This window comes from Adiantum capillus-veneris, chromosome 25 (assembly GCF_014529385.1).
Source record: "Adiantum capillus-veneris isolate H3 chromosome 25, ASM1452938v2, whole genome shotgun sequence".
NCBI lineage: Eukaryota > Viridiplantae > Streptophyta > Polypodiopsida > Polypodiales > Pteridaceae > Adiantum > Adiantum capillus-veneris.
Window position 1 is genome coordinate 65,119,098 of NC_140955.1, and position 72,089 is coordinate 65,191,186.

General features: G+C 41.9%; 1 pseudogene; it reads right to left on the reverse strand.

Annotated features, from left to right (window-relative positions):
• Positions 1-29,564: 29,564 nt before the first annotated feature.
• On the reverse strand, positions 29,565-58,597 carry LOC147425012 (uncharacterized; annotated as a pseudogene).
• Between the last annotated feature and the right edge of the window lie 13,492 nt (positions 58,598-72,089).

Consider the following 72,089-nt stretch of genomic DNA (forward strand, 5'->3'; position numbering starts at 1 on the left):
TTAGCTTAAAAAATGGTCTCTAAAGAAGCTTTAGGGACCCATTTGTATGTTCTCTTTGTTATATCACGGCGGGTTTTGTGTGTCTCAAGCTTTGTTTCAGCTACAGAAGTTGAAGCTCTAGAGGGTTGGGCTATTGTTACAGATGGTTCGATCTCTTAAACATGCACTGTTTTGGGTTTTATTTTCTAGAGAGGTGATATCTCAGGGACTATCGCTTGAGTGGCAAGGCTAAGAGTTGGTTTCTGTGTTGTGACACTTCCAGCGCCCCAATCAATAGTGCATTTAGTCGCTATCATCCACGTGCATCCTAGGTTTATATTACCTTCCATAGTTCCAACAGGCATGACCAAAAAGTCTTGAGCTACAACTCCATTGTCATAACTGACAGAAGTGTGCCAGATTTCAAAAATCGTAGTTTTTTTCTTGTCTTTGACACCCTTCACTTGGGATATTATTCTCAGATAGAGATGGCTTTCCTAACTGACACCATACCCCATATGATAGCAGATTATATTAGCACTCATGTCCAATAAGGCATTATATAGCACTTTCCCATAGGTGTTATTTAGCTCAATGGGGTATTGTAGAGGTGTGTCGGAGTCCAACCCATCATCCTCTATTTCAACTTGAAATGCATGCGTGACTCCAAGGTTGGCCTCTCGTTGGCGTCTAATACGTTGCTGTCGCTCCTTAGCCTCAACGTGAGCTTATATCTTTTTCAATTGTGCTTGTGTCTTGGCTTCCAATTTTTATGGATGGCATGTAGCTACTCTTGGCTAAAAGGATCATAATATCTTTTAAATTTACTTCCATTGAGGAATCCAATGGTTTCAAATCCATCAAGAGTTTCCACACGAATGGTACCTTGTTGTGGGGTGATTTCATGCATAGTCTATATGGTCCTTTTCTCGCATATTTTAACTTTTTGTTTTTGTTACGCACTTCATACATAAGGACTTTATCCCCAACCTTGATATCTTTGTTCATTTGATGACAGTCAAACCATTTCTTTCTCCTATCTTTCTCCACAAGTGCATTTTGCATAGGCAATTGTCTTTCTTCATCTAACCTCTCAAGGATATACAAGCGCTCAACTAAAGGGTTACCATCACAACCTTCTTGTGAAGCTACCCACATACTAGGAATTACAAAGTTCCCATGGCATAACTGCTTCTTGGCCATATACCATTTTGAATGGTGTACAATTAATATATACTTTCTAACCAGTACGATAAGCCCATAGAGCTGATGTCAGCTTCAAATCCCAATCTGTGCGATGAGCTTCCACTATTTTGGTTGAGATAGAAATTAAGGTCTCGTTCGTGCTCTTAGCTTGGCCATTTGCTTGTGGATAATAAGGTGTAGACTTATGGTGGGCTATCATGAAGTTTGTCGTGAGTTCCTTTATCACTCCATTTATAAAATGAGTACCATTGTCACTCACAATCTCAAAGGGACAAGCAAATCTTGTAATAATGTTCTCAAAGAGAAACTTGGTGGTTGACCTTGCCCTCCATCCATCTATGCAAATTGTGGTAGGCTGACTTTCACTTCTCCATTGAGGAAATCGCGAAGAGCTAAGAATTGCTCGGGGTCTCCATATAGTTTAGACATGATGGTGTTTCTAACTATTGAAGCCATGAAATCCATCAATTTGGAAATATTTAACAGTACTTTCTGGGCTTCAGTCCCTTGACATTTGAAAGATGGGATATCCATTTCTTTGATAGGGTCAGGTAATCCCTCTGTAAACATTCTCTCAACAAGAAGGGAGTACGTCCACTTTCCCAAGACTTAAAGTCACTTTCTTCTTGGATGACACTAGGTATGGCTAGTGGTCTATGGACTTTGTGAGGTTGATTTTGCGTAGGGAACATTGTGTCTGTAATCTAGATTTGCTTAGGTGTTGGCTCTAGATCTCTTTGGGTCTCTTCTACCAAATTCATTAATTGCTTGACTCGCTCGATCTCCTCTGTAGGGTTTGGATGAGTTCGTATCTTCTTCGTGGCTTCCTTGGATCCTGGCCATTGTGGCTCATGATGATCTTCCTTGTTTGTTTCTTTTCTATGGTCGTTTTAGTCTCCATGGTCTCACCTAAATTAGAATCCTCTTCAGCATCGTTCATATATACGAGGTCATCACCAGTCCCTATGTTGGTCTTTGAACTGGGAGCTGACTTTGCTGCCTTTTGTGATATCTTCCTTCGTGTTTTCTTCTTCTTTTGAGATTGGGCAATTGATGATGTGTCTCTTTCTTCAAGAATATAATTTTGTTTTTGGAGCATCGATCGTGTGAATATATTTACTGGTACCACATGTGTACTTTGTGATGGCTCCTAGGTAACTTCAATCAAGTTAAACGGCGTGATCTTTGGAGCATTTGGATTATTAGGGCATTGGGCAATCAAATGATCTGTGCCACATTGATTACACATGAGTATTGGCATTGTAGACGTGCTCGCTTGATTGGTTTGCATTAGGGTGGCATTTTTTTTCGTCTAATGGGACACTCGGCTACACGATGTGGACCCCCACACTTGTAGCATTGAAGAGATGGTCTCTTGGCAGTGAAATTGATATTTTGGTCTCTTGCCGCAAGAGCAGCTACTTGATAGACAGGTTTGACTTGTCCCCAATAGTCTTCCATGTAGTATTATGGACTTTCTTCAAGTGTGTCAATCCCATAGGAAATATTAGGGTCTATATCTGTTAAGACGGTTACGCCGCTAGCGGAAGCTAAATAGCGAGAACTCAACCAACAACAGAATTTGTCAGACGAGGACGGAGCTTGACCCGCAGGCGCATGGAAACAACTAGGTGGGTGTCAAATCACCTACTCGACCTTCTAATGACAATCACTACTAAGGAAATCAAATCTAAGTTCTAAAATACGCAAGTGATTGAAATCCGTACTACGAACGAATGCTATACGAAACAGGATCTAGAATCATTGAATCGATCTCAAACTCAAGGGGAAGTCTATACACTAGGTAAGAACAACACCCTAAAGACTTGAACTGCAAAATCAACCTATAACCACTCCGTGCGGCAAACGCGTATGAAGACAGGCCGAAAAATACAGGTGACCGAAACTTGACCCCGATGGTACTAATGCGTAGCTCTACTCGTTGTGGTTCTATAGATATACTGCACGCTCTATTCCGACACACGAGTTGGAAGAAAAATCACACCGAAGCTCGTAGGAACTTACCACACATAGAAGCCGATAGCGCGCACTCTTGGTATCTGTGCGTAGCTCTCACCGTTGCTAACACAATGGCGGTGTCGCTTCTCCAATGGCGGCCCCGTAGTTCGCGTAGCAAGAAGATAAGACTCTCTCTCTCTCTCTCTCTCAGACACAGTCACGGCGCTCAAAAACTCACTTTGATTAATAATTGAATCTCCTTTAGGTTACAAAACTTTGGCTTATATACCTCAGCCTTGGAGGTGAGAACATCTCTAATTATTTACATCAACAGGTGAAATTGCTTCGGGATTACAAGCTGGAAACTCAATTGAGTCCCGTTACTTAATGAATGGCTCAAATCAAAATTAATGTCGGAAAGACATTTATTACAATCAATGGTTACAAAATGATGGGTGTGAGCAAAAATGTGGGTGTGATCCTCTGCTGGCTCAATACTTCCTCTGCTGGCTCAACACTCCCCCCCTCTGCGTTCATGTCGTCCCTGACATGACTTTTAGGCTTGGTCAATAGAGTCCTGTCGTCTTGAGCATCTGCAAATGTGATTCGTAGCGTAGGTTGCCGATGGTCAAGGTTGGGCCGAATATTTTGCTTTCGTGAGTGAAAAAGCCAGTGTAGAAAGCTTCTTCGAATGTTTGCATGTGGAAGCTAGGCAAAAACATAATTCTTTGGTATAAGAGATGTAACACCTTTGGTGATGGCTGCAATGAAAGATCATACATCATATCCGTCACTGTGTCGGCCGTCGATAGTAGACTCGAGGTCGTGGCTTTATCTGGCGCGAACACTTCAATGCATGCTAAGAGAGTCCTGCAGATTTTCTTTAGCATCTGACACGAAAGGTCAAGAGAGCCAGTAAAGAGTTTGATGGTGCCCGTTAGGGTTTTCACCATGTAGGCTTTACCTATTCTCTCTCCTTCCTTTGGTCCTGGCATCCTGGGATAATTAAGCCAATTTGGCTTCTTTTCTGCAATCCTGTCATGCTCTTTCCAGTTTCTGACTCTTGGCACCGGGCAGAAGGTTGCATCCTCCCGAATCTCCTTTGGAGCCTCTACCAAGTAGATGAGGTAGGCTGGGTATTTGTTCAGCCAACCTTTCCTCCATCTAGGTTGAGAATCTACAATCTTCTTTGATTGTTCATCCTTTGTGATGTCGCCTTCGTAAAGAGCGACATACTGCTCCTCCTCTATTCTCTTTTTCGTCTTTATCACTTCAAATTTCATCAGAGGGAAAGGCAGGCTGGGTTGCATCCACTCTTCATGGAGCACTTTTGTGTCTAAACCTTGAAGTCTAATGGAGATGAGGAGTCTCCTTTCCCATTCCATTTCCGCCTTGGCACTTTCCTCTGTTGACTTTTCTATTTGGTCCTGGAGCCTTTGTTCTTCTTCTTCAGAGATTCTTGAAGTTGAGGCCACTTCTTGAACTGGGGCTGGATCTTCAATTGTGGTTGCCTCTCCAGTTTCTGGTAGCTCTATGGCTGCTCCCCCTGCTTCTTCTTGTGGTGTCTCTGTTTCTCTTCTTTGTTGCTCTTGGAGGTCTTGGAGCTGTTTGCGGAGGGCCTCATTTTCTGTCCTTAGTGTTTGGTTTTCTGATGTGAGCCTCTCCTCTGCAGCCAATGATCCCTCCGCCATGTGCAATATTTGCACTTGCTCTAACCTTAGCTCTCTTTGCAAACTTCTGACCTGATCTTCCAGAGCTGGTACGAGGGCTCCCTCTTGTTCTGTTCCTGCTCTGCTAGCTCTAGGGGTGGTCCTGAGTCTCGTGATTGTCCTTTCTTGAAGTTTGACTCTTTCCCTTAGCTCAATGAGCTCATCCTTGGCTGCCTCCAGCTCATCTTCTATTCGCTCCTTTGCTTCCTGGGAACTTGTTACCTCTCTTGAAGCTTCGGCTAGTTGGAGTATCAAGCCGTCTCTCTCATTTTCTGCGTCGTAGAGTGATGCTTTATGACTTTTAGATTCAGTCATAGCATTCTCTAAATTCTTCTGCAACTCTGCTTCCTTTTGTTTTGCTGTCTCAATTGCTACTTCCTTTGCTCTGGATCTTTCTTTAATCTTGTTGAGCAGTTCATGCACCATGTGCATGTCTTTTTCATCTTCATCTGTCAACTTGACAGCTCTTTCTGCCACCACCTCCAATGGCTTCGGCTCTTCTAGTATGTTCTGTTCGTCCATTTTCTCTTCACTCTCCATTGTACCCTTTGTCTTTTCCTTCGTCCCTTTCCGATCATCTTGTTTTCGTAGGGATATCCCATAAACTGCCTCCAGGGCCTCTTCTTCACTGTATCCGATCGCTACCAGATCCTCATAATCATCTTTCTTTTGCTGAACTGGATCTATCTCCTTTTCCTTGGTCCCGGCCTCCGACTTTTCCATAACTTCTGTTTCTATTTCTATTGTGGTCTCCTCCACAATAATTTCCGTCTTCTTCGGGCTTGGTACATCAGTAAAGGAGGGCTGATTGTCCTCAGTCATCTTGGCTTTCCCTTTGTTTGCTTGCCCGTCTTTCTCTCGAAGTTCAGTAGACTCATCTACTTCCTTCTTCTCCTTGTCGTCCTTTTTCAGCTCAGCTTTTAAAAGCTGTACTTCCTCTTCAGTATAAGGCTCGACAGGTTGCTGCTCGAGTATGGCCTCCGACTCCTCATAAGCTCTAATATATTGATCATATTGATCAACATGTGGCCTGGCTGAGCTGGTTCCGACTTTAGTGGGGTCTGGCACCCACATTTCTTCAAAGTCCCCCTTTAGAGCTCTTTCCGCTCTAAACTGCTCCACCAGCCTTTCCATTCTTGCGGCTTTTTGACTTTTGGTTTGCTTGGGATCAGCCTTCTTCTTCGCTTTCTTCTTGAGCGGCTCGTCCACAGCCTCTTCAGGTTCTGAAACTATTTCTAGTTTTCGGCATGCTCTTGTGGACGCCCTCTTGGATACTTCTTGCTGTTCTTCCTCCTCATCGGCTTCTCTAAGCCACTCATTCTGGGAGGGAACCCGTGGCCCTTGATCTCTGGCTCCAATAGCTTCATAAGCTATTCCTGTCAGAACTTCAGCTCCTCCTATATAGTTTGGCTTCTCGTTGTGCATGGCGATTACTTGCTCGTGGATGTATTGAGCGTAATTCACCTCTTTTGGCATATTGCTCTTCAATGCCCATGTGATGGTAGTTGCAATGGCATGGGGCGGTGTCGTATACTTTTGCGGTCTTTTACTGCAAATATGGAGAAATTGGTTGTACAGTCGGCAAAGGGTTGCCGCTCTTTGGTCTGCTATATCTCCATAAGTTGCATTCTATTTCTTGGACCCATAAACCTCTATAGCCTCCCTTCTTTCCCTAACAGAGCTCCCTTTCTTGTTCAGCTTCAATGCATCTGCAATGAGCTGTGGAGTGATTTGTACTTCTACTTTCTCTCCATCCATGGCTGTCAATGTGGCTTTCCCATCCTTCTGAATGGATGTTGCCAACTCGTACACTCTTCTTGTATCCACACCTGATGGTCTCGAGGTGAAGAATCTGTGCAAGTCTGCCCTTTCCAGGTACCTGCTGATGTTCTCTGACCTGCTATAATCCACTAATTCTCGTGGGATCATAGGTACATCGACCGATTGCCCTTGAGGATCTCTGAAAGTCCCCTGGTAGATCTTTATTCCCTCTTTTTCTAGTATTGCTTCCTCCACCCAAGTCTTGGTTGGCTTGAGGGTTTCTGTTGGAATATCAAAAGGTTCTGCTTCTGCAAGAGCATCCTTGATGGTTGGTATTTTTCTCTTAGTTGCCGATGACTTAGCGGAATCCATGGATCCTGTAACTCCAATTTCAGAAGTTAGCGTCTTTTTAGTACTGAAAGCCGAAATGAAGCTTTTAACTATTCAAATGACTTGAAAATTGAAACATGAGCTATTCAGGGCCGAAGGATGTAGGGTAGGTGAAAAAATATGCAAACTGGGCTCAAAATCATGCTGGAGACATCATACGCGTATGATGTCTTTTGTGTCAAAATGACTTCATATTGGTTGTGCTTGTAGCTGATAGTGTATACATGAGTATCATATGCTTGGATTTGAGTTTGGATCCCATTTGGTCAAGTTTTGGCCAGTTTAGTCCGGTTCAGGCTCTTGGCAAAATTTTGAAAGGGAATTGGATTTTATGATCCAAATTGGGTAAAACTTGGTGGATTACTTTCAAAGGGCATGTAGAACACTTCTGTTTGGTGGTTGAAGCCCTGAGGTGCCAAAATCACATAGTGAGACATCATACGCGTATGATGTCTTTTAGTGCATTTTTGGACCAATTTTCTCTATAAGCTTGGTTTTGGCTTTAGATAGGCTTATTCAGTGGATTTATCAAGTTTGGATAGAATTTGGACTAAAAATGGCTCTGGAGACATCATACGCGTATGATGTCTTTTTCATCAATTTTTCATGGGATTGGTTCTGTGGACTCTCCATGTGCTAGTGAAGGACTGTTTATACTCAAATCTTGGTTTGGACTTGAATATGTTGGATTTGGGACAAAAATAGGCTTTGTATGAAGGATTTCTCTTAATTGGGCTAATGGGGTGATCCACTTGACCAAATGGTTCCAAACTTCATATGTAGCATGTATTAGATATATATAATGGATGTATGATGTCAAATGAGCATTTTTGGCTCTGTAAGTGCAAATAGACATCATACGCGTATGATGTCTTTTGTGAAAAAATGGTGCTTTTTGGTTCCAGATAGCTTGTAGATGTGTTAATCAACAATCCTACAAAGTTTCAATGAGTTTGGAGTTATTTTGACAAAATTAGGACCAAAAATCAATTTTATGGCCTACTTTGCGTCTTTTTGGTTTTCCTTGGGTTTTCTAACTCCAATTCTCATGATACTTGGTTCATAGGATGTCATTAACATGTGGAATGAGGATATGCACTCAAATGTTGAAATGGATGTGAAAATCATGTTGTGAGACATCATACGCGTATGATGTCTTTTCTTGAAATGTTGGTCTTTTTGTGCAAAGAATGCTTTGTGCTAGTGCCCTAAGCCCTGCTAACTAGTTTTCAACTTAAAAAGTCATCAGTTTAGCTAAAAAGCCCCCTTATAGGCATTTCAGTCTCTGAAGTCGTCTTTTTGCCTTGGAGTTAAATTTCTTCAACTTTTCTTCTCGAGAGTTGCATTTCCAGCTCATTGGATATGTTGTGAAGCCACCTATTTGGTTGAACTTGACTTTGGCTCCCCGTTCTCCATCTTTCTCCATTTGGTTGCCCGAAAGCGTCTTTTTCACCATCGGTAAGTGAATCAGCTTTCTTTTGGGTTTTGCTTGCAAACATAAGTCATCCATGTATATTTGAAGCTGCTTGTGAAGTTTCATGTCATTTGGTCGTCAATTTTAGCCGTTATGCCAAAATGACGCTTTGTGTGTCCGCCGCCGAATCGGTTGTTCCGACCTACTTTTGGTGATCCAAACCCGGAGATACTCCATGGTTGCATTGCCCTCGATGTTGTTAAGCTTCCTGAGAAGTTTTGTGTCGTTCCGACAACTTTTTTCTGTTTGCCTCTTGCAGGCTCTGTTGACCTAGGGTTTTTCCAGTCGTTCTTTCTCGAGCTTTGAGTGCTATAAACTCATCTCCTATACTAGGGTAACCCACCTCTAAGTTCTTGCAAGGTTTGGTTAGGCGGTTGTGCCCCTACCTAGCGTTCCTCCCCATTCCCCGTCTGCTCTTGTTTCTTGGTTTTGGTGAGTTTTCGCGACAAAAGTTAACGATAAGCATCAAAAGCTTATGGCAACGAGTCTACCTCTCATGTCTGGTGTCCTCTGAGCTCTCGTAGCAGTCGTAGAAGGCGGTAGAAGGTCGGATGCTCCTGTGTGCTCTTTGCTCTCTCCAAGAAGGTAATAGTGGAAATGAGCTTGATAGTGAAGTGAAAAATACTTAACTTCAGGCTTCCCGGATCACTTGTTACCAAATTTGACATGTGCTCCTATCTCGTCGTGAAATGCACTTTAGGATTTGAAATTTCTCAATTTGGACTCCGTTTGACCTGTTTCTGAGAAATCTGTCCACTTTGCCAAAATTCCGTCATTTCGGGCTTTCCGTAACTTTTTCAGAATTGTACCCCATTTTTACCATGGGTTGCCCTTGTCATTAGGATCATCACCGTCTATTCTTTTCTTTTTTCCGATCTCATTTCACCTGCTTTTTTATTTTTCTTTTACTTTTATTAAGAAAATCATAAAAAATAAAGGAAAATAGCAAATTGAAGCCAAAAAATTCTAAACATACACGATAAATAGCTGGTAACCCTGTGTATATGAATATACACTTCTTTGTGATTTCTGGACTTGGATTACCACTTTTTTGACTTTTTTGCTCCAAAAACACTCTTATTTAGTGATATTTACACGTCTAGAGACCCAAATTCATCATTTGATCTCTTCTTATTGCAAAACAAGGTATATAAGGACATAAATATTATCAATATCCGCAATCAAACATAAAAATTGCAAAATCATGTAAGACACTGCCTTTGTAATATAATTTTTGTTTTTCTTTGTTTTTGGCGCTTGTAGCTGCTTTGTAACTCCTGTATACCTGTATACCTCCCCCCCTCGTAGTCTGAGTCCTCCCGGACGACTATGAAGTGTCTGTGGGCGAAGCCTTGTAGTTGTTTTGGTCATAAATTCCCAATGTAATTGTAGAGCGACGATACAACATTCTTTCCAATAAAGCTGCTCTTTGTTTGATAGATGGATTGGTGGTCGGGTTTTGGGTTGGTTTTGGCAATTTGGTAGTAGAATCAGTAGATGGATTCTTCGTTACCTTGTTGTCTTTTTTCACAATCCAAATCTGCTTCCGCTTTGCTTGTGCTTGCCACAAACTCTTTGCGACCCAAACCTGCTTTGTTCTGTGTGTTGATTTCCTTGGCTTGAAATACCTAGGAGTTTCCGTGGCTTGTATTGAAGGGAGTTCCTGTTTACAAATCTTTGGGATCCAAATTTGCTTGCTATAGCTTTGTGCCGTCATGAACTTCTTTGGAATCCAGATCTGTTTCACTGTCCTTGATTGTCTGGAATCACTCTGTTGTCTGGTATTGAAGACTCTGTTTTCCACCTTTGTGTTCTCTGGCACAGCCTTTTTTGGTCTCCATACCAACTTTGACTCCGTTTTTTTCCAAGGTTGAGCTGTTATATTATTGCTTGTCTTCCTTATCCACTGTTGAGAATTCCTCGTCGAAGAGTAATCCGGTTGTATAGAAACTTTTGGTTGCCATTGCTTCTTCTTTTTCTCTGGTTGTTGTTTATCTTTGTCTTTGGATTCGTCCTTTGGAGTTGGCTCTTCTCCTTTGGTGAACTTAACTGATTGACTTTCACCTTCGTATTTGATAAACACTGAATTAGAACTCCAGTCAATCATTGCATTATATTGCTTCTGCCATGGTTGTCCTAGCAATAATGGATGTTGTGTAGCTTGGTCTTCAACCACGTAAAACATATGAGGATACACATATTGGTTAATCTGTATATGTAAAACTGTGCATCCGACAGTTTTGATTGAATTCTCAGAGTAACTCTTTAACTCTTGCTTGGCAGTTTGTAGTTTAGTGTCATTTGTCAATTGTCTATACAAACTGAGTGAAAGTAGGTTAGCTTGAGCTCCTGAATCCAATAGTGCTCTGGCTTTAATTTGGTTGGTCCCTACTTTGCATTCAATGATGGGTTCTTCTTTGTCATTCCCCATTTCTGTTATACTAACTGCGTTTATTCGTATTGCTCCTTCATTGCGCTGTTTCTGACGCAGTAGTCTTCTTTTCTCCATTCTTTCCTTCGCCTCAGCTTGCGCTTCCTCTACAATCTTTTTCTTTTTTTGGACACGCAGCTTTTCTTGATGTATTTTGAGAAGCATGTCTTGTGTTAGCGGCAACAGATACTTTTTCACTCTGCATCCACTAATCCAATTGGGCATTTCTTCTCCATCTAATGTAGCAAGCTTGACGGCTCCACTTGGTGATAGATCTTTAATCACCAGAGGTCCCATCCCTCGCTTTTTAAGCTTCTTAGCATGTTGTTTCAGAGTGTAAACTAGGACATAGTCCCCAACCTTAAACTCTTTAGTCCGCACATGCTTATCAAGAAATTCCTTTTGTCGCCTTTTTTGAGCGTAGATAGAAGCTACTGCTTTTAGGCGAAGCTCGTCTAGCTTTTCCAGGTCATCTATTCTACCAGAAAGCTCGTGCCCTGTCCACTCTAGATCCTTAGCCACCCTTAAGGTTGAAATCAAGAATTCTATTTGCAAGATAGCATTTAGCCCAAAAACCATGTTATATGGGGTCGTTCCTATTGATGTTTTATATGCTACCCTATATGCCCATAATGTTGAATGTAACTTTTGGTCCCAGTCAGTTCTCGACTCAGATACAATCTTCGTAAGGACCGTGCATATGGTTTTGTTTGTTGCTTCAGCTTGTCCCTTTGCTTGTGGATGATACGGGGCTGATTTCCTATGGATTACCATGAGTTCATCTAGAAGGATCTCTATCACTTCATTTATGAAATGTGTGCCTCGATCACTCACAATTTCTATTGGCAATCCATATCGTACAAAGACGTATTTATATAGAAATTGTGCCGTGGTCCTGGCATCTGCTTTTTGAGTTGCCTTTGCTTCGACTCACTTTGTTAGATAGTCTGTAGCCACAATGATGTATTGTGCATGAGTCTTATATGCAGGAGGTGAAATGGGTCCGACATAATCAATCCCCCATTTTGCAAAAGCTCTTGCCCCCATCATTGGTCTAAGCGGCATATCATCTCTTTTAAGTGGTACTTTGGTCCGCTGACAGTCATCACACCGTTTAACGTATTCCTCAGCGTCCATATGTAATGTTGGCCACCATATTCCTGCGGCTAAGACAAGTTTTGCTGTCTTATCACCTGAGAAATGGCCTCCACCTACTCCTCCATGAGCTTGCTCCAGGATTATCACATACTCAGACTCTGATGCGCAAATCCTAAGCTGGTTGTCTTTACCTCTCTTATAGAGTTGATCTCCTATTCAAGCGTACTCTCTAGCTTCTGTCTCTACAGATTTTTGACGAGCTTTTGACGTTCCTTCTGGGAAAGTTCTATTTGTGAGATATTCAACAATATACTGACTCCATTCTGGAGCGATCATTATCTGATATAATGTCGAATACTCGGTTGGCGGTTTTGATGAACATACAATACATACAGTGACATATTCATGTACGCTTTCTTTCATTCCTGGCCAATAGACTCCCAATTGTAACAAATTCCTATATGTGTTCCTTCTTGAACAATGAAATGCACATTCCTGAACATGTGCTTCACGCAGATATATACTATATTCCTCAGGATTGATGCATAGTCGTAAAACATGATCATTTCCCAATTGATACAACCTTCCTGCAACCAATTGAAGATTCTTGGATTGCTGAATAGCAATATGTTTCAGGTTGTATTCTCTTATATCGAACTCTCCTCCATAGGTTAATAGGTTAACGACATTTTGAGACCACCTCGGTATCATTTCTATGTTGAACAAGTACGCGTCTGGCATGTCGTCATCTACTCCTATAGGGTCTTCTCCATTCGTCAATCGCGAAAGATGATCAGCTCTAAGATGTGTTTTTCCTTTCTTTACTACTACCGTGAAGTCAAATTCCAGTAAGATAATGAACCATCTCACTATTCTCCCGGTATTGCATGGTTTATTCACTAGGTAGAGCAAGGCTTGGTGATCCGTAAAAAACACAAACTTGTTGGCTAGAAGATAATGCCGAAATTTCTTCACAGCATAGATCATTCCTAATCCTTCTCGCTCTGTTGTGGTGTAATTCTTCTCTGCATGGTTGAGCTGTCGACTGGCGTAACAGATAGGAAAATCCATGTTTCCTTCTTCTGGCTGAGCCAGAATGCATCCTATTGCATATGCAGAAGCATCTATGTGCACATGGAATATCTTCTCCCAATCTGGTGATTTCAAGACTGGAGCAGTAATAGTGCCTCTTTCAATTTCTTGAACGATTCCTCACACTCCTCTGTCCATTCAAAGTTCACTATTAGCCTGTAAAGTGGTTGGCCTATTATAGCGTACATGTAAATGAATCGTCTATAATATCCACAATGTCCCATAAAGCTCTGTACTTGTTTCGCATTGGTTGGTCTAGGCATATCCACTATAACTTTTATCTTCTCTAAATCCGTGGATATTCCGTTTTGTGAGACAATATGTCCCAGAATTCTGCCCTGTCGGACCATAAACACACATTTCTCAGGATTGAGACAAATGCGATATGTCCTACATTTCTCAAATACTTTTCTTAGGTGTTCTAGATGCTCATCTCTCAGTAGAGAATGTACACATAAGTCATCCATGTATATTTCGAGAAACAACCTTAAGTATTCTTTGAAAGCATGCGTCATCAGCCTCTGGAAGGTTGCGGGAGCATTGGTTAGACCAAAAGGCATAACCCGATAAGCATAAATTCCCCACTCCGTTGCAAAAGCTGTTTTATGTTGATCTTCCAGTGCTATGGCTAGCTGGTTATATCCTGAAAAACCATCAAGAAAGGAGTATGTTGTTTTCCCTGATACACGCTCTAGAACATGATCAATTATCGGCAGGGGATAATTGTCCCTGATTGTTGCAGCATTCACTTTCTTTAAGTTGACACACACTCGGAGTTTTCCGTTCTTCTTAGGTACTACCACAATCGGAGATACCCAATCAGTGTGTTCAATCTCGTATATGAATTCAGCTTCCATTAGCTTATCTATCTCTTCCTTGATTCGCTTAGCAAAAGTATCATTACATGTGTATGGTCTCTGTCTGCTAGGCTTTGCGTCTTGTTTCAGTGGGATTGAGTGTTGGCATATCGATGGGTCAACTCCCTTTAAGTCCTTATAAGACCATGCAAACACATCCCTGTACTCTCTGAGAAGACTCAAAAGTCTCTCTTCCTCTCCTGGAGACAAATCTGTGGCTATGTAGACCGGTCTAGGTGGCTCACCTGGAGTTGCTAAATCAACTTTTTTTGCATCCTCCGGTCCGTCATAAGATTCGTTCTCCTTCCTCTCTCGAATAGGTGGGGTTAATATCACCTTCCTATCCTCTATTGTGAATTTCCTATAGTGAGAGGGAACATCCATGTTTTCCTTGATTTTGACGTTTTCGTCCTCTCCACTCTCAATTTCTGTCGTCCAAACTTCCTTCAGAGTTTTCTTGAGCTCTCTGTACTTGTTTCTACGTTCTAACTTGGACTCCGTGTATTCTCTGCTGCGCTTGTTCTTTTCTGATTTTTCTGTTTCAGTTTTCGTTCCATTCCTTTGAACTTGATTTCTTGAGCCTCTTTTGTCTTTTCGTAAGCTCTTTTGATCATTGCCTCTCATTCTTGCAGAAATCTTGTCCTTAACACAATCTTCCGCCTTTACTAGCATTAGGAATTGATTTTTTCCTCTTATTCTAGGCATCGGATTGGTTCTAACCCCTTTTGTTTTTTTATTTGCTCTACAGTGTTTCTGGCATTGTTTAGTTTGGTTCGGAAAATCATAAAATCGGACATCCGTTATAGTTTCTTCGTTTCCGCTTGAATTGTCCGTTGACTCGTTGTCTGCTTCATTTCCCCACTCTGGATGATTGGGAATGTCGTGAAACACCTCTTCTTCATCTTCCTTTTCCAGTGTATCGTTCTTTTCAGTTTCTTTTTCGAGTACAGTTCTCAACATGAAATACGGAACCACGTCGTACCCGTCCTTGTCGCAAAATTTCGTTGTGGGACCATTCGGAATTGCACAAACATCTAGGGTTGCTAGAATGTGTGTCCATTCTAATGGTTCAAACGTGCCCTCTGGAAAGGGTTCTCTGACATAAGTTTCGTCTTCGATAGCCCTTTCTAAAACACATTCTTCTCGTTTCAGACTTCCACATTTCGAAGCTCCACACATCCATAACTCCTTGGGTTTACCTAACCAAGCTGGAAATTCGGATCCCGCCAAAGTAGCTGAATCAAACTCCTCTACCGGTGTTCGGTTCACATCTTTGTAGCTGTGGTCTTTCAGGTTCACACGTGTAGTGGTTTCCATATTTCTCAAGTATATGTGATCGTAGCCCCAATCTTGGACCATTTTCAACTGTCTCATGAATGGTCTTCCCAATATGATATCATAGTTATTCTCCTTGGCAAAATCGACAATAGCAAAAGTATGTTTGTATTCAATGCCGCAAGAAGTCACTACAACTTTCTCTAATAACCCCATAGGTTTCTCCATGTGTCCATCTGCTAATAGGAGTTTCAACCTAGTCTTCCTTATTGCTGGTTTCCTCCATTTTTTCCAGATTTCTTTTGTAGCAATGGCTGCCCCTGCTCCGCTGTCTAGTACTGCCATCGTCTTCACTCCTTGGAATTCAACTGGTAAGGTTGTATTCCCCTCTTCACCTTCGCAATACTCTCCGACCTTGTTTAAGGGTACAGGCTTAGCGTTCTTTTGTGGCTTGCTCAGCTCCTCTATGCTCTCTTGCAATCTCGATGTTGGATCTTTTATCCCGAATTTCTCCAAGCATTTTCCTACAGTGGTCCACATATGTGGTCTTAGCCTCAAAAGCTCAGCTAAAGTGATAGTGCATGTCACTGGTGTTGACAAAATCTCTATCAATCCTTGCGAGTCCATGACTTTTTCTGATGAGATTTATCGTGAGGGAAGTGCTCTAATCTCGGATTTTGCTTCATACTCTCCTAAGTATGAAGGTAAGGTTTTCAGTGAATGAGGTTTTCTCTCCATTGTTCTAACAGAGCCCCCATCTCCCCAGTAAGATTGCAGATCCAAGTCCACTTGAGATCCTGCCTCAAATTCCACTATGGGAGGATTCCTGATGTCCTTTTCCCAATTTGTCTGATTAGCTTGGCAACTTAGCTCGTTTGCAAAGTTTGCCTCTCTCACTTGTTTCCAAAATTCATTGTAATCCTCATCTTTTCCGTAAATCCTCTGTATGACTGGATGAAAACTCTCTATCTCCTGATCGGTTGTGTTCAATACTATGCAGTCATCCTTTTGTGTATTTTCAGGCTTTTGTGCACTGGGAGTCTTTTCAGCTACCCGTGAAACGATAGTCTCTTGCTGGATTGGGTTTTCCTTTCCACAATTCATTGTTTCTTTTGGTGGTTCTAATAAGGCTTGTGCAGTCTCGATCATTCTCTGGCACATTTCAAGTCTCTGCTTTTCCAATTCCGTGTTTGGGTATGTCATCCACGTCTGTTCTTGTGTTTGGTTGTTCTTTAACCTAGCTTCGTAAGCTCTCATCAGTGTGTCCAATGGTTCGTGTACTTTGTCGACTAGCACTGATCCCCTTGAGCTTAAGCTCGTTGTTTCTTTGATACTCTTTTGTTTCGTTCTTTCCGGGCTCATCTCTCGTTTCCCGTTTTGACTCTCAAGTTTTTCTAATCTAGCTTTAGTTTGCTTTAGTTCCTCAGCTAGAATAGCGTCTTCACGTTCTTTTCTCAACTTCATGCGTGCTTTTCTAGCTTTCCATGTGTTTTTCTGACTCCGCGGTCCTTGACTAACCACTTCAGTCGCTAACTTTCCATTCTCAAGTTCTCTAGTGGTTTTCTTAGCTTGAGCTCTAGTAACAACTTGCGTTGGTATCAGAGTTTCATTTTCAGACCCACTGCTGGTAGGAATAGTTTCTAGCATATTCAATGTCGTCTTTTGCACTTTGTTTGGATTCTTTGAACAATCCTCAATGAAGTGAGTAACCCCACACTCAGTGCAATAAGCGTTAATTCTAATGATTTCCGTATGTGGGCAAACATTCATCAGATGGTCACCTCCACACTTGTAACAGGGTCCTAGTGCTGGTCTTGGTCCCATTTGATTCGTCCTTTGTGGATAGGATGGTCTTTGTCCTGTTAACCCTCCATGAGCTATGAACATCAATGTTCTTGCGTCCAAATTGTATCTCTCTTCATCAGAAGCACTTGTAACTGTTGGTGTTCCAACATTCCCCATCATGCCCCATGGTTCTGGTTGTTTTGTTTCTTCTGGTGGGTAATACACTGTCGGAGACATGTGTGCACCAGATTCTTCATAATAGGCTTGAACAGGCACTAAGGCTTGTTCTTCCTGATTCTCTAAGGTTGGTGCATATCTAATGCCCACTGGTCTTGCTCCTGGTAAAGGTGGTTGTTGTCCCAATACCGGTTGCGGTCTTTCTATCCCCATAGGTCCCGGTACATTTCCCGTTGGGTATCGAGGTACTGGATGTATCTGAGGTGGTGCTAATTGAGCAGGAGGTGCGTACTGGCGCTCCCTTACATACCCTTTGTTGTAATAACACTCCTCTGTTGGATGATTTGTCCATTTTTTTTCAATAGCACACCATTTCAGTGTTTTTGGCAATGGTTTTTGGTATGGTGCCATCCTTTTTAGAGCATCTTCTATCATTTGCTCTACATTTGGCATGGTTGTTGTTTGAACATTCTTTTTAGTGGTAGTCTCGCTCGCTACGGAGGAGGAGCTACTGGATGCAAAATCTGTATCCGCTGACACCTCTCCATAAACCGTACAGTTATCCACTAAGTACAATGCCTCTCTCGTTACTTGCTCGAAACTTGTACAAGCTTTCAAGTGCAAGTCCTTCTTGAGAGTGTCGTTCCTCAGTCCCTCAATAAAGAGAACAGATAGTCTGTCATCTTGTGGTCGTTCACGTACTGGACATCTCTCAATGTATTGTTTGAAGCGAAGTGAAGCTTCCTTCACTTTTTCGTGTTCTCTCTGTTTAAAAGCATATATTTGTGAGACCGTATTGTGCTTACTCCCTCGTTTTGAGAATTCCTCAGCAAACTCTCTTAGCAAATGGTCAATGTCATGGAATCCCCCTATGTTCATTGGTTGAAACCATGTCAATGCAGTACCTTCTAGAGTAAGACCAAATCCATTCCATCTTTGTAGATCTTGGCACCTTGCTCATTGTCGTACTGGTATTTTATGAACAATAGCTTCATGGTGGCGGAAGGGTTTGATGATCCTGCTGCCATATTTTCTCTGTTGTTCCTGTTCGAGTGTTCGGTGAAAATCTCGTAAGACCTCTCCGAAGAAGGATCAGAAACACTTCCTTCAAAGATCGGCTCTAATGGTTGCACCCAACTTTGGTTTACACTTCCCTCGGTTGATATGACACTTGCTGGTTCCCCTTGTTTTGGTTGATTATTCCCGAGATTCCTGCCCGATCTCAAATTCATCAATTCCCCTAAAGGACTGTAACTTTTCCGTCTCAGCAATTTGTTTTCCCCAAGTTTTTGTGGTCAGAATTGATCCAAACTGACTGATACTTGGTCAATTGTTTAATCTTGTCAGTTGGACAACTTCTGTTTCATCAAGTGAGAATTTTGTCGCAGTTATGCTGAAAAAGACATTATACGCGTATGATGTCTTTTTTCACAGATTTTGACTATTTTGGTTATGCTCACTCTCAGTGGCCCCTTTATGCTCTGTTCACTCACAAAATTCAGTTTGAACTCTGTTTGAGCAAGTTATGGCTAATTTAGGCTTTTCTTGGCAATTTTCCGCTTTTGACTTATTTTTTGGGTCAATTGTGATCCAAATGGGATGAAACTTGAAATATAACCTCTAGACAGCTATTACAATGGATCTGTGTTAGCAAAGTATCAAAATATGTCCAAAATTAGGTCAAAGACATCATACGCGTATGATGTCTTTTTCATCAATTTGGGTCCAAACTTGATATTTATGCTTCCTACAGTGCCTGTAACAATCTTGTCAGGTCAGATATCAAAAATAAGCAGTGGAAGTGCCAAAAGACATTATACGCGTATGATGTCTTTTGTCCCAGATTTTGACTATTTTTTATTTTAAGCCTTCTCCAATGTTTATAATTGAGTTTCAAGTGTTTTTGTCAGGTTTGAATGTAAAAACAAGATTTGAATCCAAAATTTCCTATTCTTTGCGTTTCTTGGACTCCGACTTGTCTTTTTGGGTTTCTTTGAGTGTTAATGCTCTTATTTTAAGTTGATTCTTAGGGTAAAACCCCCCTTCTAAACACTCTGGCAATGTCAAATTTTCAATTTTAGTCTCTGTTTAGGTCCTAAGACATCATACGCGTATGATGTCTAAAGTTGCAGATTTCCAGTTTTTCAGCACAGAACTCTTCCAATAGCTCTTTTAAGTGCTCAGCAACAATCAGTTACACAGAAAATTTTTCTGAACTTTGTTTATTGCATATTTCACTACCAAAGCGACTTTTTCAGTGATCTAACATGCAATCAAACACATCAAGCAAATAGAACACCAATTGATAGCTCTAGATCAGGATCAAATCAGGCCCTACCTAAGCTACTTCTAATCATAAAATGGATTTTTTGCAATTGAAAATATAAAGAGATTTACTACCACACAAGGAGTAGCAAATGCTTTTTATGTCAACAACCACTTAAACACCATCAAAAACAATCTAATCTAAGCTAAACTAAAAATACTGTCAACACGGAAGACCCAGGAATACCCCACTTCCTAGTATCTCTCGAGACCTTCGGAGTCCACCACTCCTAGATATTTTCTAACTAAAGTATACAAAGTAGTTTATACGACTCACCTCATAGGATTAGTCTAAGGTCACCTACTTAGGGCTCTCGTCCCCGGCAGCGGCGCCAAATGTTAAGGCGGTTACGCCGCTAGCGGAAGCTAAATAGCGAGAACTCAACCAACAACAGAATTTGTCAGACGAGGACGGAGCTTGACCCGCAGGCGCATGGAAACAACTAGGTGGGTGTCAAATCACCTACTCGACCTTCTAATGACAATCACTACTAAGGAAATCAAATCTAAGTTCTAAAATACGCAAGTGATTGAAATCCGTACTACGAACGAATGCTATACGAAACAGGATCTAGAATCATTGAATCGATCTCAAACTCAAGGGGAAGTCTATACACTAGGTAAGAACAACACCCTAAAGACTTGAACTGCAAAATCAACCTATAACCACTCCGTGCGGCAAACGCGTATGAAGACAGGCCGAAAAATACAGGTGACCGAAACTTGACCCCGATGGTACTAATGCGTAGCTCTACTCGTTGTGGTTCTATAGATATACTGCACGCTCTATTCCGACACACGAGTTGGAATAAAACTCACACCGAAGCTCGTAGGAACTTACCACACATAGAAGCCGATAGCGCGCACTCTTGGTATCTGTGCGTAGCTCTCACCGTTGCTAACACAATGGCGGTGTAGCTTCTCCAATGGCGGCCCCGTAGCTCGCGTAGCAAGAAGATAAGACTCTCTCTCTCTCTCTCTCAGACACAGTCACGGCGCTCAAAAACTCACTTTGATTAATAATTGAATCTCCTTTAGGTTACAAAACTTTGGCTTATATACCTCAGCCTTGGAGGTGAGAACTTCTCTAATTATTTACATCAACAGGTGAAATTACTTCGGGATTACAAGCTGGAAACTCAATTGAGTCCCGTTACTTAATGAATGGCTCAAATCAAAATTAATGTCGGAAAGACATTTATTACAATCAATGGTTACAAAATGATGGGTGTGAGCAAAAATGTGTGATCCTCTGCTGGCTCAACACTTCCTCTGCTGGCTCAACAATATCTTCCTCACAGCCTTCCAAACAAGTAATGGATGACTCACAACTCACTTGATTCACAGAAGTGATTCTTGGATGTGGGGGTTGCGGTCCTAGCACATGAGGTGGTAATGGTGTTGTTTGAACAACATTTTGGGCCCTAGGGACCATGTGTTGTGACTCTTGTTCAAGAGGTGGGGCCGGCATCAATGCAGGCACTTGAGGTGTGTCTGTCCATGCTAAAGTTGGTCTATTGACCATCGCACGTTTAAACACTTTGAAATCCTTGGCTTGATGACCATACCTCCCACATGCACCGCAATTCCCATTGATTTTTACTCTATACATAGGGCATTCACTAATACTAGGCTTGGATGTTGTGGTCGTCGAGCAAAAGTTGTTGAAACAAGGGGAGGGGTAGGAGCTACATGAGCACAAGGGCCCATAGGTGTATAAGATTAATACACACTTGTAGGTACCGTTGCAGGCATTGGGTTACCATGTAGTGGCGCTTTACTAATAGATGAGGTCTTTGGCGTGTTGTTTGTCATGCCCATCACTGGGTAGCCATGGTAGCCGTGGTGTCATCAAGAGAAAGATGAGCTAAACTTGGAAAGGTAAATATATCACTTGTGGGCTCAGATTGTACTGAGACCCTGGCAAAACAACATATAGAAGATCCATGGACTTACCGAGGAGTCTCCATTTGCGACAAAGTTGGTTGCTTAGCCTTCCCTGCATCCATGAATCTCATGAGACCCGTTGAAGGCATGTGGATCCCTTTGTTCTGCCTCTCCAGCTCAATAACCCTATGGATGACATCACAAACTCTTTATTGTTGCTCCTCTACGCTAGTAGCACCCGATGTGGATTGTTGCTCCTCTACGCTAGTAGCACCTGATGTGGATTGTAGGGCATCTAACCAACCAACGTGATAGGTGTGACCTATGTATAGGTCAGTTAGAGTCTCCGTTTGTAGTTCATAGTCTCAGTTTTCATTTAGAAATGCTCCATCTATGTATAGGTCAGTTAGAGTCTCCGTTTGTAGTTCATAGTCCCAGTTTTCATTTAGAAATGCTCCATCTAGGATTGAGGTGCTAGGGGTGTCTTTTGAACTAGATGAAATGTGGCTCTCTATGGGTTTACCCTTAATGATTGCTAGTTCAGGAGCACTCGATTGCTCGACTGGCATGGATGTTGACATAGGGGCCTTCGCCTTAAGCAATCTCCATTTCTCCACCTTGCGTGAGATCTCAATTTCCTTGTCCCTAGCCGCAATGATATATCACTCAACCTCTTGCACTTTGGCAAGGCTTCTACCATTAGGTAATATAGCCTTAGAGGGGAATAGCTCTGAAGAGTCAGGGAGTGCATTGAATGGAGTATTCACAAACACACTCTCCGGGAGCATGGGGTCTACATTGATGATGAATGGTGAATTTACTTTTCCACCCCCTTCATTTATATTGCTAGCTCCATGTTCGGAGCAAGTGGCTCTACTCAAAGTCTCTTTCCAACCGCTAAACACGCTTGACCCGGACCGTAGGCCCATGGCATGCATGTCTTGGCTTAAACTATTGGGATTGGGCATTGGGTAACCTTCCATGATGTCGTAATCAAAGGAAGAGTCACTAGATGTAATATGTGGGTCCTGAGTGGTACTACCTTGGGTTCCCGCTGAGGGACTAGAGCCTAATGTGGAGGAATAATGAGTGTTCGCATAAACGGAGACACTCTCTATGTGATCCTCTTCTAGCACACAACCAAAGCGTAGATTCATGTGACCTCAACACTCTAGAAGTGTTGGTGAGTGCCCTGAAGGCCGCTCACCTAGTGTTTTGGGTATTTACAACCCAAATTCTCTCAATTTTTTTGTTTTTAGGTCCTTTTTTCTAACCAAGTCACGGAATATGGCATGTGATAGCTCAAAATGAGCGTCTTGGTTAGAGGGATGTGCCGTGCTTTCCAACCCCGATTCGGTTACTTAAAGCCCTTGGAATCCTAAAAATAGTCTTTTTCTAGTCGAGGAGAATGCTAAAATTAGTAAGTCCAAAGGGTAAGTGTGAAGGGAATGGTGGAGGACTTGAGGAACTTGTCCCACATGTCCTCCCCTCACTTGAGGACTGAGGACTAAGGCCTACACTCAGGCTCGGGCACCAGTCCTTCCTTTTAATATGAATTTTTTTCTTTTCCCTTTTTGTTTTTGAATTTTCTTTTTGGTCTCAAATTTTATGATCATGTCTTTTTATTTATTATTATTATTATTATATTTTTTTAATCAAAAAACAATTCTGTGGATAATGTTGCGCGTGGGCGTCGAGCTCACGCACGCACACAACAGCTCCCAACAGCTCTGTCTCAGCTACCTACAACTAACATAGCTAATTAACACTAATAATCTCTGCTAACACACTGTCTAACACAGTAAACTGCACACTGTCTACACTAAAGATTGCACACTTTCTACACTTCCTAACATAGCAAACTGCTCACTCACATACTACTCAATCTACTCACTATCTATTTCACATTATAGATCTACACTAACTAACAGGTCTGCTAACACGTGCACATTGCAGAACTTAGCAGATCTAACAAAACATGTACACTATAGCACTTAACAGAGCTAACAAATCATGTTAAACCTGCACCTTATAGCCACTAATAGATCTACACATATCTTTGTGGCTACTTTCAAATCAATGGATTTGCAAAGAACAAGGACAATGTGTCTTAATTGAAGACTAGCTGCAACAGATCTAAACATTGTTCTTGGAGAGTGTTGGGATACCAAAGAAACTTTTCACATTGGGGACACAATCACGTGCAGAGTAAGTCCAAACTCCATGTCTATCTCATACCAGTTTTCTCGTCAGTCATTAGTCTTGGGCTATGACTATAGAAGATGGAGAAGCGAGCTAGGTAGTTGGGTCCCTTTAGATTTTGAAAAGAATTGTCCAAAGTTTGAGATAGAGGTCAATGTCCATCCATTTACTAAGTCCAGAAAGCTTATAGTAACGTCAAATTGGATATTACGAGATGCGAGAGAATCTTTAGAATTTTTAGATGATTCAAAGTAGATGGCATTGTTGTGAGCACAAGGTTGGAGCCTACAATAGGTTGTCTTACATGCCTTCCCCAAAAAGAGTGACTTTTGAGCCATTGGCAGGAAGGACCTAGGATAAATCCTTAAGCTTGACTGATTTTACCCCACTGTTGATGTAAGCTTTATCTTGAAAAGTATTATCAAGTTTTTGGATGTCTCGAATTGAGAGTACAAATCAACAAGCTTTAACTTGAGAAATGTATTCGAGTTCTTTTTGTTGTATTGAGTTGAAAGTACGAATAGACAAGATGTACAACCGGGTGGTCTGTATAAGTAACTAAGATTCATCCCAAGTAGGGACTTTCATATGGACAAAATGATCAAAAATATGTACAACAGTGACTCAAGCAAAAAAAAACCACTTTTCGCTTTGTAGTGGATTTGGGGATTTGAGAAACTCTTAGTTTTTGGCTCCCCTAAAGCAACTGGGACTTGTGTTGGTGGTGATTTTGGCTTAGCATGTTTTTCTGCTTTCTTTGGAGAAATAAATGGAAATTGGAGAGGGGATTGCATCTTAATGCCTGCCTTATTTTTCTGCACCAAGCGAGGCTTCTGAAATCTAAATCTAAGTGGTGAATGGAAAGGGGAGCCCTTTGACACCCTCTTTGTAGGTCTCTTCTTCTTTGTGGGGCTCTTCTCGGGAACCTCCTCCTTGGCAGGGCTCATGACCTCCTCCTCCTTTGTAGGGTTATTCTCTTGCTCTTCATCCTTGGCAGGGCTCATTACCTCCTTGGCAGGGCTCTTCATCCTTGGCAGGGCTCATTACCTCCTCCTCCTTGGTAGGGATCTTCTCTTGCTCTTCATCCTTGGCAGCAGGGGACTCATGACCTCCTCCTGCTCTTCATCCTCTGTAGGAATCTTATTTGGCTCTTCTTCCTTTGTAGGTTTCTTTTTCTTGGAAAATTTATAGGACCCTTGCACTTTTTGGGTGGCAGAGGTGGTTCAAGATTAGCATGGATTTGCCTAAAACCTTCTTAGCTGCTTGGCCCGTGGTAGGCCTCAGGCCCCAATCCCGGGACGTAGGATGATCCGCCTTGCCGATGGCCGTTCCGCTCACGGTTATTGGCGAGAGCCGGTAACCAACCAAGAGATCATCAACGACAAAGATTGACCTTTAGCCTTATTTTACGTACTTATGCTGAGAAAGCTTTCCAAGGCCCGATGAAACCATTTAGCAAACAGCCTCGACAGTGTGACCTGCACCCGAGGCAAAAAATTAGTTTTTTTCTTGTATTTTCAGTTGATATGCAGCTAAGCGCGGTTAACTATACACCGACCTTGTTGATTTGCAACGGATAAGGGTTTTTTTGTTCTCTAGTTAAAAAGTAAAGACAAAACAAAAGCCATGGTTCCAACCCACACGAAAGGCATAACGATCTAAGCGCTGTCTCAGAGAAAGACTTAGTGAAACGCCGCTAGCAATTGTCTAGCTTATGCTACTAACTGAAACCCTCACCGGTTTCATCGGGCCATGAAACAGTGCAAAAAAGTTCAGGCTCATTTTGAAATATTGCTTTCTCCAAAAGCAAGGAAACAGACTTCTCCCTGACCCACCTAACCCAAGACTCTGGATATTCATGTAACTGTAGCCACATTAAATAAATGTATGAGCATGAGCAAATACAGAAGCATAATAGTCAAATATAGGTATCTATGCACACTTACGGTGAGTAAGGTCATCCTAAACTTTGTCTCTAGAAACCTCCATGCATTAGCAACAATGACTCTCCATCCACAAGTTGTTGCATTTGGTTGGATAGGAATATTTTGATTGAATAACTTAAGATCTTTTAGCTTGTCATCACCATAACTTGTAGTCAAGTGAGTGTGGATAAGCTTGGTAGCACTACAAGCATAAAGAAGAAATTCAACAAATGGCTTAAAAACATGAAAAAATATGGTTACTCAAAAAAGACTATGCTTATAGTTTGCATTTCCCATGCAATCCTGGTAGTGAATTCATAAATATAATTTCTTTGTCCACAAGATTGAAGATCACAAGACTCCAATGGTCCCTGTGAGTAAAAGATTCATGAGCCTTGCAAGAGATAGTTTACATATAATTCAATAAAGTAGCAAGGAATAGTGACTTACGCTTCGTGATATGGATAAAATATAAAATTGTGTGTCAACATCTCTAAATCCCTAAAGAAGCTCTTTATTTTTCCCTGTTTACTGAACAAGCAATGTGTCACCAATGGATCAAGTACAAATACTTGCATGGCCACTGATTAAGGGAAATCCCTAATGATACACCTAAGGCAAGCAAAAAGCATTGTATCTGATATCTCAAGGTTGTAGTCCATAAGCATGGATGTGTCCTCAGGGAATATGTCAAGGTAGACCTCATCATCATCATACATGGTGACATTTGCCACAATTGTATCTGTAACCTTATTCTCATAACTGGTGGTGTTGGCCACCATCAATTTTTCTGCTTACTTTGTACGAATTGCATCCTATGAAAACTTTTCTTACTCGATGATCTTCTCCTTTCCAGCTTTAACCTCCTTGGCCTTCCTTGTGGAATACATGTGTGTCACATCTTCAATAACAACAATAGTCTTTTTCTCCCTAGCAGGAGGAATGTTGAGAATGTGATAAGCCCTCAAGTCATCACTAGGGATTGGCTCAAGCAACTTATCAAACTTGTACTTAAGCCTAGAAACAAGCACATAATCCTTGCTCATTAGAGTGACCCTGTGAGCAAATGTTGCTGCAATTTAAGCATCATTCATGAAATCAATTAAGAATTCCTAAGAAGCCTCTTGAATGCACATAAGGGCTTGAGATTGCCATCTCACTGTTGTGAAAACATTATTTCTCATCCTTGTAGTTAACCTGTCTGAGATCTCCCTTACAAGTCTCATGAAAGGCAACCTTGGGATTAGCAAACAGGTGCTTTTTTGTGCATTTCTAATCTCGAGATTTCACTTGATAGTTCAACTTCTTCCTTGGATTGTCTTTGGGAGCACTTTGAGGTTTTTCAAGATGTTTCCCTTTTGGAGGACCTTGAAATTTCTTCTTAGGCTTCTTCTCTGGATCTTCTTGTGTCTCTGGTACTTCTTGCTCCTTACAAGGGTAGAAAACCCTAGCAGTCTGTTTTGTTCTAGCCATCAAAATAAGGTGAACACATGCAAGACTTCAAGACTAATGTGCCTTGAACTGCTTGAAGATACCTTTAAAGAATAGAAGTACCACCAAACGGTGCAACAGGAGAGCTTTAAAGAAGGGGTTATTTGTGCCTTATGGGTTGCTTGGAAACTTCAAGATGAGTTAGAGATGCTACCAAACAACGCAAGGACAAGGATTGAAGAAATCTGAAGGCAGCAAGGTCGCTCCGTATGGTCGACTGACTTGTGGGTTGCTTGTGAATTTGAGATGCTACCAAACAGCGCGAGGGCAAGGCTTGAAGAAATCCGAAGGCAGCCAGGTCGCTCAGTATGATCGATCGACTTGTGGGTTGCTTGTGAGTTTGAGATGCTACCAAACAGCACGAGGGCAAGGCTTGGTGGAATTAGAAGGAAGCCAGGATGCTCCATATGGTCGAACGACTTTTGAGATAGTCAGGTGGCTTTTGAGATAACCAAATGACACGAATAAGTAATAAACAAGCAAGTGGCTATGTTGGAAATCGCTCCATTTGGTGCTAAAAGTGACTAGAAGCGACGAGAAAGGATGTGGGAAAAAAATGAGTGAACCTTGGAAAAAAATTAAAATGGTTGGTGCCTCCCTTTATATAGAGGTGACCCGAATATGATTGTTAGGTTCCACGTGTCAACTTGTGGTTGGTCCACGTGGCCCAACGATCATATCTGTATGGTTAACCCTATATAAAGGGAAGAGACCAACTCTCAAAATCTTTTGTGAGATTTTTGGAAAATTACACCAACTTTCACCGCTTCTCTACAACCAAACAAAGCGATTTGAGGCTTTCATGAATTGTCTACCACCCTTATCGTGCCATTCGGTATTTTTCAAACCACCCTCACTCTCAATCCTCCTCATCTTCTAGATTCCTCTTCACCTTCTACATTCAAATCTCTTTCCGAGCGTCCTCAAACTCTTTTACCACTTGGAGCGTTGTTTGGCTTATTCTTTCCATACATTTCCACACATTCCTCATACATTCCTATAATTCTCACCTTCCTCTTCCCTTCAAGCCTCCAATCTTATAAACTTATATCCTTTTTCACTCATACCCCTTATACCCTCAAGAATATCTTCTAGAAAATAGATTGGCAGAGTGGAGTTAGTTGATGAAAGTCCCAGTGAGTTGCTTCTTCGTGCAATTGTTGAAAATGGGGGTGACATTTGTTTACACAATGAAGCAGTTAATACATTTAATCCTCAATTTAACCTTACAGATGCGATGGAGAGGCTTAAGGACTATTTATCAAAGGATTTGCTAGAGTTTGAAGGAAGAACCCGAGGCAAGTCCTATGTACAAGAGGGCAAAGAATATTTGCATGCCACATATTTCATAGATAACTCAGTTGACAAGGGAAAGGTCACAAGGAAACTGGGAACTCTCAAGAAAAAGTCTTCTTCTCCTTCTTTGACTTCTTTGTATTTTCCTATCCATATCAAGCCTTGTAATCTTGTCCCAAAGGCACTTTCTTTCATCCTTTTCTTGTGGCTCAAATTTGAAGGGCAGGGGAAAGACCAAGCAGAAGATGAAAATACAAACAAAGAGCAAGCAATTGGCAATGTTGCCATAATCTTAAAACTTGAGACAACTGAAATATTAGAAGAGAAAATTGATTTAAAGGTTGAGAAAGAGGAAAGCGTCAATCTTGATGTTGCTCAATTTAGGAGTAGCACTATCATTGATGAGCCCACAGAGGAGGTGGAAGATTCTGAGACCTCTCTCACTATACCAAATCTTCCCTTCTACCACATCAATGATAAAGATTTTATCCCTATCCATCATTATACCTCACAAAATGATGGTTTTTAGGTCAAATGGACCTTATATAAGAGTTTAACCCATTCACACATGGGCGCCCACAGTGGCTGGTCAAAGTAAAAATAGTATCAAATGAGATATGTGGTGCGCCTCTCATCGGCGATCACCCAAGCAACTATAGGACCGACAAGCCCGGTCTCTGACTCAAAACACTATGATATCCATGGATGTTTATTGGGCCAACGCCCATTTTCCGGGGTCAGCACCAACCTTGGGAAGCTTGGGTAGTCACCAAGCCTCATATTCGCTCGATGCTGACTCCACTATCCCATGTAATGACGTTGACACCTAGGTCAATGCCAAGTGATAGGGAGCATTGGGTAGTCCCCAAGCTTCCTATTCACCTAGTATTGACTCCATTGCATGACTTGTAATCACATCACCAAAAGAGTCTCCATCGTCGGTTACACCAAGGTCAACACCAAGCAATAGGGATCGTCGGGCAGTCCCCAAGCTTCCTATTCACCTAGTATTGACTCCACTGTCCCAAGGTCTTTATTGTTGTTTGTAATGGATTTAACACCAAGGTCAACACCAAGCGATAGGGAGCGTTGGGCAGTCCCCAAGCTTCCTATTTGCCCAATATTGACTCCACTGTCTGACTTGTCGGTTAATATGCCCCCCTTCTTGATGTGAATTCCGTCCTCGAAAGCTATTGAGATGAAGCCTGTTTGTTGAGGTGGAAGAGCATTTGAGGTTGGAAGTCCTTAGCCTTCAGCATTACTGTAATATCAACCAAAATTGGCACAGTAATTGCATTCTCATATATAATAAAAAAGCATATACAGTTGTAGGCACACAAATTGATTGGTAACAGAATATTAAACAATCTGTCACCAATAAACATTAAATTGTAATATAATCAAACGCATAAACATTTGTAAAGGTAAAAAACTAAATAAGTCTGGGGTTGCTAATTTAATGGTCGAAAGGCACTAATGGTCAACTATTAATACCATGGACAAGCTTTTCAATTTTCTCTAGTCAATTCAGTTGTTTAATTGCGAGAGCCAAATATTTCATGTCCGAGGGCTGGCTAGAGGCTATACCTAGAAGACCTTGTAGTTAAGCTACAATAAAAAGAATTGCTCATGAAATCATCGCCTGACTTATTTCCTTTTCTTTGACCCCCCAAAGTCTTTTCACATTGATTCAATTTTGATGTGTGTGCTTATTTTGTATGCCTTGGGTTTTTTGCTTTCCAAGAAAAAGCGCCCACACTGGGAACCTCTAGGGCTCTAGTACCATAGGCGATACATGTGAGTGAAGTACCAAATCAAGCTGGGATTTCTCTTCCAAATTAAGATTACATTGTGGCACTTTTGATATAAAAAAATTGTTCGTTTTCAGCATTTTTATTTTGTAACTTTGGGGGGTCATATAACATTGTTACCCTGCCCAGGCTCATCACACTAGTAAACACCCTTTACAATACTTAAGCTAAAGGTCAATAGGGACTAAGCCCACTAGAAAGCCCTAGTACATTACACACAATGCTGCCTAAATTGGATTAAGAACCTAAAGTAACCAGTGATTATTAGGAAGGCATTCCCCATGGTATTAAGAGAAGATCTCTTTGTCAAACTAGCTTAGCCAGACTGCTTGATTCTAAAACCTAGACAAGAGATTATGCCAAAAAAATATATAGAAGCTAATGTTTAATCTAAGCAAATGTGTGGAATATTATGCTACCAATCACAATTAAAGCAGACAAACATGGATGCAAAAAAAGACAAGGGGCAATTCTAATGGTCAAGAAACACCTGTTTGTGTTGATGATTGTGCTTGATTTGAAGAATGAACGAGAGAAATATTCCATGAAGGTCCAAATCCTAACAATAGCAACACGTTCCTATACACACTAGGAAACACAAAGAATATCTCTAGCAGGCACCTCAATGGGAAGAGGCACCAACCCTTATTGAACACAATCAAGCAACATAGGAACCCTGACATAATTATTTGCACTCCCCCTAAAGATTCAAGGGAATAGGATATTGTAGAGATTGGGAGGGAACTCTAAGGATGAAACCCTTTCTCATCATCATCAAGAAAAACAAAATCATCATCCGTGAGACCATATGTGCCATCCGTGTAATCATGTAACTCTTCCTCGTCATTAGAGGCACAAATGTTCACTGAGAACATCACTAGACGCCTAGAGTCATCTTGGTTGAGAGGGTAGTCTTGTGCAACCGGGGAGACGTCCTCTACTAAGTATGGATCAGTCGTGGTCAAGAGACGTATAAGCCATTCTAACTCCTGCAAATTCCTCTCACATGCTAGCGTATCTACCAAATCCCATTCACATGCAAGCACCGGGTAGACTATGTGAAACACTTGTGCAAAGTAAAGAGGGTACCTCTCACCCAAGGTAGGAGTGGATGATACTAGCCATATCTTTACACACAGATAGATGATGGTTAAAGTGAAAATATTATAAGGGTCGTGTCAAAAGGTCGTGTCCTTGTGCATAATGTGTTTTTATGATTTTGTGTTATGTATAGAATTCGTAGGTTTTTAGATTTTTGTTTGGTGGCTCTTGCTCTTTTACTTTTTATTTTTGTTTTTTGTGAGTATAAAGCTTTATATATACATTCCCTAAGATTGGGAGATTGGGAGGTCGGGGAGGAAGATTAAGAAGGGAGTGAGTGAATGATGGATGTCAGCAAACACTTCTCCTTCCTTGGGTAGATCATACCTTTTGGAACGATGTTGCCACCCTTTGAAACCAATTGTTCCAAGTTGTCATGGGTGAAGGCTTTAACCAATAGTTTTAGATTGCCCTATGCATTTCATCTAGTTGCAAGGGTAGTAAGGTACTCTCCCATGATTTTATTTGCAACATTGTGGTAGGTGGCGAACTTACAACGGGAGGTGCATTCTTTTTTGTTTGTATGGATATGCACAATGGTAGGTGGAGGTTGTGTCGAAGCTTCTATTTCAGTATATGAACTATATGAAGAGCAAGAAGCTTCATTTGACTTCCCTGTTCCTAAGCTAGGTGGAACAAATCATTCTTTCTTCGGTACCCCAAACTAGCTCTGGAGCAGTGTAGCATTTCGTGATTTTTTCCTTTCCGCAATCTTCCATTCATTTTGGAGCTACAGGATTGGGCTCACATGGATCAAGTGACAGGTAAGAGCACAATTTATGTTTTGGCACCCATATTTGATCATTTCCTTCATAGTAGCCTTGGGCTTCCAATATTTTAAAAGGAATCCAACGCAACATTTCTTTACATTTCTTGGGGCGAGTGAGATGTCTCTTAACAGGCTCCTGTTTTTTAGCACTAGCTATGGTCGCTAAAGAATCTTTAGGGACCCTTGTATGTTCTCTTTGTTATATTAGGATGGTCTTGTGTGTCTCAAGCTTTATTTCAACTGCAGAAGTTGAAGCTTTAGAGAGTTGGGCTATGGGGACATATGGTTCAACCTCTTAGACATGCAATGTTTTGGGTTTTATTTCCTTAAGAGGCAATATTCGGACTATGGCTTGAGTGGCAGGGCTAAGAGTTGGTTTCTGAGTTGTGACACCCCCAATCCCCCAATCAGTAGTGCATTTTGTGGCTATCATCCACGTGCGTCCAGTTTATATTACCCTCCTCCATAGTTCCATCAAGCATGACCAAAAAGTCTTGAGCTACAACCCTGTTGTCATAACTGATAGAAGTGTGTCAGATTCCAAAAATCGTAATTTTTTTCCTTGTTGAAACCCTTGACTTGGATAATACTCTCAGATAGAGATGGCTTTCCTAACTGACACCACACCATATGATAGAAAATTACACTTAGCACCCGTGTCCAATAAGGCGTTATATAGAACTTTTCCATAGGCGCTATTTAGCTCAATAGGGTATCGTAGAGGTGTGTCAGAGTCCAACCAATCATCCTCTATTTCAACGTGGAATGCATGTGTAACCCCAAGGTTGGCCTCTCGTTGGCATCTTATGCGTTGTTGTTGCTCCTTAGCCAAAGCTTGAGCTTGTATCTTCTTCAATTCTCTTTGTGCCTTGGCTGGTTTTTTTTATGGATGGCATGTAGCTCCTCTTTGCTTAAAGGATCATAATATCTTTTAAATTTGCTACCACTGAGAAATCTAATGGTTTCAACTCCATCAAGAGTCTCCATACGAATGGTTCCTTGTGGGGTGATTTCACATACTCTATATGGTCCTTTTTCTGCATATTTCAACTTTTTCTTTTAGTTACGCACTCCATGCATAAGGACTTTATCACCAACATTAATATCTTTGTTCTTTAGATGACGGTCAAACCATTTCTTCCTTTTTTTCTTTCTCCACAAGTGCATTTTGCACAGCCAATTGTCTTTCTTCATCTAACCACTCAAGGATATATAAACGCTCAACTAAAGGGTTACCATTCCAACCTTCTTGTGAAGCTATGCGTAGAATAGGAATTACAAACTCCCATAGCATACCTGCTTCTTGGCCATATACCATTTTGAATGGTGTACAATTAATAGCCACTTTGTAAGAAGTACGATAAGACCATAGAGTTGAAGTCGGCTTCAAATCCCAATCTATTGATGAGCTTCCATCGTTTTGGTCAAGATAGAGACTAAGGTCTTGTTGGTACTCTCAACTTGGCCATTTGCTTGTGGATAATAAGGTGTGGACTTATGGTGAGCTATCATGAAGTTGGTAGTTAGTTCTTTTATCACTCCATTTATAAAATGACTACCATTGTCACTCACAATCTCAAAGGGACAACCAAATCTTGTAATAATGTTCTCAAAGAGAAACTTGGCAGTTGACCTTGCATCAACCTTATGTGTCGCCCCGGCTTCCACCCACTTTGTCACATAGTCAGTGGCAACAATAATATATCAAGATTGAATGCTACAAGCTACCGGACTAATTGGGCCTACAAAGTCCAAACCCCATTTTTCAAATGGTTGACTCACTTTAACATGATGTAAGGGCATCCTATCCTTTCGTTGTGTGATCTTGTAACGTTGGCATTCATCACATCCTTTTGCAAAAAGTGATGCATCCTTGAATAAAGTAGGCCACCAATAGCCTGATTGTTTTGCAACACGTTTCTAGCAGTTAGTTCCCTGAGAAATGTCCTCCGGCTATACCCATGTGGGCTTCTTACAGTATGTATAAATACTCATCCTCACAAGCACAACGTCAAAGAATATCGTCCTTCCCTAGCCTATAGAGAGTTCCCAATCAGAGAATAAGGTTCACATTCTTTTAACAGTTTTTGAGCTATATTCTTATGAAGCTCTTGGGTGGAAAACCATCAACTAGAAAGTTCACAATCTTCTCACTCCATTCAGGCATGGTCTTGACTAGAAATAACGAAGTATCATGCAATTCATCATCGACTCCAGTAGGGGCTTCACCATTGGGTATACGAGACAAATGATCTTCCATGACATGTCTTTTACCAGGTCTCACCAGAATGGTAAAATCAAACTCAAGGAGAATTAACAACCATCATGTAATTCTTCCTGTGGAACAAGGCTTATTTACTAGATACAACGAGGTTTAATGATCCACATAGAAAATAAACTTGTTGACAAGAAGGTGGTAGTGAAATTTCTTCAGTGCGTAAATCATAGCTAAACCCTCTCACTCTGTATTGGTGTATTTTCTCTCTGCATCATTCAATTGACGACTTGCAAAGCTAATGGGGTAGTCCAATTTATGTTCTCTTGGTTGAGCTAGAACACACCCAATAGCAAAGTTTGATGAATCAATATGCACATGGAAAATGATATTCCAATAGGGCACTCGTAGAATGGGAGCGCTTGTCAAGGTCTTTTTTAATGACTCATAAGCGTGGTTACACTCCGCGGTCCAGTGGAACTCAATAAGAAGCTTGTACAAAGAACGAGCTCATTAGGAAAAGTTTGGACTCAAAAATGGGCCTTGTAAGAATCGTTGATGTGGCATAGCTTTCAAAAAGTGGGGATCGGTAATTTTTTTGCGAATAAGATCCAAACTTGTCGGAGGTTGGATATTTAGAATCTACTCTTCAAATGCTATCTATTGATATATAGCATGCATGTATCGGACATTGCCTTCATGTAGATCTAGAAAAAGGTGATTTTAGATTACCATAACGGTAACAAAACCTAGCTGATTGAAAAAAAAATGGCATAACTTTCATAGAAGTCATCCAAACTTTTTGGACCTTGGCTCTTTAGAATCCATTTTTCAAGAACTTTCCAATGATAGGTCATATCATGGGGTTCTAAGCAATATTTAGAGGGGTCTACCGGGTTGCTTTCGTTTGTACAACTTTGATGATGTGGCACTCTTAAAAGGCCCAAAAATGAGTTCAAAATTTTTCTAATTAGTATCTTGGCAAAGTTTAAAATAAACCACCGGTATTAACCAACATGGCCGATGAATCTTTGAACTCCTTTATAGTTCGTAGGTGGTGGCAATTTGGCGATGGCTTTAATTTTGCTCTCATCTGTGGAAATCCCATTTTTGGACACTATATGTCCTAAAATGACTCCATGTTTAACCCAAAATTGGCATTTGAAAGGGTTTAAGGAGATGCGATACAATTTGCACTTCTCAAACACTTTTCGTAAACATGATAGATGTTCTTTCCAAGAGGAATAAACACAAAGGTCATTTAAGAAAGCTTCACAAAACTCCCTCAAATATTCTCTAAAAGCAGTGCTTATTAATCTTTGAAAGGTAGCATCGGCATTGGTTAAGCCAAAAGCCATAACACAAAATGCGAACACTCCAAATTTGGTTATAAAGGCTATTTCAGCTTGGTCCTTTAGCACAATTGTGATTTGATTGTAGCTAGAGTACCCATCTAAAAAGCTATAAGCTTCCTTCCCTGCAACTCTTTCAAGCACATGTTCTGAATATGGCAAGGGGTAATGATCCCTCCTAGTGGCGGCATTGACTTGAGATCTACGCACACTCTGAGTTTCCCATTCTTTTTCGGGACAATCACTATTGGAGACACCCATTCTGAGTGCTTAATAGAGTATATAAATCCACATTTCACAAGATTTTCAATCTCTTCTTGAACAATCTTTGCCTACTTAGGATTCATTGGGTAGGATCATTGTTGAACTAGTTTAGCCATGCTATTCATGGGGATTTTGTGTTGCACCACGGAAGGTGGAACACCTTTCATATCATGATATGTCCAAGAAAATATATCTCTGGATTCCTTGAGAAGTTCTTTAAGTACATACTCCTCAGTCTCTGTCAGATCTTGGGCAATGAAGACAGGTTTGGACTCCTCACCTAGGTCTGCTAACTCTATTTCCTTAACTATTGTTGGACCATCATAGACTCCATTACTTCCATCAATAGGTTTTCTTTGAGCCTTTGTATACACAACCTTACGCTCCTCCATGGTGTAGGATTTGAAATGATATGGTGCAGGGTGTAAGTTTGTGGGGTCATGTTGTTCTGTGAACTATGATTTCACTTCTGCTTCCTTTTGTTGTTGAGATAGCTCTCGATTTTGTCGTCTCCTTACGGTACGGCTCAACTTTGGCTTCTCTATAGCCTCTAGTTGTGAGATGTCAATGGGTTGTGGACTACACCACATAATGCTTTGAAGGTATTCACCCGAGTTATCTACCAATTTTCGATGAGCATCACATGCCCTTATATAATTAAGCCATTATGTGGTAGATTTCTTTTCATTTATTCTAGCATGCACATTTGCTCGATATTGCCGCCTCTTATATCTCTTACTCTTCTTGTCTAATTTTTTATTACGGACGATCTCTAGTGAAGAGTCACTAGATGAATCGCTACTTGTGTCTTCTGCTCTCTTGGATAGATTGTCATCTAGGGTACCACTCGGCCCTGAATGGTTTGTCCCCACATTTGCACTAAGATTTAACTCAGATTCTTTGTCCTCAGAGTCAATTTCAATTGATGATTCTAACCCCAAATCGTATGGGCTATAGTCTTGTGAGACACTACTGGTTCCAATGTTAGTCAAACCTTCATCTGGTGGGTCATCAGAAGCTATATGCATTGCTTCTAGCATATTTAAGGGTACGATTGGTGGCATTTCATCCCCCTTAGGTGTTACCCAGGTCGTCCCCCTGTTTCCCCAAGTGTCTATGGTTGCTGCTAAGTGGACCCAATCCACATTGTCATACTCACCCATCCCATGTAGTACATCCATATAAAGAGAATCTTCCCCAACATCAGTGTCCACTTTACATGTGTAACAATACTGCAATGGGGCCAAGTGAACTGTGGTGTCAGATCTATGATCAAGTATAAACCTATTGGCCAACTTTACTACTATGGTTATGGTCCCAAGGTGACGTCTTCCCATAGTTTCCCAGCAATTTTTAGTCACAATTCTAACCCCAATGCCACCATCAAGGATTCCCTTCATAGTTATTCCCTTGGTAGTGATTGGTATGGTTGCATTGGATTCATCGCCCTCTAAGTATTATCCCAACTTGTTAACATGTATTTCTACAATAGAGTTCTCATCTAGGTTGGTTTGTGGATCTAAATGTTCCTCCTCTATTGGCACTTCCCTAGCTCCATCCATCTGTGCAAATTGTGGTAGCCCGACTTTTAGTTCTCCATTGAGAAAAGCTCAAAGAGCTAAGAATAGCTCGGGGTCTCCATATAGTTTGGACATGATGGTGGTTCTAACTTCTGAAGCCATGAAATCCATCAATTTGGCAATGTTTAACGGTACTTTTTGGGCTTTAGTCCCTTGAAGATGGGATCTCCATTTCTTCGATAGGGTCAGGTAGTCCCTCTATAAACATTCTTTCCAACAAGAAGTCAGTATGCCCACTTTCCCATGACTTTAAGTCACTTTCTTCTTGGATGACACTAGGTATGGCTAGGGGTCTATGGACTCTGTGAGCTTGTTGTTGCGTAGGGAACACCATGTCTATAATCTGGATCTCCCTAGGTGCTAGCTCTAGATCCCTTTGGGTCTCTTCTACCAAACTCCTTAATTTCTTGACTTGTTCGATCTCCTCTGTAGGGTTTGGGTAAGTTCCAATCTTCTTCTTGGGTCCTGGCCATTGTGGCTCATGATGATCTTCCCTGTCGGTTTCTTTCCTAGTGGTTGTTTTGGTCTCCATGGTTTCACCTGAATCAGAATCCTCTTCAGTGTTGTTCATATACGGGGTCATCACCAGTCCCTATGTTGGTCTTTAAACTAGGGTCTGACTTCTTTGCTTTTTGTGATCTCTTCCTTCGTGTTTTCTTCTTTTTCTGAGATTGGGCAATTGATGCCGTGTCTCTTTCTTCAAGAATATAATTTTGTTTTTGGAGCATCGATCATGTGAGTACATTTACTGGTACCACATGTGTACTTTGTGATGGCTCCTCGGTAACCTCAATCAAGTTCAATGGAATGATCTTCGGCGCATTTGGATTATTCAAACATTGGGCAATCAAATGATCTATGCCACATCGGTTACACATCAGTATCGGCATTGTAGACTTGCTTGCTTGATTGGTTTGCATTAATGTAGATTTCTTTTGTAGCCCAATAGGACACTCGACTACACGATGTGGACCTCCATACTCATAGCATTGAAGAGGTGGTCTCTTGGCAGTGTAATTGATACTTTGGCCTCTTGCCGCAAGAGCAGCTACTTGATTGATAGGTTTGACTTATCCCCAATAGTCCTCCATGTAATATTGTGGACTTTCTTCAAGTGCATCAATTCCATAGGCAATATTAGGGTTTGTATCTTCCTCACAACCTTCCAAACAAGCAATAGATGACTCACAATCCATTTGATTCACAGAAGTGATTCTCGGATATGGTGGTTGTGGTTCTAGCACTGGAGGTGGTAAGGATGTTGTTTGAACAACATTTTGGGCCCTAGGGACCATGTGTTGTGACGTTTGTTCAAGAGGTGCGACCGGCATCAATGCAGGCACTCGAGGTGTGACTGTCCATACTAAGGTTGGTCTATTGGCCATCACGTGCTTAAATACTATGCAATCCTTAGTTTGATGACCATACCTCCCACAGGCATTGCAATGCCCATTGAGTTTTACTCTAAAAGTAGGGCATTCACTGGTATTATGCGGACCATAGTATATTGAGCACCATTGTTGCTCCCTTCTTGGATACATATGATTGTTTTGTGGAGCACGATTGTCTCCAAGACTCTCTTGAATGGCCTTGGTGAGATCTACTGAAGTTATCTCAGATATCTTAGGCTCCTTAGCAATAGGCTTTAGGGTCATTGGCTGATGCCCTGATTCTTGCGAGCTAGTAGATTTAGGCTCAGCAGACACTCTTTCTCCTTGAATCATTAAATTATCCTCCAATTGGATCGCATTGGTGGTGACTGCTTCCCAAGTGGTGATACCTCTAATGACTAGGCTATTATAGATATCCTCATGTCGTAATCCCCTGATGAATCTATCAAGCAATTGGCTATTATTGAAGCACTCATTTGGATTACAATGAGAATTCAAATGCTTCAAGCAACTACTAATAAAGTCTCTCACAAACTCTCCTTCCTCTCATTGGGCTTTCTAGAGCTGGGATGCTACACCCCAAAGCACTCCCTCTCGTATGTATTCTTTCAAGAACAGTCTCCTAAGTGTAGGGTAAATCGTTTTTTCTTCCACCCTTAGGGTTCTATACCAATCCCCAGCCTTCCCACTTAAGGTTAAGCTCAAAGCATTACTCTTATGCAGGTCATTGTGTTCTCCTAGAGAATCGCATACTTGTTCAAACACTTTGATATGCTTTCTCACATCCCCGTCTCCACTAAATTTTTGTATGAGCTTGGCTATTTGTATTGCCTTACTTCTAGGCTCTCTATCAGGTGTGTTACACATATTCTCAGCAATAGATCGACCAATAGCTTGAGCAAATTTTGCCAAGTCACCTAAGTGAGTAGGCACCGTGGGTGAAGGTGCTCCAGAGACTACATGTGGAGTAGGTATTGGCATTGGGCTTGGCGCATAGGAATCCCTTGGGTTCCAAGTTTGGTACGGTGTTCTGCCATGTGGTGGTCCAAAGGTTATATGTGTTGCCCTTGGCATAACAGACTTCGGATGTGACATGCTAATGCTAGCCGGTATGGTCCCATTGAAATAAAAGCTTGGGTGTTGTGGTTGTGAAGCATAGGTTGTTGAAACAATGGGAGGGGTAGGAGCTACATTGGTACGAGGACCCATCGGTGTGTATGATTGGTACACACTTGTAGGTATTGTTGCAGGCATTGAGCTACCATGTAGCGGTGCTTTACTAACAAAAGAGGTCCATGGCATGTTTCTTGGCATGCCCATCACTGGGGTAGGCATGGTAGTTGTGGTCTCATCAAGGGAAAGTTGAGCTAGACTTGGGAAAGTAAAGCTATCACTTGTGGCCTCAGATTGCCCTGAGACCCCTGGCAAAACAACATATGGAGGATCCATCGGACTTACCGAGGGACTCTCCATTTGCGATAAGGTTGGTTGTTTAGCCTTCCCTGGATTATCCAAGAATCCCATGAGACCCGTGAAGGCAAGTGGATCCCCTTGTTCTGTCCCTCTAGCTCAATAACCCTATGGATGACCTCACAAACTCTTTGTTGTTGATCCTCTACACTAGTAGCACCCGTTGTGGATTATAGGACATCTAACCAACCCACGTGATAGTTGTGACCTATGTATAGGTCGGTTAGAATTTTCGTTTGCAGTTCATACTCCCAATTCTCATTTAGGAACGCTCCATCTAGGATTGAGGTGCTAGGGGTGTTCTTTGAACTAGATGCAATGTGGCTCTCTATGGTTTGACCCTTAGTGGTCGCTAATTCAGGAGCACCCGATTACTCTCCTAGCAAGGATATTGACATGGGGCTTTCGCTTTTAACTCTCTTCATTGCTTCGCCTTGCGTAAGCTCTCAATTTCCTTTTCCCTAGCCGCAATGATATATCGCTCAACCTCTTGCACTTCGGCAAGGCTTCTACCATTAGGTAATATAACCTCGGAGGGGGATAGCTCTGAAGAGTTAGGGGGTGCAGTGTGAATGGAGTATTCACATGCACACTCTCCAGGAGCATGGGGTCTACGTTGGTCATGAATGGTGAATGTACTTCCCCACCCCCCTCATTTACATCGTTAACTCCATGTTTGGAGTGAGTGGCTCTACTAAAGGTTTCCTTCAAGCGACTAAGTACACTCGGCCCGGACCGTGGGTCATGGCATGCATGTCTTGGCTTGAGCTATCGGGATTAGGCATTGGGTAACCCTCCATGACGTCATAGTCAGAGGAAGATTCACTAGACACAATATGCGGGTCCTGAGTGGTACTGCCTAGGGTTCCTGCTGAGGGCCTAGAGCCTATGGTAGAGGAATAATAAGAGCCCGCGTAAACACAGACACACTCGATGTGCTCGTCCTGTAGCACACGACGAGAGCATAGGTGCATGTGACCTCAACACTCTAGAAGTGTTGGTGAGTGCTCGTGAAGGCCGCTCACCTAGTTTTTTAGGTGTTTACAACCCAATTTTTTTTGTATTTTTGGTCCCTTTTTTAATAAAGTGAGCCATGGAATATGGCGTATAATAGCTCAAAACAAGCGTCTTGGCTAGAGGGACGGGCCGTGCTTTACAGCCCCCAATTTGGTTACGTACAGCCCTCAGAATCCTAAAACTAATCTTTTCCTAGGTGGGGAGAGGGCTAGAATTAGTAAGTCCAAAGGGTGAGTGGATGGTGGAGGACCTGAGGAACTTGTCTCACATGCCCTCCCTTCACTTGAGATCCTAATCTTTTTATATAAGGTAGTGTGAGTAGTATATCATAAGACTGAGGACTGAGGCCTGGGCCTGGGCTTGGGCTTGGGCTTGGGGAAAGATCCCGATCCCTTCCTTTTAGAATAATATTTTTTAATTTTAATTTTCAAATTTCTTTTTAGTCCCAAATATCTCGAGTGTCTTTTTTTTATTAAAAAAATTTAAAAAAATGTTATTTTTTTTCAAAAAAAATCTGAAGATAATGTGACCGCGTGGACGTCGAGCTCTTACGCGCACACAGCAGCACCTAGGAGCTCTGTCTAACCTCCTTGCAACTAATTAACAGCTAATTAGAAGTTAATTATTGTATAACACAGAATTACATACTCGCACACAGTCAACCTTTGTTGCTCACTGTCTAGTCTACTTCTCACCGTCTACACTCACTAACAACTCTACTAACACCTACACAATATAGATCTTGCAAAACTAACAAAAAACAGTACAATGCAGCACTAACAGAGCTTACAGCTACTAACAAAATCTGCCAAAAACTTGCTAATCTACCCTTTACAGTCACTACACAGTTCTCACAGAACTCAACAAAAAACAGAAAACGGATGGAAGAAAAGCTTCCACAAGTAGCACTAAGTGCTCCTCAAGCTAATGCAAGGTTGTCTCCGACAGTGGCGCCAAATATGTACGCTTAGCTAAACGTGTCAAAGGTGGGAACTTGCTTGTGCACTCTGTGCAAGCCTCGAAAGGCTGCAAACACACAGCTAGAGAATCCTAGCAATCTCAAAGAACAATGGTGTGTCACTCATCTCTCAATGCTACCGTCGTGAAGGATCCTGTGTTGCGAAGAAGAAGGAGTTGCCATTGATGTCGCGCTCTACTGCCTTGTCACTACCGATGTCGCCGCAATGCTCGATCACACACCTCTCTCTCTCTCTCTCTCTCTCTCTCTCTCTCTCTCTCTCTCTCTCTCTCTCTCTCTCTCTCTCTCTCTCTCTCTCTCTCTCTCTCTCTCTCTGTGTGTGGCATACACACACACACATAGAAGGAGAAGGAGACAGATATGGAGCAAGAGCACTTCTTAGCTTACACCTCGCAGAATGATGGTCTTTAGGTCAAATGGACCTTATATACGAGTTTAACCCGTTCACACATGGGCGCCCACAGTGGCTGGTCAAAGTAAAAATAGTATCAAATGAGATATGTGGTGCGCCTCTCATCGGCGATCACCCGAGCACCTATAGGACCGACAAGCCCGGTCTCTGACTCAAAACAATGTGATATCCATGGATGTTTACTGGGCCGACGCCCATTTTCCGGGGTCACACCAAGCGATGGGGAGCGTTGAAAATACACCAAGCCTCCTATTTGCTCGGTGTTGACTCCACTATCGCATGTAATGAAGTTAACACGTAGGTCAACGCCAAGTGATAGGGAGCGTTGGGCAATCCCCAAGCTTCCAATTCACCCAGTATTGACGACACTGCATGACTTGTAATCACATCACCAAACGGGTTTCCATCGTCGGTTACACCAAGGTCAACACCAAGCGATAGGGAGCGTCGGGCAGTCCCCAAGCTTCCTATTGGCCCAATATTGACTCCACTATCCCAAGGTCTTTACTGTTGTTTGTAATGGCTTTAACACCAAGGTCAACGCCAAGCAATAGGGAGCGTTGGGCAGTCCCCAAGCTTCCTATTCGCCCAATATTGACTCCACTGTCTAACTTGTCGGTTAAGAGCCATCCACTTCCCATGCTTGCCATGCAATATAGACAAGGGTACTTTGTGTTCGGACCACCGCATACACCAAACATGCTCTTCAATGCTTTGAGATTGGCACTCAGGTGCCATCCACTGTGTAAACACCCATGCCATCTATCTATAGCTGTTCACTTGCATTCTGGCTTTCTATCACAGAGGGATGTGGGTTTGTGAAAAGAGCCTTTTTAGTGTCTCATGACTCTCTGCAAGAACTTGAGCGGAACCAATCCACCATAGTTCCATTTCAGATTGAGTTTTGTAATATGGAGATGTCACCCTACCCATGCTATAGTTCAAAGCTCTATCCATTAAAGAAATAGAGACTCTTTCCATCTTTTAGCTTTTTTGAATTTGTGCCTCATCAAGTTTTAGTACAAATTTAAGCTTTCCTTCACACTCATCTTCCTTTATCTTGTAATATTTGATCATAGCAGATTTGACTTTTTTTTACATCCATCCATATATTATTAAATACATTTTACTCAAAAAAAAAGATTTCTTTTTTTGTTTCTCATATGGCATTGAGCTTAATGTTTGGGTGGAACTTGTGATTAGATGGGGGATGTGTCTCACTCATTTTGAGCTTGTAAAAAGGTCAGTGCAAAAGGTTTGATGGAATAAGAAATAGAGAATGGTGAATCTTTTTGATAGGTGCAATGGCAGAAGGCGCTTAAGCTTGTGAGGTCACATGATAAGAGTCTAACAAAATACTGTGAGAGAGAGAAGAGGGAAAGGTGCAATGGCAGAAGGCGATTAAGCTTGTGAGGTCACGTGATAAGAGTCTAACAAAATACTATGAGAGAGAGAAGAGGGAAAGGGGGGGAAGAAAAAAGGGGGGAAGTGACTTGAATGAGGATCAAAAACCCCGGATAAACAAAGAAGGAATAAAGTGAAAACGACATCCTCTGTTGTATCCAGTGGGATATGCACCAAGATATCCTTTAAATGGCATTCCCCTTCTTTAATATCCAAAACGGCCAATTTTGGAGCCGTTTTGACCGTCAAAAGTTCCGCTAATTAGTAAGTTAACCAATTCCTTACACAACCCTTTTTGAGACTTTTTTGGCCATAATGGGATGGTTGCCATGCAATTAGAATATGATGCACTTATAGAAAATGATACATGGACTTTATGTGATTCAGATCCATTATCCATAAAAATCTCCCTCTAGAGCTCGCTCCATACCCTTACTCATCAGCACCTCAGACATGGTCGTGTGTTGGCAACCACCAAAAGAAGAGAAAAATACTAGGTTGTCAACACCAAAATACACACTCTTCCCAAATTATGATATCAAAGCCCCCACTCATTGTTTTTGGTTTGGCATCAACAATATTGGTCACAAGGTTCTTGGCCCCTTCTGGAAACCAAAGTGGGAAAGTAAAAATGGCTCCTTCGACTTGTAAATTCAAAAAACCACTAGAATGCGAGATCATCAAGGTATTTAAAATAGTGTAAAGAAATTTAGTTGACAACACTTCTTGTACAACTCAATGGTGTTGAGCTCATCAAAGGGGAGAAACCCAACCAAAAGAACATAAAGTATTGAGCATGTGTAATATAGTTTGGAAGTCATGAAACTGTGATAGATAAATCTTGTATGATTGATAGTGTTAATCTCTTTGGAGGTTAGCACCCAAGGTGTAGATGCATACTCTTTTTGAATTGTCACTTGATCAACATCGGGCCACAAGTTGTGCTTGTAATTTTGCTCTTTTAAGTCATTTCTAGCTATCTCCATGTCCTTCAAGCCAACAAGATGTTTCCACAAAGAGTGACCTACATTCTTGAATATATGCATAAGATTAAGAAGATGAGAGATCTTTAAATCTTTGAATATTTTGCAGGCTTGTGCTGCATCCTCACACTACTCACCTTTGTGTGTTGATAGACAAGAGCACAACAACTTTGATAGTGATAGCCATCAGAGGCAATAGATGGCGTTTTTTTTATTTTAGAGAGATTCATCATTTGCAGGATTGATATTGTATGAATATAGTTTTGATCTATATATTCACTTTGTTTAAGTTTATTTTCAATTGATGAATAAGTAGAAAAAGAATACCATGACGATCCATACTTTTGATTTTGTTGGAGCATCGATACTTTAGTCATCGATTGCCTTTTGTTATGTGTATATAAAATATTCTTAATTGTACAATGTCCGCTCTTAGTGTGTGTGTTTGTGTGTGTTGTTATGCATGATTTACACATGTGTATGTGCTTATGCGTGATTGACGTGTGTGTATGTGTGTGTATGACGTGTATGATATGTGTGTGTGTGTACAATGTGTATGTGTGTATAATGTGTGTCACTATGCACGCATGAGAGAGAGAGAGAGAGAGAGAGAACTTGCTTGTCGAGAGCTCCTTGTTACCATATACATGTGGTAGTGATGTGTGTGAACACACTAGGACCGTTGGGGCATTTTTTCCCTCCTTAGGAGGTTTTTTCCCCCATGCATTGTATATACACCCATCACTCTAGGGCTATCTATCTTTCCATTGCACACTAAGTTATACACTCTCTAGCTTGGTCTGCTCAGAATTTTGATTTGGGCTCATTTCAACCTCCGTTCCCACTACAGGCAATACTGCACAGGCTATTTCGTCATTTTGTGCAGAATTTATGTCAGTGCCGTTTTCTGCATAACAGGTGCCTTATAGTCTTCTACGGTTTGTACTATATAGCATAGGTTGTTCCCGCTCCGTTTCTCCTATTTTCGGGCAATTTTCACATCAGGTGTAGCATTTACCATGGCTGACAACAACAACATAGATGTGTTCAAGATGTTTGCTTCTGAGGACAGGTTGGATAGGGACAACTACCCTATGTGGGCTTATATGATGCAACATGTTCTTGTGTCAAAGGGTGTCTGGAACATTGTGCAGGGCATTGATGTACGTCCTGGTTCTGAGGATGTAGGCGATGTTGAGGATGTTGCAGATCTTGCTGCAAGGATTGCAGCTGTTAGAGTTGTTTTGCCTACAACAGAACAAGCTCGTTGGGATATTAAGAATGCGCAGGCTCATGCATTGATTGCGTTGTCTATGAAGCGCACCATTGTTCCTCACATCCGTTCAGCAAAATATGCAAAACAGGCTTGGGATATTCTAGCAGGTCTTTATGCAAGCCGCAATGAGGCTAAAATTGCTTTGCTGCGTAAAGAGCTGGAGTCGAAGATTATGCATGAGGAAGATGATATGGACACTTTCCTTGCTAGTGTCAAGGATATCAATGAGCAACTTATTTCTGCAATTGAAGTCATTTCAGACAGTTCCCTTGTGCATACTGTTCTTGATGCCTTACCAGATTCTTACCAGACTTTTGCTAGTACTTGGAGACTGATGACCCAAGGAAATCATGAAGTTGTCAAGTTTGATGCATTATGCACATTGCTGTTGCAAGAGTCACTTTCTAGAAAAAAAAGGACTAGTCAATGTGCAATTGAACAGGCTTTTATTGCTTCTCAAAGAAAGGGTGGTAACAGTAATGCGGCCACTTCTTATGGTTCTGCTGCGAGTGGCAAAAATTCTGTTCCTAATGCTTCTGCTGGCAGTACTTCGTCTGGCAATTCTGGTGATAAGGGAAAAAAGAAGACGCGTTGCCATTATTGTAAAGCCAATGATCACTTGATCAAGTCATGTCCTAAGTTGAAGGCCAAAGAGGCTAAGAAGAAAGAGGGTGGTTCCACTCCAAATGCTAGTTCCACTACAAATGCAGCCATTGTTGAGTCTTTTGTGAAAGGAGACTGTGTTGCTGATGTTGATGCAGAATGGGTATTTAGCGCAGAGTGCACTTACAATCCTGTTGTCCATGATGCATGCTTGTCAGTTGCTGCAGATTCACATGTGTGGTATTTCGGCAGTGGTGCTACAAAGCACATTACCTCACATCATGAATTGTTTACCTCTCTCGAGTCTGTCCCTCATGGGAATTCAGTCACTTGTGCCAACAACGCCTCTTATCCAGTTCAGGGAGTTGGAAAGATTGTGCTTACTGCTGCTAATGGCAGTTCTTTTACACTTGTTGATGCACTTTATGTACCTGGGATCAAGAAGAATCTCTTGTCTGTATCCGCACTTGCTAGACTTGGACTTGTAGTCAAATTTGTGGATAACAGATATACAGTTCATGATCTCAGTTTTGGTGATGAAATTGTTGCATCTCGGCTTTTGTGCCGTGGGCTGTATAAGCTCACTTTGTATGACAAGTGTGGACAAAATTTTGCAAATGCTATTGGAGATTCAAGGGCTATTTCAGATGCAAAACTTTGGCATGCACGTTTTGGTCATCTGAATTTTGCCAGTTTGCTGCGTTTGCAGAAATCTGATGTGGTTGCTTCTTTGCCACCTCTTGAAGCACCTGTCAAACATGTTTGTGAAGGCTGTATTTTGGGTAAGATGCAGCGTTCTAAATTCCAAAGGATGGTTCAGTTCGGGCTACATGCAGGTTGCAGCTTGTGCATAGTGATGTTTGTGGGCCCATGCAAACTCCGTCCTTGGGCAATTACCTGTACTTCGTGACTTTCATTGATGATTACTCCAGGCATGCATGGGTATTTCCACTTAAAGCAAAGTCCGAAGTTTTTATGTGCTTCAAACAATTTCTGGCTATGGCTGAAAATGTCTCGAAATGTACTATGGGCACCCTCCGTTCCGATCGAGGGGGGGAGTATATGTCTCATGAATTTAATGCATTTCTAGCTAGTCGTGGGATAAAACACCAATGTACAGTGCCTTATACACCTCAGCAAAATGGTGTTGCTGAGAGGAAAAACAGGTCACTGACGGAAATGGCATGATGTATGGTCAAAAGTCAAGCTTTGCCGCATTCTTTTTGGCTTGAGGCCATTATGTGTGCCACTTATGTACTTAACAAGTGTCCTACGAAAGCTTTGCAGTCTATTACTCCATATGAAGCATGGCATGATAGAAAGCCTTCTATTGAGAACATGCGTGTTTTGGCTGTTTGGCATATACTTTGGTGCCACAAGTGCAGTGCAGAAAATTGGATGATAAGGCTGTCAAATGTATTTTTGTTGGTTATAGTGCTGAAAGCAAAGGTTACAAGTTGTATCATCCGCAAACAAAACGTATTCTAGTTTCTTGGGATGTAGTGTTTGTGGAAGATTCTGTTTAGCCCTTGTTGTCATGTACTAGAAACAGTAATGTAAGCTCACAGGACATTTATGACACTTTGTTGCCTCTTTTCAGTGGTGGAAATACGAATGTAAGTTCCAATAAGGCAAATGTACAGCCTATGGGGGTTTCTAAAAATGTTTTAGATCAGCCTATTACTGATGCAGATGTACATGATGTACTTGATGAGGCAAGGGCTGAAAATGAGCAGGCTAGAGGTATGCCAAAATGGCTAGTGCACACTTTGCGTGACAGTAAATTGGATGCACCTTTGTCTAGTAGTACTCGTTCAGGCTCTCGCCATGCATCTTATGCATCAGATTGTTATGCTTTGGCTGTGTCTAGCTTACATGATGTTGAGGAGCCTCTGTCTTTTGATGAAGCACAGAATTCAGAAAATTGGATGGCTGCCATGCAATCGGAATATGATGCACTTATAGAAAATGACACATGGACTTTATGTGATTTGCCTCCTGGCAAAAAGGCCATTGGTACGAAGTGGGTTTACAAGTTGAAACGCAAGCCGGATGGTGAGATCGATTGCCATAAGGCTCGACTTGTTGCAAAGGGTTATGCACAGCAAAAAGGCATAGATTATGAAGAGACTTTTGCTCCCACTTGTCGTATGACTATTGTGCGTTTTCTATGTGCATTGGCAGCTCATTTTGGTTGGGATGTACATCAATTAGACATTGTTACTGCTTTCTTGAATGGTGACATATTTGAGGAAGTTTATGTAACGCAGCCTCGCGGTTTCGTCATAAAAGGACAAGAAGACAAAGTGTGCAAATGTAACAAGGCTTTGTATGGGTTGAAGCAATCTCCTCGTGCTTGGTATGAGAAAGCTGACACTCATTTGGTCAAACAAGGCTTTCGTAACAGTCCAACAGAAAGCACATTGTATGTAAAGCGTGAGGGTGATGTACTTCTCATTGTGGTTCTTTATGTTGATGATTTGCTGATCACTGGACCAAATGAGAGACACATTGCTGAATTTAAGGCTGATTTGAATGCTACTTTCAAGATGAAAGATTTGGGGATGTTGCATCATTACTTGGGTATACAGTTTAAGCAGTGTGATGGTGGTATTGCCTTGTGTCAGAAAAGTTACATAGAGACATTGCTATGTAAGTTTGGACTTGAGGATTGCAAACCTATTGCCACTCCCATACAGGTTTGAAGTTAAGTCTACATGATGCTGGCGATCCTGCTGATGTCACTCTTTATCAAACTGTTGTTGGCTGCCTCATTTATGTATGCAACACGAGGCCGGATATTCAGTTTGCAGTCTCACAGGTCAGCAGATTTATGCATAGCCCAGGGTCTAAGCATTGGCAGGCTGTCAAGAGGATTTTCCGCTACCTTAGTGGCACTTTACATCTTGGCTTGTTTTATCCCAAGGGGGGATCATTTCCGCCAGACTTACATGCTTTTTCGGACTCAGATTGGGCTGGTTGTTTTGACACGCGAGTGTCCACAAGTGGTTTTTGTTTCATGCTTGGCAGTTCATGTATATCTTGGTTGAGCAAGAAGCAACCTACTGTGGCCACTTCGAGTTCTGAGGCTGAGTACAAGGCAGTCTTCACAACTACGGTTGAGTGTGTATGGCTCAGACGCCTTATGGCTGATTTGGGTGTTGGACAGGACACTGCCAACACTATCTACACTGACAGTCAGAGCGCATTGGCAGTTACGAGGAACCCAGTTTTTCATGCTCGCACAAAGCACATTGGCAGTTGCGAGGAACCCAGTTTTTCATGCTTGCACAAAGCACATTGAGGTGCATTACCACTATGTTAGGGAGAGGCTCTCAGCAGGAGAGATCAGCTTGGCTTATGTGCCAACACAGGACAACCTTGCAAATCTTTTCACAAAGGCATTGTCTCGTGAGAAGCTTGAAGCTTTCCGCAAAGCTTTGGGCTTACTCCCCTTTGTGGATTGATCATGTCCTCAGGGCATGGCACTTCCCTTTACTCATGTGCCAACTCTCGTTCACCGCATCACTCCAGGGGGGATTTGTTACCATATACATGTGGTAGTGATGTGTGTGAACACACTAGGACCGCCGGGGCATTTTTTCCCTCCTTAAGAGGTTTTTCCCCCCGTGCATTGTATATACACCCATCACTCTAGGGCTATCTATCTTTCCATTGCACACTAAGTTATACACTCTCTATTGTGTGCCTTGAGCTTCCTTCGTCTTCTCCAAGCTGTGTGTGTTTCTCTGCAACCCTAATTCCAACACTCCTTGCATTTGCTGATAAAAATATAACATCACGGCATCACTTAAGCAATGCCATTATGTTGAGGCATCACCTAGCTAGTAAATTTCTTGGTTCCGCTTAAGTGACACATGTCATCTCTGAGGTCCCTCTTGGGGCTAGTGCCCCCTCTAGGACCTCCTATCCGATACCTAGTGCGAGAAGGTGGCGGGAAACTATCGTACACAAAATATCATAAGAATTTTTTTTGTGGGATCCTACACTTGTACTTATCAAGGGAATCTCTTGTAAGCCTTGGTTTCAAAACTAAAAAAGCATCTCATCATGGGTAGAGATTGACTGTGTTAAGTGGTATGAGCTGGCAAAATCACATGAGTGTTACACCTCCACTTCTTGCATGGCAGCAGGGCTGTCTTGTATTTTCACCCCCATCACCCCACTCTTCACAAGTAGAAAAAACTCCCATCATAATTGAAGATTTCAATACACGGACCCACCTCTCTTATGCTATTTAAAAGCATGTGCATGGAATCCATAGTGCTTAAGGCTAGAAGCTATCCTGCTTGGTCCTTACATCGCCAGCAAAAGCCTCCCAACCATGGCTAATCAAGTCCCCCAAAAGCCTATAGCCCATATTATGTTGATATCAATAACATGTGTATTGTTTTATGAAACCTGCAATCCATAAATAAAGTTGTTTTATTTATGATGGATGTAGGTAAGAGGGACAATGCTTGCATAGGATGGCACTTGGTTAAATAAAAGGGGATTAGCCAACACTACCATGGGGAACATAGTCTATTGTACCACCTGCCTTTACAATTCGAATATTGTTACGTTTTGCATTTCTATAGATGGTCTTATTGATGTGGTTATTTTTTTCCATTGCTTACACACACACTTATGCTAGTTATATTGATGGTACTTTCATCTCAGATCTCTTCTACCTTTAAAAAAATTCCTTTTTTAGTAGTATTTGCTTGCTACAATACTGACCTTGAAGGATTTTTAACCTAGAAAGACTACTCTAGCAATAGATTCCAAGTTCCTTTTTTATCTAATTCAGGATCTAAACTCTATATCACTACTATATTTCCATTACCTCTATTGTGTATGGTTGCCTTACTAGTCTTGTTGAGCCCCCATACACACTAGCAATATCTTGTGTGTTGCTCCTTCAAGACACCTCATGTGATTGCACCCAACCAGAATTATATATTAAAAAATCAACTTTGCTTAAAATTTTGGAGGTATTCTTTTAAAACCCTTTCATCATAAAACTGGGCGTTCTTTCAAACCCCTTTCATCAATTTTGCTTGTAGCAATAGCTTAGCATGTGCTCACTCTCTCCCTCCCTTCACTTTTCCCTACCCTACATGGGTTGAATTTGATATTGAGCATGCCTAATTGCTCTCTCCTCTTGGTGCTGATGCCACACTGCACAGTCCACTATTTCTACCCCCTCTCTTGACTCCTTTACTTCGTGCATTCATTTACTTTGGTTCTTTCAAAGCTACACACACACACACACACACACACACACACACACACACACACACACACACACACACACACAAGATATACACATTGTCCTTGACTACCTTGGTTTGCTTATCTTTGCTCACACATCTACCACATGTAAACTCTATGGCCGAGATGCTCATTGATTGCTATGCAGATTTGCTCAAGTTTTGGAAGACTTGCTCAAGGCTTTGCAAAAAGCAGGTGTCATCCCTTTTCCAACTTCCAGTAATTATAAAAGTGAGTGATCTCTATCCCTCAATTAGTCTTGTGACCTATTTAAATCGAGTTTCTGCAAAGAGAGTTGAGAGTACAAGGAAGTAGTTCTTGAGGGAGATTGTTGAGCTATTGGGTATTGAATATTAACAGTTCTTTTGTGGGTCATTGTGGAACTTATGGAAAGGTATTCTTCTCAAGTCTTTAATTATGGAAAGTTATTCCTCTAAGACCTTACTTAGCTACAATAGCTATTGCCTTGATTTAGATTATACACTACTTTTGTTAAACCCTTTTGCTTTGGAATTTACTTTGGCACCTTGTCCTGGATATAGGCTTTTGAGTCTAAAATTGGTTAATGCTCTGGTTTTACTTTATCGACGTTCACTTGTGGGATTAGATGCACCATTTGTTCATGATTTTGTTGGTCATAATGTTGCACTTTACTAAGGTACATATTGCGTAATCCTATTTTCTTGGATGAATGGTTTCTACCTCACTTAATTGTTAAGATTTAGGTTTTATAATAATAATAAAAAGTGAGTGCGAAAGTAAGAGATATTTCAAAGAAATTTTTGTGCTAGCCCCTTATCAACACACGAAGTATGTGTTGATCGGGTTGGTGCTTGACTGTTGTAATTAACATTCTTTAACACTAGAATGGTAACCTAACAGGACATAAAAGTGTCCTTTCAGGGTTCTGGGAAAAATTTCCAAAACCATAGTAGATCCACTCATTTTGAAAAATCCTTTCACGAGCTTATACTTCAATAACTACTACATATGGAAAAAATGAGAAACTTGTAATTTTTCTCATCCCTTGGTCACTACAAGCCTCCAAAGTTGATGGACCAGTGCATTTTGCCCAAAACAGCAATTTCTTTACGATTGATTGCATATAAATAAGAGTGGGGATTTTTGTAGGACATGAGATAAAATGCCCTGTTAACTTCAATGGGTTGGTGACCAAAACATATGGTTGTTTTTACCTCACTAATTTTTTTTGGGAAAAAAATAGGTACAAAAAAGTTGCATTTTTGCCATTCGGCAGACCTATCATCAAAGTTTCTATAGTCACACTCAATACAAATACTATATACATGTTTTCTTAGTTACCTTTGGGCCTTTGGATTCAAAAGGAGCCATGGAGCATGTCAAAAGGATAATGGATCTCTTACAATCGGAACCTTGGGGGCAATGATAAAGTGCTAAATACAGCAAACATGAAAAACAGCAAACATGAAAAAACTGGGTTTAGCATTATGACCTCTAGAAACCCATAGAAACTACTCAATATCTAGCCAAGTTTGTAGTCTATGATTAGATATGGTTACTACCTACAAACTACACACAATTGGCCTAAGAAACTAGCAATATTGAGAAAGTTATACTTGCTACTCTAAAATGTATCGTATTCTTCAGCAATAAAAAAACTCAACCATCATCATATACTATGCTATATAGCATATTAGGTCCCCCAAAACTCAAGGAAGATTAGCTTTATGTTATACATTACACTTACACAATCAAAATTGAATTTGGATATCAAGAAAGCCACCAAAAAAATCATTAAAGTGCTAATTTTGGCCAAAAAACAGGATTATGCAATTCTTGTAAATTGGTCATAACTTTCAATTTTAACAGTTAGCTCTGCCTACAAGCATCAAAACATGTTGAGAACTATGAAGGCCTAACCTCTAACCATCTAAACCTCACAAACATGAAGTTTAGAGTGGTATAGTTGCCAAAAATTGAAAAAAAACCAAAAACAGGACCCGTTTTTTCACACAGTTTAGGTTCAAAAATGTTGTGCAAGAGTAAGGTTAATGGTGAGATCGATACTCCAAAAAAATGCTAAGTTTTTTTCAGCTCATAAGGCAACTTTGTGGATATATAGCACCTAGAAATTCATTTTCATACTCTTCAAATAATTCAAGCAAAATGGTCACTTAACAGGACACAAAAGTGTCCAAGGACATAAAAGTGTCTTGTTACCATTCTAGTGTTAAAACCTCTAAATGATTTACTTGAACTGATTTACATTATAAATTATGGGTCATGCAGTATTTTGGAACATGTGACGGCTAATAAAGTTAGTCTAGGTTTACTTTTATGACTTGTTTGTAAATCCCTTCACACTATCAAGCTATACATGTTCCATAACATACATTATGCTGATCATTTGTTGGGAAAGTTGCCTTGCTTCTACGTATTTTCTTGTTTACTGCTCTCATCCCCAATTGAGAATGTTGTGGATATTCTTAAGATTACTAGCTTTGATAAATGACCCCTAAATGACTCGTGCTACAATATGATAAAGCTTATGTGTTAGCTTGCTTATTGGACTCATGTTATTGTGATGTTATATTACACCAACTTTTTTGCTCGTATTTTGTATGTTTTTAAAATTTGAGGATATTACCTTCATGGCTTATAATTCCTCACACTCTTAAGATCCAATATTAAGCTCTATGTTTTAATATTATGTTATAATTTGGCAAGAATTGCCTATATAATTTGGACACAATTTTGTGTTGTTTTTTATAGGCCTTTGAATCCTACATCTTTATTGATTTTAAAGATTCTTTGTAGCCTCATAATGTCTTTTTTTTTGCTCGTATTGAGAATGCAATGACCACTGCCTTGAGAAATTTTTGAACTTTAAAAAAAGGCCCTATTTAGTTCTGATGACTAGCTCTTACCTAGTTTTGTGCTCAGTAACTTCCCCACTCTTTCTGTCTTCACTACTACCAGGAACTTGTGTATTAATTTTGAAGCCTTGGTAACTCTCTTACTACGGTATGGTTCCTTGTCTATCCCAAAGGAATTTGATGTGCTTGAATGAAGGATTTCACTTGATTGAAAGTATCCTCACAAAGTTGATAACATTGTTTTTTTTTCCTCCATGAGAAAGAGATAAGAGGAACTTGCCTACCTATGGTACCATCTTGCTAGCTTCAATTGATCTTGATAAATGTGGATGGAGATACACTAATGTACTATATTATAACATCTAATGCTTTGCCTAAAGGTTTTTGCCACATAAAGAGGCTCTTTATCGTTTACTCTTTGCATTAGGGCCAAAAGGGCCTCAAAAAGGGTTGTGTAAGGAATTGGTTAGCTTGCTAATTAGTGGAGCATTTGACGGTCAAAACGGCTCCAAATTTGACCGTTTTGGGTATTCAAAGCATATCTAAAGCATTTAAAGAGTATCTTGGTACAGGTCTTTCAATATGAGAAAAGGATGTCATTTTCACACTATTTTCTCCCCTACTGGATGGAATTGGAGCTGATCTCTTGAGACAGCTAATTCCAGTGTTGAAAGATTTCAGCTACTAGTATGGGAAGATTTCAGACAGCAGATTGAACAGGAATCAGAGACTAAACTGGAATGTGGATACTGAAATAAGAATCAGACTTAGGTACTGGAAATAAGGTTCAGATTCAGATTCAGATTCAGAAAACTGGACGAGAAGTAAGTATAACTGAAATATATGCCATGATTGGGGTTACAGATCAAGATTACAACGAATATGATTACAGAGAGAAAGTACAGTGACAATACTGCCAATGATTCTCAAGTACAATTATAGCCAAAGCGCTAACCCAAGTGATAACAATTGCCAGCCCGATTACGATGTAATGGGCCCTATTTATACACTTCGGGTTTACTGTAGTAATTACCATGGTAATTACTAAGTAGTTCGCTGCCCATCTTCTAAGAAGACGTTCCCACATAGTGACTTTCCATCCGTCTACATCCTTCCCTTCTTTCTTGAATTTTGGCAAGATTCCAAAATTTCTGAAAAAAAATTCCCCTGTCTGAATCTAATGTGAGACTGAAAAATCCATCATCTGGTTCTGATGTTGGGATGCCGGCTTGACTACTAATAGAATGGCCATTCAAAGATTACGAGTAGGAGTTCAAGAAGGACCAGGGATTGCGAGAGGTAGCGGAAAAGGCCAAGGTGGAGCTGTCATCTCTCCCTGCCTGCTGACAAGAAAAGTCGCCACTGAATTCTGAGATGGAACTACCCAGTATCCTTCCAATGGACCGTCTTTCGTTTGCCTTTACCTTTGGACCGGGACGGTGCCTAAGAAGTCCCAGTACCAGCATTCTCCTTCTGAATCAGTCGGTAAATGGCCTCTTGCTCAAGCTGATCCCGCCGGGCGGTGGTCATCTCTTCTTCATAAGGCGTGAGAGAATGATAGGTTTTGCTGTCAGGATCATAGAGTGTACGCCTGCCCTTACTCAGTCTGGTTCTGGCCAGCTTATGACAATGCGAAGCAGTATGGATCCATCCTTCTGGAAGAGGCTCATTAGTTTTGACTCGAGCTTCGAAAAGAATCTCAGCCATCTCCCTGTATTGTGGTGCCAGACCCGACTTTGCTGCAATGTCTTTTTCAGGAAATTTGGAAGATTCAACCATAAGTTGTAGCAACTGATTAGTAATCCTGGTTAGTCCTCTGACTTGAATCTTCCACTGGCCCATACACAGCTGGATCCTTTGCATCTCCTCTTTTAGTGCCTGAATGTCATTGATTTGGAGAGCATCATTGAACAACATCTGCCAAGTCTTCCATTCCACAATTGACCGCTCATACCAATCCTGAAGCTCATCAGTAATTTTGAAGTATGTGAGACGATCAACTGGTTCTTGATGTTGAGGATACAGTGCTGGAAAGAATCTTGGCAGCTCGGTTTCTCTTGTTGGAACAACATACAAGAGAACTGGAGAATCAGCTTGGTTCTCCTACTGCATCATCTTTCTGGTGATTCTCACTAGCTGGAACAGTGTTCGGAGAGCAGTTGCCTGTGCTCCGAATGACATTCTTGTCTGAGGTCCTCTACTAGTGGTTGTCTGTTCCTCAAGAATGGCTTTGACTCTCTGATCCAAAACACCTCTGGCAGTTTGCATTTGCACCAAAACTTTCTTGAGTTGTACCCTAACATCCTTCATACAGCGGTAAGTTGGTTTGTTACCCAGCAGAAGTTCCAGTTCCAGGGCTAGGGAGCGACAATCTGCTGTAGACTGCCTTTGCCAGTATGGGTTTACCACTCTCTCATCAGCATTGAGTATCCATTCAGGAACTCGTTCCAGCAGCTGGACTGTACTGGGATGCGCAGGTAGTCGGCAAGCTTCTTTATCATGGAAAGCTGTTGATTTCCAATGTTCTACCATTTCCCTGGCTCCCACATATAGCCTTTGAAATCTTTCCAAGTCAGTCAAGAGATCATCATCCACCAGATACTTTCTGGTGATGGAGGCATGTTGATGTCTCAATTGCCTATTCAGAGTAATGAGCTGCAGTGAATGCTGATGATCAGCAACTGGTCCCTCATCCTGTACTTTCATTTTCCCTTTAACATCTCTGTTGAGATGGGACTGATCAGTTGGCTAATTCCTAGTGTGACTGGGTTGCTGCTCTTCAGTCTGCTGGTTACCCGACTGGTGCTCTTTGTCTTGTCCTTCATACGGGCCCTCATTCTGATATGGCTGGTCTGGCTGTGACTGGCCTCCTTCATTTGGCCCTGTCCCACCAGTCCCAAGTCCTGGAGGTGGAGATGGTGGTGGGGCATCATCATCATCCTTTGTATGCCCAGCTTCTTGATCATCCTCCTCCTGATCAGCTTCATCTTCTTCGTCTTCTTCTTCCTCTTCCGGAGAAGTCTGCTGCTCAATATAATCCATTATAGCTTGGTTCATCAGAGCATTATTATACTCACTCACCTTGTCCTGCAAATCACTCTGCATACTTTCCATCAAGGACTTTAAATTCTCTAAATTGAAAACAACATTGCCTGATGGGTTTAAAATTTCAGACAAGCTATTGTAGATGTATCTTTCAGTCAGAGAAGCCTTCAGAGTTGTATGGTGCAGTAGCAGTTTTTTGATTTCCGCCCGCTTCATCCTGAGCATTGTTTCAGCCCACTCAGCAGCTCTCAGTCCTTCATTCCTTTGATTCTTGATAATCATTATTTCATATTCAACCTTTGCTAGCTTTGTGTTCAACAACTCATTAGTCCTTTCTGATTGAGCTTCCAGTACCCTATGTTGTATGTTCTGCTCTTCCTTGGCTTTTTGAAGCTTTTCAATCTGATGTTGTGCGTCTATCAAGTCATATTTGAGCTTTTTGACTTTCTCCTCTGATCCAGCAGCCTCCATCAGTTGTCCCATACAACTGACAATGGTATTCCAAGAAGACTGTATAAGGACTGGACATCTGTCTTTGACTGTAGTTGGATCAGAATCAGTAGGCTCATATATTGCCACTGGAGCCACATAGGGTAGAGTTGCATAATCAGCTTTGCTAAGCAGAAGATGCCCTTTCAATTGCTGAGTCTGCATTTGCTGCAACTTATCATGTTTTACCAGTTGCAGAAGGTTTCCAGTATCTGTAGGAACTCCACCAAGCAAAGTCGAGAATGATGGACCTTTGCCTTTGTCCAGTTAATTGGTCTACTATCTTCTCAACAATGACTGGCTTGCCATGATCTTTCCCAGACCCAGTAGCAACTGTATTCTTTACAACTGACTGGTCAAGCATAGTCTTCTGAGCAGATTGCTGCTCAGTCTGAGTCACTATAGCTTTCTCAGTGGTTACTGCCGTGCCCTGGCTTTGTATCTGCTTCAAAAATTCACTGATTTTTGTTAGTGTAATTTTTTGCTTCTTTGAACTGCCAGCCTCTTCTGCAGTTGCTTTCCTTTTCAGGTCGGTGGAAATGGTTTGACTGTCTGTTTCCTCGTCGTCTGAGGACAATTCAATGTTCGTTGGTTCAGGAATTGGCTTCTCACTCCAAGCCTTCTTTACCTGCTCATTAACATCTGCAGCAATAGCCCAATACAGGAATTGCCAAACATACCAAGCTTTGGAAACAGTTTGAGATTTTAGCTTGACTGTTTGCTGTAGTACATTGTGCGAGAGAATTTGGCAAAGGTTGATATGAACCTGTGGATCCAGTATCTTGGCCAACAGCATAGCAAACAATTTTTCGGATACATACATTGGGTTGTTCTTTAGGCTTACTGCTTCGGCTACAAACCTGTAAGCAGTGGAGGCTTCCACTCCTGCTACTGGAACTCCTTGAGCACTTGCCTTGCGCTTCCGTTTAGCCGTTTCATCTTCCTTCAGAGCGATACTTATTTGTTGCGCATTTGCCATAGAAGGTTTGGGCTCATTGGGCATCCGGAATGCAAATGCTATGGCTTCTGGTGTCACTGACACCTTCCTACTATTTACGATGGCACTGCCATTTTCAGCATCAAAGGAATCAAGAACTTGCTTGATGATATCTGCATCAAAAGCAATCCTTGTAGCTTGCAACACAACTCGAAGATCCCAGAGTTGTAGCAGAGTCATTGCTTAATCAGTAAATACATAACGCTGAATTTTACTCTACGGAATAACAGGAAGGCTTGCCTTTGCCTCAGCAACTATGGCCTGGGTTTCCTCAAGAGACTCCTGCATCTTCTCTGAGCGTTTCTTTCTACCCATGCACTGTGAGGTCGATGACGATGAAACAGGCGAAGGAGAAGATGACTTACTTGTTGTGGCGAAGCCGTTTCCTGGTGTCGCTTGGCAAGACTATCTGACAATCAACTGTCTCGTCAGAGGTCGAAGTTTGCGGCTGCAGCAAAGAAACCTCAAAGCTTGGCGATGGTGAATGGTTGACAAGAGGAAAGCGTCGCGCAGGGGATTTATGAGGAAAAATGCTAACTCTCCTGACTGTTATATGAGTTCGCGCCATAAAAGCTCCACCACTCGCCGCTCCTAGACTTTTGTGCGTCGTTGCTGTCGTGGTGGCAAACATGCATTGGACAAGACTGCAACCCATCTTTGAAATGATTAGCACTGGCGTGCCATTTGACCGTTGGGCGCTTAAAAATTGGAAAGTGTATCCATACTGGTACTGGACTGATTTCCTAGCTTGACCATACTGGTACTGATTCTAAGGTGAGCCTGATCTGGTCCTTCTAGAACTGGTTCTGAAGCTGGAGCTGGTTGCACATGAAAAAGTCCAAAAATGTCTGATTCCGGTATCTCTTGATCAACAACCTCCAGTTCCTTAGTACCTTGTTCTGGCTCAGTTTCTCTGGTCTCTGAATAATAAAGCTTGATCTTTGCTCCATTATATACTCCTGGCAACATTAGTCCAGATAAATCTTTCAGTTTGACTGTGCCATTGGAGAAGACCCAATCCACCTCAAAAGGTCCTGCCCAGGCAATCTTCAAGTTCGGCTTCTTTGGACCCAGTCTAGACTGATATAGAAGCACTAAGTCTCCTTTCTCGGATTCTCGAACTTTAATTCGGCGATCATGCCAGTGCTTCCTTCGTTGTTGAACAATTTCTTGTTCCAATATAGCCCTTTGCCTGAGTTCATCTGATTGCATCAGTTCATCCAACCTCTTCTTAAGATTATGGTTGAAGTCCAATCCATACTTCACAGCCATTCTCAGACTGGGGATTACAAACTCCATAGGAACCACAGCTTCAGTACCATACACCATTCTGAATGGTGTCATTCTAGTAGTTACCTTATAAGCTGTCCTATAAGCCCATAGAGCAATCTGAAGTTTCAAATCCCACTGGTCTGGTTTCTTTTGCACCACCTTAGTGAGAATAGTCTTTATTGTCTTATTGCTACTTTCAGCCTGTCCATTGCATTTGGGATAGTAAGGAGTAGATTTCCGATGCTTGACTGAAAGCATATCCAATAGGATTTCCATAGTGTCATTGATAAAATGTGTTCCTTGATCGGTCACAATCTCTACTGGACATCCATATCGGCAGACAATATTCTCAAACAGAAACCTTGCAATTGACTTGGCTGTGTTGTCAGGAAGAGCCTTAGCTTCAACCCACTTGGTAACATAACAAGTATCCATTACTATGTACTTGTTCTTCCTGGGAGTCACCTTCTTAAAAGGTCCCATAAAATCCAGTCCCCATTTCATGAATACTCCCAGTGGTTGTATTGGCATCAAGCTGTTGGTCGACCCATTCTTTGGCATATGTCACAAGTTTTACAAAAACTTCTGACATCAGCAATCAATGTTTGCCACCACAAACCAGCTTGCAAAATCTTCTTGTAGGTTACTTCATTGGAAAAGTGTCCACCAGACTCACCATTATGCGCTTCTGAAATTACTTGCATTCTTCCTTCCATAGGAACACATCGTCGAAGTACACCATCTACACCCAGTCGATAAAGTAATCCTCCTATGATGGTAAATTTCAGGCTTTTTATGATCAGAGCTTTCTTCTGATTCTGCTGCCAATCCTCTGGAAAGGCACCTTGGGAAAGGAATTGATAAATATCATACCATTCAGGATCCACTGATTCTTCTGCTTCTAACTGAAATAAATCAGCATCCACTGGCTCATCTCTCAAGGGTGATTCTGAATATCCTTCCGTACTTCTTGAAAGAAAATCAGCTCCACAATGGTTTCGGCCCGGTTTATGGAAAATTCTGAATTCAAATTCCATAAGGAACATCATCCATCTTATCAGCCTGCCTTGAATAATGACTTTGTTAATCAGAAACAGAAGAGCTTGATGATCCACATAAAAATGGAATAACTTTCCCAACAGGTAATGCCTGAACTTCATGGCGCTAAAAACCATTCCGAGGGCTTCTCTCTCAGTAGTTGTATAGCCTTGTTCAGCCTGACTGAATCTACGACTTGCAAAATAAACCGGATAGTCTGTTCTTCCATCTGGCTGAGCTAATATTGCCCCCATTGCCAATCCTGAAGCATCTACATGTACATGGAAAATAATATCCCAATTTGGCTGCCTAAGGACTGGTTTACTGGTAATGGCTTTTTTCAAATTCTGGAAACTCTCCTCACACTCAGCAATCCAGTTGAACTTACTGGTCTTCTTGGTAAGCTCATAGAGTGGTACTGCTTGAGAAGCAAACTTGTGTACAAATCTTCTATAGAAATTCACATAACCCAAGAAAGAACTCAACTCTGAAGCAATTCTGGGTGCTTTAGCTTGCTGGACACACTATATTTTGTCATTGGCCATCTCTATTCCATTGCGGGAAACCACATGTCCCAGTAGCTGTCCCTTCCATACTAGAAAAACAGATTTGAATGGATTCAAACAAATCCTCTTCTCTTGACAGCGTTTAAAAACCATCTCTAGGAATAGAAGGTGTTGTTCCTCATCTGAATAGACAGTGAAGTCATCCATAAAAATGGCGAGGAACCGATGAAGAAATTCATTAAACATCTCCATCATACACCGCTGAAAAGTAGCTGGTACATTGCACAGGCCAAAAGGCATCACCAGATACATGAAAGCTCCCCACTCAGTGATGAAAGTGGTCTTGGCTCTATCTTCAGGAGCGATCTGTAACTGGTTATAGCCGCTGTGAGCGGGATGAAAACACACACAGCACCTCTATAACGACCCGACACACACTCTTGGGAAGATACACACACACACTATGGGGCACCACTCGGCTTACACAACACACCTGGCCGAGACAGGGAACACACCTGTGGAGTGAGAGGAGAGAGATTATCCACTTGCCCACTCCACACAGAGACACACACACACACACACACACACACACACAAAAACTCAGCTCAAAAGAGGAGAACTTCTGATGTTTAGATACAAATGAGCTTGGGCCAACACCAATGGGGCAAACAGCTCACACAATATGGGTAAAAGATACCAGATACAATCACAAATTGGAGAAGAAGCTTCACTCATCGGAGAAGATTACACAGAAAAACAGCAGAAAAAGAGTGAGGAATTTGGCAAAATGGACAGCGCCATCGTGTCCGAAACGGCCCAAAACCCCAGTCTACAATGTCAAAGTGCTCAAATCCGATCTCGAATGAGCAGTTTACGGCCAAAACAGGCTCCAAAAACACCAAAAACACACCTGCGGCTGTTCCTCCTCTCTTCTCCACGTTTTTTCTGGTCTTCTCTCTGTTTTTTCAGTTCCCACACTTAGCTTTATTAGTTGGGCACCCTTGGTCTTTTAGATGACCTCAAACGGACCCCGAACAGGCCAAAAACTGACCTCGCAATGCATAGTTGTCACCTTTTTGCATCATTCGCACACCTGGCACTCAGCTTTTTTCCAATAATGCATCTCGCCACCACGTGAAGTGGCCCCAAAAAGTGATCCTAATGATGACCTTTTTGCATAACTCTCACCAGAAAACACCCACGTTGTGTCCGTCCTCATCTGCGTGGAAATATTGACCTCGTTCGCCCTCCTGACGCCACTAGATGCCATCTGACGCACCTGCTGACCTCACGTCGTCGGCCCGCGGATAGCTTCCTCGAGAAGTTTTACGCGCTACCAACTCCTCATTATTGTATAAAAAACACACTGGTACTGGTAATAGTGAAAATCGCTGCACTATGTACATGCTGTCCTACCTGTACACATGTGGGCCCCACATAACCACCTGGCTAAGGAAAATGGGCAATCCTTTATTTGATGCACCATGCATGTATATGTACATTTGCGCAATCCCTTGCTCCAAAAAACTCCTGACATAATTTGCCCATCCCCTAGCCTGCTAGATCATTCATGATCAGCAGCAGCAAAGAGAGATATGAGACTGGCCGCATCACAGGTCTCCTCATCCCTCAGAGACATCACTCGCTCTACAGAAAACTCATCTTGCTCCACCATCATCAACCTAGCATGATACAACTTAAGACGCAATCCATTTACCCTTGACGTATGTAAAATCCCATCCAGGTTAGCCAACTGATATGTACCATTCGGGAAACACTCCACTACCTTGAAAGGGCCTTCCCACTTAATTTGAAACTTCTTTTGGAAGGTGTTGTCCAGCTTACTGTTGTAGAGCAAAACCAAGTCATGCTTCTTGATTCCCTTACTTTTGACCTTTTCATTTATCTTTGCCAAAGCTTTATCCTGCATCTGCCCATAATGCTCCAATGCGATCATCCTATCCAACTGGACCTCTTGTAACTGCAAGAGCCTCTCTTTGAATGCATCACTAGGCCGCCCAAGCAACTTCTCTAACATCTTGACCGCAGGCAACTCTACCTCCACAGGCAATAGTGCTTCCTTTCCATACACCAAATGAAATGGAGTAAACCTTGTACCTGTCTTCACCGAAGTACGGTAAGCCCATAATGCACTAGGCAATTCCAAATCCCAATTCTTTCCTTGGTGCTCTGTCACTTTCGAAAGAATCTGTACCAACTCACCATTGAATCTTTCATTTAAGCCATTACACTGCGGGTAATAAGGAGTGGTATGCTGGTGCCTAATCTTCATCTTTGCACATAAAAAATCTAGCAGTTTAGCTCTAAAGCCAGGCCCCTTATCTGAAAGTAGCTCCAGTGGCACCCCAAACTTGCAACATATTTCATCATACACAAATTTTGCCACATCCTTTGCAGTGATCTGTTTTACTGCTATAGCCTCTGCCCATCTAGAGAGATAGTCCACTGCCGTCAAAATATAGCTTTTGCCCCTGCTTGTGATAGGTAACGGGCCTATTGCATCAATCCCCCACTTTTCAAACACATCAAACGCCATAATGGTTTTTCGTAGCTCTGGCTTCAACACTCTCTTCCCAAATGCTTGACATCTATTGTAAGACCTACACCAATAGTGAACATCCTTGTGCAAACTAGGCCATACATACCCCTCTTGCAAAATCTTATGCAAGGTGATCTTTAGAGCAAAATGGCCACCACATGCGCCTTCATGATTCTCTTCCAACACTCTGTAAAGCTCCTCCCGCCAAGGTACACGTCTCGACACGAGATCAGCCCCTTTCATGTATAAGACATCACCAATCAATTTGTACCTGTATGCTCTACGCACAAAGCCATACTTCTTAGACTTCTGAATCTCCTTTGGAATGATTCCTGTTAGCAAAAACTCCTCTTCTTGAGCCAAACTTTCCCGGCCATGATAAAGAGGTAAATTGGTCCTCAACACGAATAGCTCCCCAATCATGCCTTGAGCTGCTTCATGTGCCTCTCCATTTAGAGCACGTTCAATGTGTCTGATGCTCCATGCTTCAAACTTTTTTAACAGGCCTTTAATTCTAAAGCACATTTCCTTCAATGAGGTGTTCTTGCTCTTCCACACACCCAGCACTTGCTTCACCACTAACAAGGAATCACCTTTTATGCTCAACCTTCGAACCCCATGCTTCAAACAAATGTGTAATCCGGCTTCCAATGTAGCATATTCAGCCTCATTGTTACTATGCGCATCCAATTTGAACCCTCTCTTGCATACTAGCTTCCCCTCTGGATCATAAAGTGCTATACCCCCTGAAGCTGCATCATGGCTCTTTCTGTATGAACCATCAAAGAACAACACATGTGCATTGCTGATCTGTGGCACTTCTTCAACTACCTTTCTCACCACCTCTTCCTTAACAATAAGGGGATTCTCCTTGTAGGTCAACAAATCAGCTAGGGTAGCCCTTGTACTATCTTCCACTAGAAAAGAGAACTCAAACTCTTGCAGCTCAATTACCCATTTCTTCACCACATTTGACATGTTAGTACCATTAATTAACTGTGGCAAAAAGGCATAACTCGTCAAGAAAACAAAAGGCCGTGGTAGCAAGTAATGACGAAATCGTCGACAAGCAAATATTACACTGGCCATCACTAGCTCTACTTCCGATAACTTTCTCTCCGCTACCAACTTCACTCGGCTTGCACAATACACTGGCCTCATATAATGGCTGCCCTTCCCCTTTTGCAATAGCATGGCTCCAATGGCATCATCCCCTACTGATGGATTTACATAAAAAACTTTCTCCCAATCAGGAGCCTGCATGGCTGACAACCCCCCTAACACCTCTTTCACCTCTTGAAACACTTCTTCACACTTGTCATCCCATTGCAATGGATCATGCTTTGCCACTTGCTGTAATGGATAAAGAAGCTGCGAAGACAATGGAATAAACCGTGCCATGTACTTCACTTTGTGTATAAAGGTTGCCAATTGCTTCGTACTCATAGGTGATGGAAGAAGAATAATAGACTTCACCTTGTCTGGATCAGCCTCAATGCCATTTTCTGACACCATGTGGCCCAATAACTTCACCCTTGGCTATGCTAGATGACATTTCTTTGGATTTAGTTGTCCTCCACATCCATCATATCGAGCCAATACCATCTGCAGCTTCTCATGGTGATCAGCCCTACTGCTATAGACACAGAAGTCATCCATAAAAGCTTTAACACAACTACCAATGAATGGTTCCAACACCCAATTTGCTCTCTCTTGATAGAAGGAAGGTCCATTTGACAACCCAAATGGCAATACTGTGTAGCAATAGCAGCCCCATGGCATAATAAAAGTTGTCTTTGTGCGGTCTTTAAGAGCAATCTTCAATTGAAAATAGCCTGAAAAACCATCACACACACTGTACCTCTCATAACCTGCCACTGAATCCAAGATCTGATCGATGAATGGAAGAGGATATGGGTTCTTCTTAGTGGCTGCGTTTAAGGGTTTAAAATCCACACAAATTCTCCACTTCCCATCCTTCTTTGGACTGACTACAACTGGACTCACCCATTCTGTGGTCTCCACTGGAACTATGAACCCTGCCTTCAATAACTTGTCCACCTCTACCCGCAAGGCTTCCATTTGCTCTTGACCCATCCTTCTTAGCCTTTGCCGCACTGGCTTAGCACCTTCTTTCAGCTCTATATGCATCTCTTCACCCTTGAACCCTCTGATCTGAACAAATCAGGAAAACTAGCCAGCATATGCAAATATATATCCTTCTCCATAGCTGAGAGGTCTCCACTAATCATTTGCGTCATTAATTCTTGCTTCTTTGACAACTCAACTTTGGTTTGCATCAGCCCTTCAATCACTTCATAAGGCCCTTCACTTTCATCTTCAACTTCCTTCGCAAATGCGACTAAACCACACTCCTGGATTTCTTTATCCATCAAAAGAAATGCAACATCAGCATCCTCATCACTACTGGTAGTGCTATCACTGTCCTCATCTGTCACCGTGGAAGAGTCTTCATCACTAGACTCATCCTCATCTTCATAAAGCTCCTCTAATCGTTTCCTTGTGTCCATATTATAAAGCTTCTTGGTACCTGTCTTTCCATAGAGGCTAATTGTACCATGTCGCCAATCTTGAACAGCTCCCACTGCACGTAACCATGGTCTACCCAGTATAATAGGATATGCTCCCAACCCTGCTGGCATCACATGAAAATCAACCATTGCCTTTGCATCATATGCCTCCACTTCTAAGCTCTTTACAACACCCAAGCATTTTACTTTTTGATGGTTTGCCAATCTTATCCGAAACCCTGACACCCCAGCCACTGTGAGACCCATCTTCTCAACGCATGAGTGTGTTATGACGCATATTTGGGCTCCGCCATCCACATAACCTTGTCCCAAATTTTTCCTTTTATGCCACACATCTACTATTGGACAAATGTCTGGTAGCTCATCCATTGCCAACACCTTCACTGAACCTCTCTCTGGCTCTTTCTCCATTGGGTTAACCATCCTCTTCCACTGTCGCTTTAGCTTAGGCACCATCTCTATAAGCTGCCCAAAAGTAACATCTGTCTTCCTGCTCGTCAGATCCTCCCTCAAGTCATAGCTTAATTGCCCATCCCCTAGTGGAAAATCTGAAACATGAAACTTTCGACGAGCTCTCCTTTTCCTCTTGGCCTTGACATCCTCGCCTTCATGGCTCTTTCCTTTCTTCTTACTAGGACCTGGGGCACTTCTTCCTTCCTTATCCTCTGTGGTCCTCTTCCCAATAGGCATCACTAATGTATCCTCTAGCTTTGATGCCTTCTCCAAGGTGACTACACTTAGCACTTTTGTCTTTCCCTTTTCCTCCTGGGTCAGTCCACTGGTTCCTTCGTCTCCCTTAATTTCGATGCCATAATCATGTTACCTAGTTAGCACCTGTCTTGGCAATGGATACATGTCTCCCTCCATCCTTGGTGGCTTATCACATTGCGGGCTGATGTGACCCAACTCTCCACAATTATAACATGTGGGCGTCTGCCTCCAAAACCTACCATTGCTTTGTCTAACACCATTCCTAGGCCTTTCTTCACCTCCTTGCTGATTTGCAAACCTCCCTCGACCTCGATTATTTTCCACTTGACCTAGCATGTTTAGGCTGAGATTCTTCATCAAATCTACCATTTGCCTCATGTCTTGCCTTAGCCCATCATCTTGCACTGCTGTAGTGACCACTGCTGGCATAACCTGAGTAGTAACAGGAACCATTGGTTCATGATGAACCCCTGACATACGACCTTGTAAAGAGTCCATAGGCTGAAATTCAGACCTCATGGGCAAAGACTCCACCCCTAACTGGCTCATTTTCCTCAGCTTCCACTCTTTGTTCCTTGCTACCTCTAGTGCATCTTCATATGTCCAAGGCTTCTTTAGCTCCACTCTCCAACGTATATTCTCCCAAAGACCAGCTAAGAACCTGTCCTTCTTCATCATGTCAGGCGGGGGTACCTGTGGTGCTAAAGCCTTGCACATTCGCTCCCATGCCAATGAAAACTTACGTATGTACGCATCTACTGGCTCACCTTCCTTCTGCACCAAACCTTGTACTTCTTGCCACACTTTGTCAGGATCTTCTATCTTCACAAACTCCACTTCCAATCCATGCCTTAGATTGTCCCAACTCAATCTTATAGGTAGATCTGCTGCACGCAACTCCTCTTCAAATGCTTTAGACCAAACTCGTGCATCACTCTTCAAACAAATTTGGAGAAGGCGTAACATTTGCATAGGGTCATGAATCTGGTTGCTAATGCAGGCAACCTCCATCTTTTCCAAAAATTCTTCCACATCTTCATCACTTCTTCCATGAAACTCGGGATAAGAGAAAGCCATGGCTACCCAAATTATGATGCTTTGAGAACCCCTTAAAACACACGTGCAAGAACCCAAAACTTTTCACTACCCAATCCCTAGAAACTTCAATGGAGCTCAACTTTAGATAAGGACAAACACATGCACATCAAATGAGTTTTCATAGTTGATCATTGGAATTACAACAGGCAAAGGACATTCCAGGATCTCTCTCAATCTTCTTGGCCCAAACATAAAGACTATGCGCTGCTGGAAAAAGATCTTCCTGGACACATGAACATTAATCTGAATTCTTTGAGTTAAATGAAAAGGAGTGAACTGAGGGCCATTTTGATCATCCATTAAAGCCAACCATGAATCTCCCAAGAAGGCACACCTGACTCAACCTCTGATTTTGCCAAAATTTCAGCAGCATAACAGCATAAATGGCTCAAAATACCAAAAAACCAGCCATCATAACTTGGGAAAATTTCGACAGAGTTTCTCCAGAAGTAGAGCAGTAGGAACCCAAAATATAGACTGTCTATGTATGCATAAACTGTCAACAATAGAACCCAAGCATCAAGTAGGACTCACTAGTACATAGCCTATGGCGAGGTCACAAAAAGGGTGCTCCAGCTACCTGTATCACCGAAAGGATCTCTACATTTGAGAATCCCCCAGCTCAATAAAAACCTCACGCTATCGACCCTCACACGAAGGCTAATGCAAATCGCGTATAGTCAAGTCTCAAAAATGACTATCTTCCAGACCAAGTCTCAGAAATGGCTGGGACTGCCAAATACAACCAAGTATGGCTCCACAAATGCGTACAATGGCAGTTTCCACAAGTAACGTACAATCCAGCGGACAATGCGCTCAAATAGGCGCCAAGTGATGCATACCCACAACAACTGCAAGTGACACCAATGCTACTATATCATTGTCCTCCAGCTACCTATACCTGTGTGAATCACCTGTACCTGTACCTGTCCCTGGAACCTGTAACCTGTAATCTGCAACTTGCAATCCCGAATCTCGAAGCTCGAAGCAGAAGGTACTCGAAGAAGATCCTTCGTGGGGGCGCCAAAAGAATGTGAGCGGGATGAAAACACACACAGCGCCTCTATAACGACCCGACACACACTCTTGGGAAGATACACACACACACACACACACTATGGGGCACCACTCGGCTTACACAACACACCTGGCCGAGACAGGGAACACACCTGTGGAGTGAGAGGAGAGAGATTATCCACTTGCCCACTCCACACAGAGACACACACACACACACACACAAAAACTCAGCTCAAAAGAGGAGAACTTCTGATGTTTAGATACAAATGAGCTTGGGCCAACACCAATGGGGCAAACAGCTCACACAATATGGGTAAAAGATACCAGATACAATCACAAATTGGAGAAGAAGCTTCACTCATCGGAGAAGATTACACAAAAAAACAGAAGAAAAAGAGTGAGGAATTTGGCAAAATGGACAGCGCCATCGTGTCCGGAACGGCCCAAAACCCCAGTCTACAATGTCAAAGTGCTCAAATCCGACCTCGAATGAGCAGTTTACGGCCAAAACAGGCTCCAAAAACACCAAAAACACACCTGCGGCTGTTCCTCCTCTCTTCTCCACGTTTTTTCTGGTCTTCTCTCTGTTTTTTCAGTTCCCACACTTAGCTTTATTAGTTGGGCACCCTTGGTCTTTTAGATGACCTCAAACGGACCCCGAACAGGCCAAAAACTAACCTCGCAGTGCATAGTTGTCACCTTTTTGCATCATTCGCACACCTGGCACTCAGCTTTTTTCCAATAATGCATCTCGCCACCACGTGAAGTGGCCCCAAAAAGTGATCCTAATGATGACCTTTCTGCATAACTCTCACCAGAAAACACCCACGTTGTGTCCTTCCTCATCTGCGTGGAAATATTGACCTCGTTCGCCCTCCTGACGCCACTAGATGCCATCTGACGCACCTGCTGACCTCACGTCGTCGGCCCGCGGATAGCTTCCTCGAGAAGTTTTACGCACTACCAACTCCTCATTATTGTATAAAAAACACACTGGTACTGGTAATAGTGAAAATCGCTGCACTATGTACATGCTGTCCTACCTGTACACATGTGGGCCCCACATAACCACCTGGCTAAGGAAAATGGGCAATCCTTTATTTGATGCACCATGCATGTATATGTACATATGCGCAATCCCTTGCTCCAAAAAACTCCTGACACCGCTATAACCATCCATGAAGCTATATATCTCATATCCTGCGATCTCATCAAGCAACATATCAGTAAAAGGTAAGGGAAATGGATCCTCAATAGTCTGGGCATTTAGTTTCCTATAGTCGACACAAACTCTCAATTTCCCATTCTTTTTGGGAATGACAACTATGGGAAATAACCAATCACTGCTTGCCACTTCCGTAATGAACCCAACCTTGAGAAGACTATCAATCTCCTCCTTGACCTTCTTTGCATAGTTGGGGTTCATCTGGTATCTTTGCAATCTTACTAGCCTAGCATCCGGTTTCAGTGGTATTCGGTGCTGACAGACTTCAGGATCTACTCCCTTCAGATCTGTATGTTCCCAGGCAAACACATCTTTATAGTTCTGGAACATTTTTCGTGCCTTTTCCTTCATTTCCAGGTTGAGGTGCTTGTTAACCTTGATCATTCTGGGATTTTCCTCAGATCCCAGGTTCCACTCTTCTACTTCATGATCATGTGGGAGCAACCAGTTTGGTCCGCCTCCTTTTCGTTTGGTCGATTCTTCAGCATAGTCCCAGGA